Source organism: Homo sapiens, chromosome 4, assembly GCF_000001405.40.
Source record: "Homo sapiens chromosome 4, GRCh38.p14 Primary Assembly".
Taxonomy (NCBI): domain Eukaryota; kingdom Metazoa; phylum Chordata; class Mammalia; order Primates; family Hominidae; genus Homo; species Homo sapiens.
The window spans coordinates 128,669,507-128,740,149 of record NC_000004.12 but is presented as its reverse complement, the minus strand read 5'-3'; the positions used below and the strand labels follow the sequence as shown (position 1 = coordinate 128,740,149).

Genomic DNA, 70,643 nt, shown 5'->3' with positions numbered 1-70,643 from the left:
AGCCACCGTGTCCTGCCTGTTTTATGACTACTAATGTGGAAAAAGCATGTTACATTTTGGCCCACACAAGACATAAAAAATGAAATTAAAGAGATACAATACAATGAACAAGCATTTCACTTTCTTTCCAGAACATAGAAATGTCTTTTGGACAGAAACAGTCATGTAAGACTATACTAGTGTTCAATATAAGAGGCCTATCTCCAAGATAAGGATTTAGAGAATGAAGGAAACATTTTAAAGAAGAATGGTTATGAATAACCAAGTTGAGAATAAACATTGATTGCTAACAACTACAGATTAGTGAGGAAGGTATCAGACTGATTTTCAAGCTCAGTTTAAACATTAGTTTGGAGGGTTGTAATCCTACATGTATTGAACTGTTTTAATAAAGTATATTTTATTTTACTTTTTTCTTAAAAAATTTGAGTGTGCTACTGTTTTTCTCTGTTTCTCATACTTTAAGCCTGGCTAGACCGTGGCCCAAAGAACTAATGGGATCATTACTCACCTAACAGCAGGATATAGTAATTGCACATAATAAATTCAAAAGAAACATCTTCAGATGCTGAACTTGCAAAAATAAACATATCAAGTGAGAAAAACCTTACCTCAGTGGTTCTAAATCCTGAAAGCACAGAAATTCCTGGCAATGTTTTAAAATGCTCAGGCCCAGGCCCTCATCCCACCTCGATCCGGTTATACCTTACTCTCAAGAGAGTTTCGCCCTAGCATGGAAACTTTGCAAAAGCTTCATAGGTTATTGTGATGTGCAGCCAGTGCTGAGGACTGCTGCCCTAAATCCATCACCTATTGAGGAAGCAATTAGGCCTCAGGCTAGTTAAAGCTCCATACCAGCTTCATTAGTTTTTTCATCTCAGGTCTCAGGCCAACATCTCTTTCTTCCTTCCAAAACCCCTTAGGATTTGTCTAGAGGGCCTCTTTTCTACAGCTGTTACCACCTGCTCTACCACTTATAGTTCCTCCTTTAGGGTAGGACATAAATATTTCCATTTTGCTGGATTCCTTTTCTGCAATTCGTCTTCTATACTTTTAAGAGTTTTAGTGCAAAATAAAGAAATAATAAAATATACCTTGCGAAGACTATAAAGATTTTAGTTAATCCTTAAAATATCTATTGCTTCTTGAAATACATATATAATATATATATAAAATTGCCTTGCTATTTTCCCTTCCTAGCCTCTGTTCTTTGATGATATTAGGAAACAATTCTCTATACTTTTTTATTATTTTTTTGGTTTCTTTTTTAAATTTTGGAGACAAAGTCTTGCTCTTTCATCCAGGCTATAATGCAGTGGCACGAACACGGCTCACTGTAGCCTTGACTTCCCCGGCTCAAGCAGTCTTCCCACCTCAGCCTCCCAAGTAACTGGGACAAAAGGCCCACACCACCAGACCCAGCTAGTTTTTGTATTTTTTGTAGAGACAGGATTTTGCAATGTTGCCCAGGCTGGTCTTGAACTCCTGGGCTCAATCGATCTGCCCGCCTTGGCCGCCCAAAGTGCTGGGATTTCAGGTGTAAGGCACCACTCCTGGCCTTCATTCTATTATTTTTATTCACCAGGGCTTGAGTTTATGAGGATTCCTGATAAGAATTCCCAGACTTTCCATTCGATACCATTCTTAGAGATCCCAATGATTTTACTAAGGCAAATATTTCAATATATAGATTTATATACATATATATGTGTGTATACACATACACATGCTAGTTTTCTATAGCAGAGCATTCAACTGCTTTAAGATTGCAGTTACTTACACTTCAGGAAAACTGATTTGTGCAATCTTCAATTTTTCGTTTTGCGCAGGAAAAATCAACCTGAGTTTTCTGCTACTGTGTATTGAAAATCATAACATGTATGAAGATAAAATAGATATAAAATTTAAATCTAAGCCAATGGAATACAAATTTTTTATTTGTTCAATTTTTTCTGAAACATGCCATGCAGTAGTTAAATTAGAAGCATTGGATGAAACTGAAAACAGAGGGAAGCATAAATATTAACTGTCATGATAATTTCTGATCAGTAGTTGTAAGAATTTGTTAAAATGCTTCTAAATCTTAATATGTTTTAATACCATAAAATATATTTTTGAGGTAAGCCAGTGTCATAAACTCTTGTCTAAATACAAAACAAATTCCTGAACATCCAATTCTAGCAAACTTCTGTTCATTTAAGTAAAAATGCTGGGAAAGTTTAGTTCTTTCACCAAGCAAATACAGGAAGAATTTAGGCCAGGCGCTGTGGCTCACCCCTGTAATCCCAGCGTTTTGGGAGGCTGAGGTAGGAGGATCATTTGAGTCCAGGTATTCGAGACCAGCCTGTGCAAGTCAGTGAGACTTCATGTCTACAATAAATAAGTAAAATTAGCCTGGCCTGGTGGTATGCACCTGTAGTGCCAGCTACTTGAGAGACTGAGATGGGAGGACTGCTTCAGACCAGCCGGTTGAAGTTGCAATAAGCTATGGTCTTGCCACTGCACTCCAGGCTGGGTGACAGAGTTGAGACCCTGTCTCAAAAAAAAAAAGTTCTATTTGTAAGGTTCTTATATCGGTTCGAACCCCGAAAGTGCACCGACAGACAACACCAGGCAGAGTGAAGCAACATGCTGTTTTAATGAGCGCCTGGGTGCAGGTAGGCTGAGGCCTAAAATGGCGTCAGCCCCAAATGAGGACGGGGGAGGGGTTTTATAGCTTCCTGTAAACAGGAAGTGTCCCAGTCTGTCGTAACTGCCTTGTGGTACCGGGATGGACTCTCTCGATCTTCAGGGATAGGTGTCTTGCAGCAGGGTACATGTCTTCTAACCGGCTCTCTTCCTGCTTCTGCTATCTTGCTGGCGCAGGCTGCTGGCACAAATAGCCTTGCGCCTTGGAACTGGGCCTAAGAAGGGAGGAGTTACTCATGCCTTCAAGCTTTCAGGCCCTGGGGAGAATCTTTCAAACAATTTCCATCTTTCAACAGATCCAAGTGTTTGCTGCACTGGTCAGAATCACTAATCCTAGACAATGCTTATTTACTATGGTCTCTACTCAGGAAAGACAGACTTTTTACTAGCACAAGTTCGTGATCAGATGCCATTAATACTGTATGGGAGAAGACAGAGAGGAGAGATGAGCTGTTTTAGCACTTTGTAATTTTTCATCTAATATGCAAGTAGCCATTTTCCTTTAACTTGCTCACTTTTTCTTCACTTCAAAACTCAAACACAGTAAGAAGCTTACATCTAAGTTATCAATGTTTTATTTACTCCTTTTAAAATGAGACTGACTTCTAGCTCAACATTCACTATAGCATAATAGTATTGAAATAAAACAAGTAAAAAATGCCAATATACTAGTTATAATGGAATTTAATGTATGCAATTTAATATTAAAAATACAGATGCTGAACCTGATTTAAAAGGCCTGAGGAGATTCAAGAGAAGCTGAGATTTGCCCCAAACCCACCCAGGATAAAGCTACATGATTTTGAAGAGATCACTTTTGAAGAGAATAAAATACCATATAAAATAAGAGTTAAAAACAAAAACAAAAAAAGAAGTAGAAGAAAATCCCAAAATCCAAGAAAAGTCTTTGGATAAGAAACATTTGATAACCCATACTTAGTTTTTTACTTCTTGAATTACTCTTCACTGAAATTCAGCTACGCTTAAGGGGATGGCATTGGAGAATTTCTTTCCATATCTATCTTAAGGATCTTTAATTTCAGTTGAGAAGCTCTGATGCTTCTCTAAGGCTTATTTATCTTTAAAGGTCCATAATTGCATGCATAATGCCACATTTCTTTTCATTTGAAAAAATGTGCCTGATGAGTTCTACTGCTTCACTTCAGTAGAACCATGCAAGTCTCAGACAAGTGCCTTGTAATCTTCCCTCAGCAATTGGGGGATGCAATAATCTCCCTGATCTAGAACAATATTGACTTCATATTCACTACTGGCTGTGGTGTTATTTTATGTGTGCATATATATGGATATAATATGTATATTATATATTATATTACATGTATTGAGACCAGCCTGGGCAAGACAGTGTGACCTTGTCTCTATAAAAAAATAAACAAAATTAGCCTGGTGTGGTGGTTCAAGCCTGTAGTGCCAGCTACTTGAAATACTGACATGGGAGGATCGCTTGGGGCCAGGAGATTTTATATATATATAATATATTAATAGTATATAATTATATAATAATATTAATAGATAATAATATAAATCAATAATAAATATTATTAATTAGTAATACTAAAAATATAAATTAATTGGTATTGTGTATAATTATATAATAATATGATATGCAATGTTATATATGCATATATATAATATATAATGGTATATACACATAAATAGGTATTATATAATGTTTTTTGTCCACCGCTCCTGGCTCATAACTCCCATAGCCCCTGTTAGAGTATTTTGTTATCATGTTGGGCATGTTAGGCCTTAGGGGAAGGCCTCTGACCTCCTGCTCTCCTTTCACCTGCCCCAAGGCAGGACTCTCATCTTTCCCGCCTTTCTGATTGTGAGTCTTAAGACCCCCACTAGAGCCGTCCCGCCTTATACACTGGGGGAAGAAATGCTGACATCATTAGACTTCCATAAAAACCCAAGAGGACTGGGTTCGGGAGCTTCCAGATAGGTGAACTCATGGAGCTTCCTGGAGTGTCCTGCGCCCAGGGAGGGCATGGAAGCCTCTTTCCCCATATCTTGCCTTATGCATCTCCTTATCTGTATCCTTGGTAATATCCTTTATAATAAACCAGTAAACATAATAGAATAATTAATTTCCCTGAGTTTTGTGAGCTGCCCCCGCAAATTAATCAAACCCGAGGAGGGGGTTTTGGGAATCCCAATTTGAAGCCAATGGGTCAGAAGTTCCAGAGGCCCTGACTTAACGACTGGTGTTTGGGGTTAGGGGCAGTTTTGGGGACTAAAACCTCACCTTATGGGATCTGACACTGTCTCTGGGTAGACTGTGGAATTTATTTATTTATTTATTTATTTATTTTGAGATGGAGTTCTGCTCTTGTTGCCCAGGCTGGAGTGCAATGGCACGATCTCGGCTCACCACAACCTCCGCGTCCCAGGTTCAAGCAATTCTCCTGCTTCAGCCTCCCGAGTGGCTGTGATTACAGGCATGCGCCATCATGCCTGGCTAATTTTTTTTTGTATTTTTAGTAGAGACGGGGTTTCTCCATGTTGGTCAGGCTGGTCTCGAACTCCTGACCTCAGGTGATCCGCCAACCTCGGCCTCCCAAAGTGCTGGGATTACAGGCATGAGCCACCACGCCCGGCGACAGTGTGGAATTTAATTGGAGGACACCCAGCTGGTGTTCACTGCTTGGCATGTGGGGAAAAATCCCCACGTTTGGTCACCGAAGTCTTCTGTGTTGATGATTGTTGTGGTGGTGGTATGAGAGTAGAGGAAAACACAACTTGGGAGTCTTTTCAAAACACTGGGTATTTTTGAAAATAAAGTGTGTAACAGCTTTTGCTAATAAATGGGCTTCCTTCAACAGAATACAGATATTTACAAAATAAATAAATAAATGGGTTCCCGTGGAGACAAGGCTAAAATCACAGTAACAGAGTTCAGTTGTAATAAATAGCAATGAATACAGTGGTGTTTCTGCAACAGAAGAGGCCTAAGCTTGTTTGAGTCAAAAGACAGCTTCCAAACCCTCTGTGTCAATATGACAACCTGACTTAAGATTTTGTTATCTTTTGGACACCTGATTTTAGGCATGATGAGAGAAGAAAATAATAATTTTCAATTTTATTATTTTATTTTATTTTATTTTATTTTATTTTATTTTATTTATTTTTTTGAGACGGAGTCTCACTCTGTCGCCCAGGCTGGAGTGCAGTGGCCTGATCTCAGCTCACTGGAACCTCCGCCTCCCGGGTTCAAATGATTCTCCTGCCTCAGCCTCCTAAGCAGCTGGGACCACAGGCGCCTGCCACCACACCCAGCTAATTTTTTGTATTTTTAGTAGAGACGGGGTTTCATCGTGTTAGCCAGGATGGTCTCGATCTCCTGACCTTGTGATCCACCCTCCTTGGCCTCCCAAAGTGCTGGGATTACAGGCATGAGCCACCGCGACCAGCCTATCTTATTTCATTTTAAAAGAGGGATTATTATAGCAAACCCTATTACTTATTATTGTGAAAGGAAAATAAATTTCAGGACCCCAAAATCACTAGGCCAAAGGAAAAGTCAGGCTGCGAACTATGTCAGGCAAACCTGCTTCCCATTTTATTCCTAAATAAGATAGCTACCACGATAAAAAGCTACATACCTCCCGCACAATTTGCCCACAAGGAAATTCCTTGTGGACAAAACAGGCAGAACTCAAAGTCATCCTTCTAAGGCTCACCTGAGACAAAGGCTTATCTGATTGCTTTCTCTGCCCTATTTTGTAAAAATGCAGATTCACCGAGGCAGACTAAATTGTGCATTCAGTGGAAGGCTGATCAAGGACTCAAAAGAATGCAACCTTTTGTCTTTTACCTACTTATGATCTGGAAGCACCACCCCACTAAGTTGTCCCGCCTTACTGGATGGAACCAATGTACATCTTACGTATATTGATTGATGTCTCATGTCTCTTTAAAATGTATAACAGCAAGCTGTACCTCAACCACCTCAGATGTGTGTCCTCATGACCTTGTGAGGCTGTGTCACAGATGTGTCCTTAACCTTGACAAAATAACTTTCTATACTGATTGAGTCCTGTTTCAGATACTTTCTGGTTTACATTATCTAACGTTAACAATTTTCAATAATCATCATCAATGATCAGTAATTGATATAAGAAATAGGAAAATGGAGCTCTTCTCCTTCCGGAAGCATTCTGTGATGGAAAGGGCCCCGGATAAGACTTGGAAAGATTTAGATTCTATTTGCCAGTCTTGGGAAAAAAGAATTTTAATACTAGTGAGGCTTACAATAATTAAGATAGTCACAATGAATATATGACAAGCTGATCTGAAAAAATTAGACACTAGGAAATGGAAAGAATTATCATTGATGATCGTCAATCCCTAGGAATTTGTTTTCTCTGACCCAGCATTCAATTTTGTTCAAAATACTGTAAAAGTAATTGCTGATGGTAAAGAAAATTTTCAACTGCAACAGTAATATTAACATTGTCCTTACGGTGGGTTTTATGAGTCCTTGACTGGGAAGAGTGGAATGGTACTTTTTCCAAGACTGCTGCAGGGTTCTAATTTCAAAAGATTATGGTGGATGTGAGAAATACAAAAAGGGAGCTCTTCTTCTCCTTCCAGAAGCATTCTGTGATAGATAGGGCACAGCATAAGACTTGGAAAGATTTAGGTTCTCTTCCCAGCTCTGCTGATAAGAGGCTGAGTGTCCATTCACGGAATAAGAGTGAAACCGCCTTTCCAAAACTATAACTAAGGAAATTATGACACTGAAAGATACCTGAGCTAACCAACTCCATCTTGCTTCTAACCTCTAAACTGTCCTTGTTCATTTCTGGGTATAGGCCAAACTAGCCTTGGGAAGGAATTTAGTTTACAGTTTAAATAACAAGAGCCCTTCCCAAAAGCTAGACTGTTCTTGTAAAATGAATGAAAGGCCACCAGCCACCCAAGTTAGAATGAGAAGGGCTGGAATCCTAAATATTACCAGCCATTATTCCGGAGGTCATAAGATTCACAACTTCCCCAACTTCTCTTAAAGGTAACATCACTATTGTGAACCTCAGATCTGCCTTTTGAGATGTCTTTTCAGGTTTTTGCATTTCTAACAACTGGATGGTCCCACCTGGACCTGCCAACCAGTTCTGTGGCCTCCCCTCAGAAGCTGAGTCAGCATAAGAAAAAAACTTCAACTCCCTATGATTTCATCCCTGAGCCAACCAATCAACACTCCTGATTCACTGCCCCCTGCCCCCCACCAAATTATCCTTAAAAACTCTGATCTCCAAGTTTTCGGGGAGATTGACTTGCATAATAATAAAACTCTGGTCTCCTGCACAGCCAGCTCTGCGTGAATTACTTTATTTATTTATTTATTTATTTATTTATTTATTTATTTATTTATTGAGACAGAGTCTCGCTCTGTCCCCCCAGGCTGGAGTGCAGTGGGGCTATCTTGGCTTACTGTAACCTCCACCTCCCAGGTTCAAGAGATTCTCCTGCCTCAGTCTCCTGAATAGCTACAACTGCACATGTCACCATGCCCATCTATTTTGTTTTTTTTTTTTTTTTGTATTTTTAGTAAAGATGGGGTTTCACCATGTTGGCCAGACTGGTCTCAAACTCCTGACCTCAGGTGATACGCCCTCGTTGGCCTCCCAAAGTGCTGGGATTACAGGCATGAGCCACCCCACCGGCCAAATTACTCTTTCTCTATTGCAATTCCCCTGTCTTGATAAATCAGCTCTGTCTAGGCAGAGGACAAGGTGAACCCATCGGGCGGTTACAAAAGGCCACTAACAGAATAAAGTACCATATTAAATAATAACTAAAAACAACAACAACAAAAATATACAGCAGGGAATTATGCCAAGTCCAAAAGCATTTTAAATGACAGCAAATTGAGGCCTAAAATGGCCACGATGGTTAAAAAAAAAAAAATGAATGAATCAAATCTAATCTAATCAATGTCTAGATTTAACCACCGCTTATGGAGGATAGAGGAACAAGTGAAATAACCACAAGGAGACAGTCTGCCCTATGCAAAATAAAACATCTTACAGGAAAAAATGAGCCAGTTTCTTTTTCCCTCCCTCCCTCCCTCCCTCCCTCCCTCCCTCCCTCCCTCCCTCCCTTCCTTCTTCCCTTCCTCCCTCTCTTTCTCTCTCTCTCTCTCTCTCTTTCTCCCTTTCTTTCTCCCTTTCTCTCTTTCTTTCTTCTTTTCTTTTCCTTTCTTTTTTGAGGCAGGGTCTCACTCTGTCACTCAGGCTGGAGTGCAGTGGTGCCATCTTAGCTGGCTACAACTCCTGCCTCCTGGGCTTAAGCAATTCTCCTGCCTCAGCCTCCTGAGTAGCTGGGACTACAGTCACGCACCACCACACCCAGCTACTTTTGCATTCTTAGTAGAGACAGAGTTTGGCTATGTTGGCCAGGCTGGTCTCGAACTCCTGACCTCTAGTGATTCTTCCGCCTCAGCCTCCCAAAGTGCTGGGATTACAGGTGTGAGCCACCGTGCCCAGCAGAGCCAGTTTCTATAACAAATTTCTGCATAAAAAAGTGACAGATGAGCCTGTGCAACACAAGGAGACCCCATCTTTACAAGAATATTAAAAAAAAAAAATTAGCTGGGTGTGGCGGCACGTGTCTGTGGTCCCAGCTACTTGGGAAGCTGAGGCAGAAGGTCGTTTAAGCCAGGGAGATCAAGGCTGTATGAGCTGTGATGGTGCCATTGCACTCTAGCCTGGGCGACAGAGGGAGACATCTGTCTAAAAAAAAAAAAAAAAATTAGAGGTGTTTACTAAAGTATTTACAAAGGAAATTACATGATGTCTGAGACTTTCTTTTAAAATTTTCAGGAGCCGGGCGCTGTGGCTCACGCCTGTAATCCCAGCACTTTGGGAGGCCGAGGCGGGTGGATCACCTGAGGTCAGGAGTTCGAGACCAGCGTGGCCAACATGGCGAAACCCCGTCTCTACTAAAAATACAAAAATTAGCCGGGCGTGGTGGCGCGCGCCTGTAATCCCAGCTACTCAGGAGGCTGAGGCAGGAGAATCGCTTGAACCCTGGAGACGGAGGTTGCAGTGAGCCGACATCGTGTCACTGCACTCCAGCCTGGTGACAGAGCGAGACTCCATCTCAAAAAAAAAAAATAATAATAATAAATAAAAATAAAAATAAAATTTTCAGGAAAAGGAAGCAAGAAAGAAGAAAAGAAAAAGGAAGGGGAAGAGAAGGAAGGAGGGAGGAAGTAAAAAGAAATAAAGGAAGGAAATAGGTATAGGTGGAAGGGATAGATGAAGCAAGATTGATAGAATGTTCATTTTTGTTGAAACTGGGTAATTGGCACATTCTCTCCACTTTTGTGTACGTTTGGAATTTTTCACAATTAAATATATTTTTAATGTCTGCTTTGGTTCATTCTGGGGCATATGCTACTGATGTCAGTCAGTCTGCTTCTTGGGACTTACAGGCTGAGAATTTTTCATTCTATTTTAAATCAAACAAAATACAATAGTAGCACTTAAAGAACACAGGCAGTCACTATGTAGGATAGGCTTATGCTAGCATTGTTTTCCTGTCAAAATTCACTATTGCTGAAGGACTATTTACTTTCTACTTATTCACCATTTCTGTAACACAACATTTTCTACCTCTTGGAATTCTGTGCTTTATAAAATGCTATTTATAAATTAAAGACTGCATGAGTCCTCAAGCCTGGCCGCTTAGAATACAAATGAAACAGAGTAGTTCTTGTACCTCCAGAATGCCCATGAAAGTACATTTCATTCTGAGAACATGGTCATGGACTTCTAGGTGAAAAGGCCTGGTAGCAAATCTAAGCTTTACTAGTTAAGGTTGGCAAAATTTGTCAACTCAAGGTCCTAGCCCTGGGCAGATATGAATTATGTGGCTGTCTCCAACATTGTACCTACCTGGAGAATTTGACTTTGTTCAATAACAAATTTTGGTTTTATCAAGGGCATCTGCCCACATGAGCAAAAGCTAATAAACAGTAATTGGCAGGTAGGCACTCAAATATAAAAACAAAACAGTATTTGGTGGGGCTGTAACTTCTTTGTGCCCACGTTAGATTTCTCTCAGAATTCACTCCGCTGACAAAAACCTCTTGGTAGGTTTTTAATATGTAGAAAGCAAATGTCAAATAACAATTTAACTTAAGATCTGAACTTGATTTTGAAAAATTAGCAAAATTTTTGTATATGAATTTGCTGTTAGGGTAAGTTCTTAGCAGAATTCTTAACATTTTAGAGCTGCTGTTAAACGATGAGTAGACCAAAATGTGGTTGATTTTTTTCAAAATTGGAAGAAAATTATTAAAGATCTTTAATGATATTTCCAATGCTGTATCTTCAAGCATCCACTTTCCTCTGGATAGAGTCCAAGCACAAGAAAATTGAGGCAAGTCACAGAAAGGCCAAAAATTCGTTCTTGAAACACTCCCAACAATTAACATACATTGAAATATATTGCTTAAAAGAGCTGGCATTTATTTTTCAATGTGCTTTTTAACAGAAATGTAAGATAAATGCTGAATATGCATGTGTGTAGATCAATAAATTTTTACAAAGTGATCATAACTGTGTATCCACCACCCAGGTCAGAAAACAAAACTGCCCAGCAGTGCCCTCTGTACACTGACCAGTTACTACCCCCTCATCTCCACTCTAAGCCTTATCGTGTGCTCTATCAAATTCATTTTGCCACTTTTAAACCTTATATAAATGGAATAATGCAATATGATATTTTTATATCTACCTTCTTTGTAAAATTTTATATCTACTAACATTGTAAAATTCATTTATGTGGCTGCAATTGCTTTTATTTTCATTGCTAAATAGTATTTCATTGTATGACTCTCCCATTATCCAGTCTCCTGTTGATGGACATTTCGGTTGTTTCCTGTTTGGGGAATTATAAATAGGGCTGTTACAAAATTCTTTTTTTTTTTTTAACTTTAATTTAATTTTAATTTCTTTTTTAGAGACAGGATCTCACTCTGTTGCCCAGGACTGAGTGCAGCGGTGTCATCATAGCTCACTGCAGCCTTAAACTCCCAGGCTCAGGCATTCTCCCACACTACCTCCCAAGTAGCATGGGATTACAGGCACAGGCCACAGCTCCCAGCTTTTCTTATGAAATTCTTGTGCTACCTTTTGTTGCACATATGAATGCATTTGAGTATATGTAGATGGCACTTGTTTTAATAAAACCTGAGATTTATGGTGCAGGGACCATATTTTCTTTATCTGTGTGGTCCCAGGACCTATCAGTGCCTGGTACTTAGTAGATATCCAATAAATCTTTGCTAAATGAATGAATGAATGGATGATTTCTGAGGACAATTGTTTTTCCTACAGAACTTAATGCTGCACCATTCACATTAGTATATTTTGGGGTGTCATTGAAATCTTTCTGTTTGTACACATGTCAATTTTCCTTTCCAGAAGGTTTTATCATAGAGGTTTTCTGTATTATGTATCTGCAAATTGTAACTGAAAAGATTGATGCTCTGCAGGCCCCTCAAACAACAGCATGCATATTAAGACTGCCCTCTGCCTACTGCTGTTTACAGCTTGCCTTTTTGCTTTTTGAACTGCCTGACACTTTTGCTTAAAGAGTCATTTATCACTGATGGTGCATTCCACAGTTATCTGCTATTCTTTTTCCAGTATACCATAACTAGGCTTTCTTGAGTTATCTCTGGTTATAATATTAGCTGTCACAAGTTGGTTACATAAACTTAAAAAAGTGAACTTTAAACTAAAGTTTTTGACTTTTATCTTTTTGCACTGTAGGCGTGGGACAAAAAAGAGCACTTTTTGAGGCTATATTTACATGAAATGGGAACTGCTATGGCATATGCTGCAGGTGCTGATATATAGTCAAAAAATGGCCAACAATATTAGTATCTTACCTTATTTTACTCTCTCTAGTTCCGAAAATGTTAATTTTTCATTGTGGGTGGCATTCATTAATATAATGAGAAGATGGTGGAATCTGACAAAAAAAAAATCACAAGTTCTTCATGAAACTATGAACACAAGAGCCGGGCACAATGACTCACTCCTGTAATCCCAACACTTAGGGAGGCTGACACATGAGGATCGTTTCAGGCCAGAAGTTTGAGACCAGCCTGGGCAATATAAAAAGACCTTGTCTCTCCAAAAGTTTACAAAAATTACCTGGGTGTTGGGGCACACGCCTGTAGTCCTAGCTATTCAGGAGGCTGAGGTGGAAGGATTGCTTGAGCCCAGGAGGTTGAGGCTGCAGTGAGCCAAGATCACACCACTGACTCCAGCCTGGGCTACATAGCAAGACCCCATCTCAAAAAAAACCCCAAAACCACCGGCCGGGCATGGTGGCTCACACCTGTAATCTCAGCACTTTGAGAGGCCGAGGTGGGCGGATCACAAGGTCAGGAGTTCGAGACCAGCCTGACCAACATGGTGAAACCCCATCTCTACTAAAAATACAAAAATTAGCCAGGTGTGGTGGTGCACACCTGTAATCCCAGCTACTCAGGAGGCTGAGGCAGGAGAATCGCCTGAACCCGGGAGGCGGAGGTTGCAGTGAGCCAAGATCATGCCATTGCACTCCAGCCTGGGACAGAGTGAAACTCCGTCTCAAAAAAAAAAAAAAAAAACCCAAAAAACCCCAAAACCAACTAAACAAAAAAACACTGACCAAATGCTTAGCCAAGTAGACTTCAAGAGTGTTTCAGATTAGCTGGGCATGGTGGCGGGTGCTTGTAATCCCAGCTACTCACGAGGCTGAGGCAGGAGAATCACTTGAACCAGGGAGGTGGAGGTTGCAGTGAGCCCAGATGGTGCCACTGCACTCCAGCCTGGGGCAATAAGAGTGAAACTCTGTCTCAAAAAAAAAAAAAAAAAAAAGAGTGTTTCAGGATTCAGGATTATGTGACTTCTCACATTAAGGATCATCTAGAGCAGAAGACCCAACAGAGTTGGTAGCTCAAAATAATTTGCTCTAAGAACTTTAAAAATTAAAAATAATATATGATTTACTACACAGTTTAGTTGGAAATAAAATATCTTCATGAAGAGAGTGGTTTAGTGATATCAACCCAAAAGGCTTTCAGAGGGGCAACATCTAAAACAGACCGTCACTTCTAATGGTGTGTCCAATTAACTTAGAAATATCCTTGACATTTTTCCTCTGGGAAGAAAGACTTTGGGTGACAGTTTTTTTATGTTACTGTTGTTTGGGGTCGTGGAATTTTTTCTTCTCTGTTTTCAAGCCTTTAAGCAAAAAGAAATGGCCTTGAACCTAAGCACTGGAGCTTTATACCTCCTTACATACGTGTAGCTACTTTCTGGGTCATTGCACTTGTAGGTTCCTTTTTTTTTTCTTCCCAAAGTCATTTTGATAGCTCATCATTTAAAAACGACTGTTCTCAAAGGCTTCTTCCAGTTGTCTTTTAGATGACTGATTACAATCAGAAGAAGAAAAAAGTAAAATAAACTTTAAAGGGGAAAAATCCAAACCATTTACATCAGTGCCATAAAACTATTTTAGAAAACTAGCTTTCTATATTTTAATGCTTTCCATGTCTGAGGCATTTCTCCAGACTTTGGTGCTATAATTGTAACACCATCTTGACACTTCTACTTTTAAGCCACAAAGTTTTGTCTTTTCCTTTTTCAAAGAAAAAAAAAAATGTTGGAGCCAAGTGACCACTATGCATACTCATGACTCAGGTAATGGAGGCGCAGAGAAAGGTACACACTGAACAAGCAGATCTATATCCTGTGTTTGTTGATGGCACGTGGACTGGGGAAGGTGGCCAGGGCACTGAAGAAAGCAGAATGACTGAAGTTTGGACCTGTTCTGACAGGGCACTGGGGACACTGCCTGTAGGGAAGCCAGCAGGGAAGTTTCCTTTGTGGAATTTAGAAAAATGGGCCCCTGCAGGCATAGGAATTGACCCTTTAGACCTGTTAGAAAAAAAGCTCTTTTTTCCCCCCAAGTTGTTGCAAAAGGATTTCAGCCTAGATGTCAGCCCTTGCTCTATCCCTGAATCTGGTGCTCTGTGCAGGACACAACCCGTAAGATCACAGGCTGCAACCATGCCTTCATGGCAGCCTTGTAATTTACCAGTCCTTTGGCTGTCCCACCCCAAAAGGGGCATTTGTCTAGTTCATGTTTGAACCATCCAGAAATGACCTTCCCTACTCAGCCTCATTGTGACAGGAATTTTGAGGCATAAGCAGCTTGCTTTTTTTTTCTTTTGAGATGGAGTTTCGCTCTTGTTGCCCAGGCTGGAATGCAATGGTGTGATCTTGGCTCCCTGCAACCTTCGTCTCCCGGGTTCAAGTGATTCTCCTGCCTCAGCCTCCTAGGTAGCTGGGATTACAGGCATGCACCATGACACCTGGCTAATTTTTTTTTTTTTTTTTGGATTTTTAGTAGAGACGGGGTTTCACCAGTTGGCCAGGCTTGTCTCGAACTCCTGACCTCAAGTGATCCATCCGCCTAGGCTTCCCAAAGTGCTGGGATTATAGGCGTGAGCCACCGTGCCTGGAGCATAAGCTGCTTTCTGTGCACATAGTTTGGGACTGTTGAAGAAGGAGATAGGGAGAGATGAAGATAAACAGGCTCATCTTAAGACCTTTAAAAAAAAAAAGGAGTCAAAAAAAAAAAGCTGCAGTAGGCAGAGCTGGGAAAACTATTTATAACAGATAGAAAAAAGGAAAATCATATTTACTAAATGCTTCTCACGTGCTAGATATAGTTAAATGCTTTATTTATTTATTTATTTATTTATTTATTTATTTATTTATTTATTTTTGAGACAGAGTTTCAGTCTTGTTGCCCAAGCTGGAGTGCAATGGCATGATCTCGGCTCACTGCAACCTCTGCCTCCCGAGTTCAAGCGATTTTCCTGCCTCAGTCTCCCAAGTAGCTAGGATTACAGGCACGCACCACCAGTCTTGGATAATTTTTTGTATTTTTAGTAGAAACAGGGTTTCACCATGTTGGCCAGACTGGTCTCAAACTCCTGACCTCAGGTGATTCCACCCACCTCGGCCTTCCAAAGTGCTGGGATTACAGGTGTGAGCCATCGCGCCTGGCCAGGTGCTTTATTTCTTATAAATATTACCTCTTAATCGTCAAGAAACCCTAAACATTAGATAGTGTCTTTATTCTTCCAATGAGTAAAGAATCTAAATCTAAAAGAGAATATGTAAATTGCTTAAAGTCACTGGGCTAGTAAGTGGTAGAGTCAGCCCCCAGATATTATAACTCTTAATGACTAGCTTTTTCATTTCTCACAAACTGACACTTCCTGTCCCCAGATCTGACACAGGTGACCTGGGTCTGGATGGTGTGACAGGGACTACTGGCTACCTTCCAATATCCATTGTCTGTTTCTTTTTATTTATTTATTTATTTATTTATTTATTTATTTATTTATTTTTTTGAGACGGAGTTTCACTCTTGTTGCCCAGGCTGGAGTGCAATGGTGCGATCTCGGCTCATTGCAACCTCTGCCTCCTGGGTTCAAGCGATTCTCCTGCCCCAGCATCCGGAGCAGCTGGGATCACAGGCGCATGCCACCACCCCCAGCTAAATTTGCATTTTCAGTAGAGACGGGGTTTCTCCATGCTGGTCAGGCTGGTCTCGAACTCCTGACCCCAGGTGATCCACCCGCCTCAGCCTCCCAAAGTGCTGGGATTACAGGCGTGAGCCACCGCGCCCCGCCCTGCTTCTTTTTAAAAGCAGAACTCTGATTTTAGCTGAACACGTGGCCACTTAACTAACAGACTACATGTTCCAGTCGCCTTTGCAAAAGGTCACATGACTTATTCTGGCCAATGACATGTAAACCGAAGTGTGTTGTAGAACTTCCTTGAAGTTCCTTAAAGGCAGGACATGCATCTCCTTTGTCTCTTGTTAGTGCTACCTAAAATATGTATATAATCTTGAGCCGTAATGTTATCTTAGCAATAGAAGTTAAATATGGCAGAACAAAAGATGGAAGTAGGTTGGGTCCCTGACAAACTATCCACTTCCAAACTTCCTTTCTCTTTTTTAAATATTTATTTTATTTTTAATTGAGAAACAATAATTGCATATACTTGTGGGCTCATGTGGAATAATCAAATCAGGTTAATTATCATATCTATCATGTCAGATGTTTATCAGTTCTTTGTGGTGAAGACAAAATCCTCCCTTTTAGATATTGTAAAACGTATAGTACATTATTAACTATGTAGGTTGTGCATTGCACAAGGGCATTTTCCCTGAGAAAGGGGCACTTGTCTTCTAATATGCACAAAGGAGCTGTCTGATGACCAAGCAATTGCCTACAGTTCTACGTCTGCCCAGGCACTGTGTAGAATAGCTGTATACTTGTTTGTGACAGTAAGACTTTAACCTCTACTGATCTTAGTTTTCTCACTGGTAAGTTCCCAGGACCTGTGTTTTCTTACCTAAGCTAAGAACACTGGAATAGATAGGTTTAGGTTCTCCACAAGGTCTAAGAAATTCTGTCCTATTTTCTCTTTACAGAGACTCTGTGACCACTCAATCTAAAACAGTCACCCCTCCAGAGCCATTCTTTATTATACCATTTTATTATCTTCGTATATCTGGCCATTATCTGGATATGTTCTGTTCATTTATTGTTTACTTGTTTATTGTTTGTCTCCCTCCATCCCACACCATTCTAGAATATGAGATACATGAGAGTAGCAATCTTATTTGTCTTGAACATTGCTCTCTTCCCCATCACCCAGAGGTCCTGGTACATAGTTTCCAGTAAGTATTCATTGACAAATGAATGGATAGTTTTGATAGCGATATGAAATATTTTTTAAAATTTCACAAATACAAAGTACTATTATTAGCAGTAATTTAGGGTAATTTGTAAATGTTATGTTACTCTCATCAAGACCTTTGCTTTCCTTTATGCCACCTATCACATTTACCATGGAGACTTTTAAAGTTTACAAGGTAAGAAGATGATAAAAGAGAAAGACCGAAGTGCCTGTGTATAAATGAAGAACCTGGTGGAGGTGTCTTAGCTGTTATGCTATGCCTGAGTTAAAACAGCAGTTATGTTATTTTGCCCATTCAGAAACATCGTTTTAATACACATCTGGAAGGCCATCAGTTCAGGCTTTTTGCCACAGTAGAAGAAACCTGTCACAGAATAACCAAGAGATCACTGCTTTGCTCTGAATATAGAATGGAAACACACAGGTGATGAGTGAACCATTCTTTGTTTCGTGTGGGGAATCCTCCAGGCACATTCCTCATTTCGAGAAAGGTCAGATTTTTCCCACTCCCTGTAACCTTTCTCAAGTAGTCAGGCCAATCAGAAACTCCTCTTCCATCCCAGCTGCTGCGTCTGTTTCACTGGCCTCACAGTCCAGGATCCATGCTGGCTTGCTACTTGTGGAGCAGTCAGGGTACGAATTTGTTTTTTTCCTGAATGCTAGGCCCTAGTGGCTAGGGTCATCCCTTTTTAAATGACAGCTTTCTTTTGATTTCATATAGGTACCCTGTTCAGGCTTAAGAAGAACAAAAAATAAAGAGGAAGAGTTAGAAAGGAAAAAGGAAAACCAATGAGGGGAACGTTTGGTCATGACTGCTGCTGCTGTGAAATATTAAAATGCCAATGACATTATCCTGCTCATAAACAGAATAGAGATGCACAAGCAGCATTTGCAGCGTGTGATAAATGTCCTTAAAAGTAAGAAGGTGTAAAAATGAAATGAGATAGAAGACAGAGCAAAAAGGAAAAGCATAAGATGCAAATAAACAGCAGAAAAGAAGCCCTTCCGATCACTCACATAACTTGTTAAATAACATTTTAAAAACAGAAATGGTCGAATACAACTTCATGTCTTCAGTGTCTTGAACCTTTAGTTAGAAAAAGTGCAGGCCGAGCATGGTGACTCACGCCTGTAATCCCAGCACTTTGGGAGGCAGAGGCAGGCAGATTACGAGGTCAGGAGTTCAAGACCAGCTTGGCCAACACAGTGAAACACTGTCTCTACTAAAAATACAAAAATTAGCTGGGCGTGGTGGCATGTGCCTGTAATCCCTGCTACTGGGGAGGGTGAGACAGGAGAATTGCTTGAACCCGAGAGGCAGAGGTTGCAGCCAGCCGAGATTGCGCCGCTGCACACCAGCCCCGGGCGACAGTGCAAGACTGTGTCAAAAAAAAAAAAAAAAAAGAAAGTGCAGATGTACTGAATATGTAATACTAGGGATGGTTCTTCTAAATAAAAATGCTGCAGGTTCATATTATATTAACTTAATAAAGTGAATTTTTGAAAAATAATGTTTTGGCCATTTGATCATTTTATAAGATGTAATGGGATACAAAATAAATTTCTAGGTTAGAAAAGCAACTTTTTAATAAGATTAACAAAGAACACATGTAATAAGTCCAAGGTGAAATACTTAAAAATACATTAATTTGCTGGGCACAGCGGCTCATGCCTGTAATCCCAGCACTTTGGGAGGCGGTGGGGCAGGGAGGGAGGTGGACCATCTGAGCTCAGGAGTTTGAGACCAGCCCGGCCAATGTGGTAAAACCCCGTCTCTACTAAAAATGCAAAAATTAGCTGGGAGTTGTGGCAGGTGCCTCTAATCCCAGCTACTCAGGAGGCTGAGGTAGGATAATTGCTTGAACCCAGGAGACGGAGGTTGCAGTGAGCAAGCCTGCGCCACTGCACTCCAGCCTGGGTGACACAGCAAGACTCCATCTCAAAATAAATAAGTAAATAAATACATTGATTGGTTTTAAGACATGCTATTCCAAAATATGGCGCCTTGGCATATTAAATATATTTAAGATGAAGGAATTTGAGAACAGCAGAAGCAGGCAGGTTACTCTCACCTTCCCCGAGCCCCTCCCCCTCCCTGAAGGAGGTCATAAAACCTAGGAAGGTCACTTTTTGACCTACGGGCGTTTCTCCCCTGAAGCAGGTCATAAGAACCTCATGTGAGAAGTGCCCTCCTGATAGCTGGAGGGAAGGAACATCTTTATCTTTGAAGACACAGGGACACAGAGAAGAGAATCTGAACAAACAGGCCTTACTAAGATCCCCCAGTTTATTATTATTAGATCATTTTTTTTGTCCTCTAGTGATATTTCTCCACAATTGACTACTCTTCATCAAACCTAAGCATAAAAATACACAAGTTTCTTTGTTACGTCTTCATTTCCTTATGAATGAAGCCCCCCCCGTCAGGTATAAGATATTAAATACATTTGTGTGTTTTTCTGTTGTTAATGTCTTTTGTTATAGGGGCCTCAACCAGGAACATAGTGATGGATGAGGAAGAGATATCTCTTTTACCCTATAACATTGTAGGATATGCATATATCAGAAGCAGTAATGTCTTCAAATAAAGAAGACAAATGAGCAAATTCATTAATTAGAGTTTCATTAATAGTTACATCTTAGGATAGCTATTTGTTTACTTAAATAATATCCTGGATCTTGATTAACATGTGAGTATATAAAGATATTATTTGAGCTTTTGTTTCTGCTTTAAAAATCTTTTATACATTCTTTGAAAATGATACCACTCACTAATGCTTATTAATGATAGAATTAAAAGATAAAAACAATTCAAAAATGGCTAGGAGTTAAAGTCTGTGACAATGTGGTAAGGTAAAAATAAGATCAGACTTTGAAATTAGGTAGACCTAGGTTATATTTTGACTCTACCACTTTTTTCCAAAGTCTTTAATAATATATTTAAATTCTGAGCTTTGGCTTCACCACCTTTAAAATGGGGAGATTAATACCACCTCACACAATTGTCAAAATTAGCACAATGTATTTGAAAACATCTTGGTCTCTGCTGAATACACCAGAACTCAAGAAATGATATGATAATGTTCCCAGCTTACCTGCTTAGGAAACAAGCCTGTGCTCAATTTCTGCATGCAAAATACTCAAATTTAAAATAGTAACCACCTTTGGATTTTCTGAAATAAACCTAAAATAAAAGGCATCCATGAGGGAAAAATTAAGACTCAATTTACCATGGGATGCATACTTACAAAGAAGGTTATAAGTCTTTATTTTTACTTATGTATTTATTTATTTTTACATTTTTTGTAGAGCTGGGGTCTTCCTTTGTTACCCAGGCTGGTCTTGAACTCCTGGGCTCAAGTGATCCTCCCACCTCAGCCTCCCAAATTGCTGGGATTACAGGCATAGCCACTGTGCCCAGCCTTAGTCTTTAGAAGTCAACAAAAGCCAAATACTGAACTCAAATGTTTCCTCTGAGGCTTGAAAAGTTTTAGAAAATATACAAGTCATGGTATCATGATATCATGATAACTATCATGATTGCTATGTAGACATCAATTTTCTAGGTTTATAAAAATGGGCTAGGTTCAGCAGGGCTCAGACTGAGCTGGTAAGATTGGCTTCTGACTCACCAAGCTCTTCTCTCTAAAATGACTGCTATTTCATGAATTTAAACAAGTGCCACAAGTGCTCATTTCCATGTGTGACATTTTTGATAAACTTCCAGGTTTTAAACTGGTTGAGAGAGCCAGATTACAAGCCAAATTTGCTTAGTGTGAACAGTGAACTAACTCCAACATAGCCCCTCTCAGACTTTCAGTGAAATTCCTCGAATATTAGCCAATTACTTTAGTGTGAACACAACTAGCTAATCACTTTTCAACATATATAAAAAGTATAATGGGTAGAAAAGGGAGTTATTTGTAACAGAAAGATCTTTGGAGGAACCCAGGAGTGAATGGAGCCTTTTAGAAGCTCCAAGTAACAAAACAATTATGGTGTACCACCTCATATGTAATTCAAAATAAAGACTATTCCAAATCATATAAAAAGAATAAGGAACTCTAACAAAATTCTGATTTTTCACATGATGATGACTATAGAGGTCTTTTTAAAGAAATGGCAAATGTTAAATTTAAGACATTTTTTCCCTCTGTTTCCCTTGCTTTACTGAATGATGCACCAAGTTGTCAACTGCCAACTCCCCAAGAAGCCACCAGAATAATCTGTTGATCAAGTGCGGCTGAGTTTGTTGAACCTCCTGCAATGAGGGAGAGCATCACCTTGACAGAGTTCTAGGATTATCCCAGAAAGGGAAGACAGAAGCAGAAATACATAGGGTGTAGGGTGATCTTTTTTTTTTTTTCTTTTTTTTGAGACAGAGTCTGGCTCTGTCACCCAGGATGGAGTGCAGTGGTGCAATCTAGGCTCATTGCAACCTCCACCTCCCCTCAAGCCATTCTCCTGCCTCAGCCTCCCAAGTAGCTGGGATTACAGGCGTGCACCACCATGCCGGGCTAATTTTTGTATTTTTCATAGAGACAGGGTTTCACCATGTTGACCAGGCTGGTCTCAAACTCCTGACCTCAGGTGATCCACCCTCCTCAGCCTCCCAAAGTGCTGGGATTACATATGTGAGCCACCGCACCCAGCAGGTGTAGATCTGATGGACACAGCAATGAGAGGGTCCTAAAGCAAGTCTTGATAAGTGCATAGTTGTTTGATAAGAGAACTATTTGCCCAGGTAAGTGAATTTATTGCCCTGAGAAGAGGGCCATTTGCCCACATGAGCAACTTTCAAATAAATTGATTTTCAGGAATTTCCTGACACAAACAGTGAAATTATTTATTGCTCTACAAGTTTATCTTCCTGGGCAAGAATTTACTAGAGCAAACAGTAAGTCATGTTGCTACAGGTGGTCTCATTTCTCTGACCTGATAGCTAAGCTAATGGAACCAATTCTCATTGTCTAACATGGACTTGAACACTAGCAAAAGCTCAACATTAAATAAGATATTGAATTAGGAAAAAAAGAGGGGGAAGTATGGGGCCAGTCAACAAAGGAATGTGAAAAATAATTTCAAGGAGGCTTGGATAGTTGCCTGCCTTCTCCAGAACAGTGGGATTAAAGGACTTCAAAGTTCAACTTCTGCCCCAAACTGTCCAGATACACCTAAACTCATAGAAGCAGAGTTCTCTTCCAGGGAGAGAAGGTTCAACTGCAACTTATGTAGACCTGATGAACCTATTTGACTGGTCTAAGATGCTTAGATCTAATGGTGTGTTCCTCGAGGGCTGAATCTGCTCGTTCAATTTTGTATCCCTAGCCTAGGACACAGAGACATTAAGTCCTCAATTCATGCAACTGGAAATGAATGAGACTATACTAAAGGTAATAGATTGGCTCTGAATGGGGAGGTAGGTAGATCATATATAGGTATAGATTTGCCTGGTTGATAAAAAGCCCGTGTTTAAGAAGCTAAGCATTAACCACATGGGGAATTTTGGACTAAGAAAAGACCATGAAGATGCTTAAAGGACACAGAAACAGATGAGATAAAGGAAAGAGCAGAGAAGAAGAGGAGGCACCTGATAATTTAAAAATCTTGTATTTACATAGCACTTTTTAATGTATTTTTATTTATGTTATTTTATTGATCTGTACAACATTCTTGTAAGCAAAGTAGAACAAGGATCATTATCACCATTTTATGGACAAGAAAGTTGCGGCTCAGAGATGGTTAAGTGTCTTGCCCAAGGTCACAACACTAAAATTGCAGATGGGCTCTTGGGCCTAGATCTTCTAAAGCATTTTGCAACTGTTAAGATTTGGAAGCAGAACTAAAACTGTGAAAAGAGTGAGAGAAGTGTTTCTCTTTACCCCTCCAACCATAAGGACCAAGGTTTGCCGAGTTGTAAGTTCTGTAAATAGACAAGAGTGTGCTGTGAACTGTAATTGAATGGGAACTGCCAATGGAGTTGTCAGACCCTGTACACTGTGCCTGGGTGCCCTGAACATAGCCTCTGAACCACCAGAAGTCTACACTGCCATCATTTAAGCACAGATGACTGTTTTTATGCCAAAGTCCTGCGTGGCCACGTGTTTCCACAGGCAGCAAAATTTTAGTATCCCTGTCTGGCTGGGCTTAAGTTTTTGGCAAGAATTCCCTCTTCCCTTGTGAACATCTTGGAAAGCTTTTAACTGAGCACAAAGATGTTTATTTTGAGAAGCAAAAGGGACTAACTAAATACGTCCAAAACCAATCTCTACCTCTCCCACCAGATGATCCTTACTTTTATCATGTAAGATATTTTGCTACCTCCACCATCTAATAGGCAGAGTACACAGGTGATACTATCGGGACTGCTCTGAAGAAAATGGTGACTTCTAGCCCTGGAGAGGTATTAAGAGTCTAGGGTGAAAAAGCATTGAGGGAAGTAGAAACGGACAGCAGTGGTGGTTGTAGGAGGGGAAGAGTGGTACTGTTATGAAACTGAACAACCAAACGTTATGTGGGTGCCCCCCAATTGCCCGATTATTTCTCAAGTATCTTTTTGGAATGGTTTTTACTCTGGTTTTAGAAGGAATCATGTCCACACATAGAATATAATTTGGCAGGCCTTAATAATAGTGTCAAATATCACATGGTCAATAACTTTTGGGGCATGTTGATATAAAATCGTGTCATTTTAGAATTATAATATACCTTAGGGTAACTGGTTCAAGTTTCTCATTTGAGAGATGAGGAAACTACGAATCAGAAAGTTAATTGACTCTCTTGAGGTCATACATACTTCAGTGGTAAACCTAGGGTTGTAAGGCAAAACTCTCGATTTTTGTGGTTATTGCAGTGTATTGTGAAATAGCTTTTCTGAAAGCTAACATTTCTTGTTTTTATTTTTTATTTTTTTTTCTTTCCACACTGAGTTTCTCACTCTTTTAAAACGCTATCAAACTTCCCTTCCAGTGCGTGAAGGGACCTAACAAAGAAAAGGCTGAAGTTAGCACAGGGAAAAGTACCTCTTCTAAAAGTTTGGCTCAGGGACACCAACTTCAAAATTTCCCTTGAAGTATTTAATAGAATTATGGTAGTTGGGGGGCAGGGGGAGTGACTTAAAATGGAGAGAAAAGGCCGGGCATGGTGGCTCATGCCTATAATCCCAGCACTTTGGGAGGTGGAGGTGGGTGGATCACTTGGGCCCAGGAGCTCAAGACGAGCCCAGGCAACATAGCGAAACCCTGTCTCTACCAAAAATTGCAAAAAATTAGCTCGGCATGGTGGTTCATGCCTGTAGTCTCAGCTACTCTGGAGGCTGAAGTGGGAGGATCGCTTGAGCTTAGGAGGTTGAGGCTGCAGTGAGCTGTGATGTTGCCTCTGCACTGCAGACTGGGTGACAGAATGAGACCCTGTCTCAAAAAAAAGTGTGTGTGTGTATGTGTGTGTGTGTGTGTATTGGAGGTGGTGAATGAATGTCTCATAAGTGAGAAGACAGATCCCTGAGGGTCTGGGGACAAATGAAAGCACACTGGTTTAGATCAAGATGAAGTCTGAATTTCTTCATAGTGAAAATTGCAAAAAATTTATGATTAGGTCCTTGAAGTTACTGTTTGTCTCAGCTAAACAGAGCCCTTTTTGAGGTATTAACTGGTATTAGAGAGAATAACATCACTAACCCCAACAGATGGTGTAAACTTATAAATCAGTCTTATCTGGAGAGACAGAAGATCAGTATGACTTGGATCAATGCTACCTTTATTCTTCTAGAACAAATGAATGTGTAGAGGCCAAGTGGGATAGGATGCCTCTGGGATCCCTCAGTACTTGTAAGTTCTTACACTCTTAATATTCAGTTTTCCCAGTCCTTGACTTTGTCCTTTATGATTGTACCAAGCACCATAGTGCCTTTGTCACCAAGTTCCATGATTTAAAAGTAGATATTCTGGGTTTTTTGCCAATACTAGGCAATCTTGGTTGCATTTCTCTAAGTACATTTTATTTTTCCTTTTCAGGTCCAAAAGATACTAAATTTTCCCCCATAATTACACTAGACAATTTATCTCCTTGTTTTTAAAAAAGCAATAGCCATTGGATATTATGTTTCTCCTTTGCAATGGTTTGAATGTGTCCTCCAGATTTTATGTGTTGGAAATTAAATTCCCAAATTCTTATGTTGATTAGAGATAGGGCTGCCTTTGGGAGGTAATTAGAATTAGATGAAGTTGGTCGGATGCCGTGGCTCATGCCTGTAATCCCAGCACTTTGGGAGGCCAAGGTGGGCAGATTACTTGAGGTCAGGAGTTTGAGACCCGCCTGACCAACATGGAAAAACCTCGTCTCTACTAAAAATACAAAATTAGCCAGGAGTGGTGGCACATGCCTGTAATCCCAGCTACTCGGGAGGCTGAAGCAGGAGAATCGCCTGAACCTGGGAGCTGAGATCATACCATTGCACTCCAGTTTGAGCAACAAGAGCAAAACTCTGTCTCAAAAAAAAAAAAAAAAAAAAAAGGGCCAGGCGCAGTGGCTCACGCCTGTAATCCCAGCACTTTAGGAGGCCGAGGTGGGCTGATCACGAGGTCAGGAGATACAGACCATGCTGGCTAACATGATAAAACCCCGTCTCTACTAAAAATACAAAAAATTAGCTGGGCGTGGTGGCGGGTGCCTGTAGTCCCAGCTACTCAGGAGGCTGAGGCAGGAGAATGGCATGAACCCAGGAGGTAGAGCTTGCAGTGAGCAGAGATCATGCCACTGCACTCCAGCCTGGGTGACAGAGCAAGACTCCATCTCAAAAAAAAAAAAAAAAAAGAATTAGATGAAGTCATCAGGGTGGGGCCTCCATGGCGGGACTGGTGGCTTTGTAAGGAGAAGAGTGATCTGAGCTCGCGTGCTCCTGCCCTCTTGCCATGTGATGCTCTCCACCATACCATGATACAGCAAGAAGGCCCTCACCAGATGCCAGCACCATGTTCTGGGAATTCGCAGCCTCCAAAACCATATGCTAAATAAACTTCTTCCTTTTATATATAAAGGGAATTTATATATAAATTACCAATTTGTGGTATTCTGTCATATCAAAAGAAAATGGACTAAGACACTCTGCTCCTAAGAGGATACCAGTTTGAGGGTCCTTGTTAATAGTGCTGCTGTTTGCAAATTGTTATTTTGTTTTTTAGCAGACTTGTTTACTTCCTGAGATTTGTTCTCTGAAGCTGACTCCTGACTTCAGCTCAGATACAGAGAAATTCTGATAAGCCAAGAATCAAAGCAACAGACAGAAGAAAATGGTTGCCTATCTTTTAGATCTAAAAGACAGACAAGTTGCAGATCATTTAAAAGGGAAAGGAGAAGCAGCAGCAAAACAAACTGCCACACTGATTATGATGGAAAGTTACCAAAGTAATTAGGGTACTGATCTTTTGTTCTCCCAGGCAGCATTCTCAAAAGTCTTGAGGACTTTTTTGTTCTTCACTTGGCTAAATGTAGAAAAGTTTCTTGTTTGACTGTAATAATGTTTCAGTTTTCTAGGTAGGAGGTGTTTTTCCTGATTTCTAATAAGTATCAAATTGTTGTAATTACATTATTTGCAGTTTATGCTCCTCAGAACTTGTTAGGGCTTCTTCCTTCCTCTGACACTGAAACTTAACTTTCAAAAATTGTTCTTTCTTTTGATATCCAAGGAAAATAATTTGAATGATGATGCTACAGTGGTTTGGACTTTTAGGTTCCTTTTTCTCTTTGGATTACAAGGTTGACACTTAAAAAAAAATCTATGGGCCAGGCATGGTGGCTCACTCCTGTAATTCCAGCACTTTGGGAGGCCGAGGTGGGCAGATCACCTGAGGTCAGGAGTTCGAGACCAGCCTGGCCAACATGGAGAAACCCGTCTCTACTAAAAATACAAAAATTAGCCAGGCGTGGTGGCATGTGCCTGTAATCCCAGCTACTCGGGAGGTTAAGACAGTAGAATCGCTTGAACCCAGGCGGCGGAGGTTGTGGTGAGCTGAGATCGCACCATTGCACTCCAGCGTGGGTGACAGAGTGAGACTCCATCTCAAAAAACAAACAAACAAAAAACACAACTATGACTATTGTGGGCCTTCACAACTCTGAGACATCTCAGAGTAAGTTGACAAGCTTTTGTTGGCCAAAGAATGGGAGTTCCCTAGGACATCTGATTCTGTGAAGCTGTTCAGTAAGTTGGGAATTTTATCTGGAGCACAAAGTACCCAAACCCATTTTTTAAGTTAAGAAAGTGTGGTTTTTAAAAAAAATAGATTCACAAAATCTTAGACACACTTCTATGATTTGAATGTTCGTATCCTCTCCGAATTTTATGTTGAAACTTGCTTCCCAATGTAACAGTATTAAGAGGTGGGGCTTTTAGGAGATGATTAGGCCATGAGGGCTTCACTTTCATGGATAGGATTAAGGCCTTTATAGAACTTGAAGGAATGGGTTGGTCCCTTTTTGCCTTTCCATTTCTTCTGCAACATGAGGACACAGCATTCATCCCCTCCAAAGTGCCCAGCAACAAGGCACCATCTTAGAAGAAGAGATTGGGCCCTCATCAGACATCCAACCTGCTAGTGCCTTGACCTTAGATTTCCAGCCTCCAGAACTGTGAGAAATAAATTTCTATTCTTTATAAATTACCCAATCTCAGGTATTTTATTATAGCAGCTGGAAGAGACTAAGACACACACCTCCTTCAAAAGCTGTAGCCTAATTCCTCTCCCTTTGAATGAATGTGGGCTGGACTTAGTGAACTGCTTCTAATGAATAGAACATGGTAGAAGTGATGTCATGTTATAGCCAATGCTAGGTTATAAAAAGGATTATTTCTGCCTGGCTCTCACTCTAGTAGATCACTTGCTCCGGGGAAAGTCAGTTGCTAGGTCATGAGAGCACTCAAGTAGCCCTGAGAGAGTCTATGTGGAGAAAATCTGAGCCCTGCCCCCAAATCCAAGTCACGTGTGTGAGCCATCTTGAAAGGGGATCAAACCTTCAGATGACTGCAGCCTCAGCCAATAGCTTGATTCTAGTCCCATGAGAGACCCCAGGCACCCACTTAAGCTGCTCCAGAACTCCTGACTCATAAAACTGTCAGAGATAATAAATGTTTATTGTTGTTTTAAGCCACTAAGTTTTGGGGAAATTTGTTATGCAATAATAGATAATGAATACAGGCAGCAATTAGCAGAGGATACTGTTCTATTCTTGAAACCCTCTAAATGAAAATAACAATTAATGTACAATCAGATAATTATTTTTCCCCAGCTATTTACATTTTATTCTCATTCATTTGAATCACAGAAATTCCACCAAAAATGCTCAGAATCTCTACTTTTCCTTGCATCTGTACACATTTGAAAGGTTGATATGTATTATTTGCATGTGAATGCACGGATGTGTATGAAATAGGAACACCAACAAATAATAATAATAATAAAAAGAAAGGAAGAAAACTGAAAGTGAGGTACAAGAGGTACAAGCCCCCTATTCTCTTTAAATATTTTATACCTTTTATCTTTTCTGAAATACTTTTTTGTCTTGGAGAAAAAGCTTCCAAGCATGCCGATTGCTGTGGCTCAAGGTCCTAGCTTACTGTAGGACCTCTTGCTCCTTAAATGAATTTCTGGTAAGTCCTCATCTTTTGCCCTCTGACAAAAGTATCTTCTATGGCACAGATCTGAGTGTATCACCTTTTCACTTAAAAATTTTCAAAAGTTACTTATTGTATACTAGATTGAGGTCTGTCATTCCCCTGTAACACCCACCCCAATGCCTGCCCCACATACATAGTTGTGTACAGAGCTCAAAACAGGACATGTCTGGGAGAATGCTTTATAAGCTGTAAGGCATAGACAAGTATGAGGTATTCTTCTCCTTAACATTCTGTAATACCTCATAAAGTCTCCCATTTTCTAGGAGATTAGAATCTGCTGGCAGCCTGGGTTTAGTAGTATCTTTCTTTTTGGTGATAAGGTTTACTGGAGTCTTTTGAATTAACTGCTCTTTCCTACATAGCACAAAACCACTATATTTTCCTATCCCTTTGCCAATCTTTTTTGTTTGTTTGTTTGTTTGTTTGTTTGCTTTGAGACGGAGTTTTGCTTCTGTCACCCAGGCTGGAGTGCAGTGGCGCAATCTTGGGTCACCATAACCTCCACCTCCTGAGTTGAAGCGATTCTCCTGCCTCAGCCTCACAAATAGCTGGGATTACAGGCATGTGCCACTGCCCTCAGCTAATTTATCTATTTTGGTATAGACGGGGTTTCGCTATGTTGGCCAGGCTGGTCTCGATCTTCTGACCTCAGGTGATCCAACTGCCTCGGCTTCCCAAAGTGCTGGGATTATATGCGTGAGCCACTGCACCTGGCCTCCTTTTGCCAATTTTAATGATGAACTTGGAAATCTCTACTCATTTTTTGTTTCAAGAGAATTTCGAAAGCAAAGGCAAGTTCAACTCCTGTGAAGTTGGCTGTTAATGTAATCTATCTGAAATGGTGGATGGGAGTTGATGAATAGCATCTTTCTGCAAACAAGCAAACCATGAATTTCGTAAGTTTTAGGTCAAGCTGAAATTATATAAGGCCAATCATTTTTCAGCATTTCATTAACTGGGTGGGATCTTTGGTAATTTTTTGAATCTGTGCCAGTTACTAAGTTTTTTCTTTTTCTTTTTGTTTGTTTGTTTGTTTTTAGGCAGAGTTTCGCTCTTGTTGCCCAGGCTGGAGTGCAATGGGGCGATCTCGGCTCACGGCAACCTCTGCCTCCCGGGTTCAAGCGATTCTCCTGTCTCAGGCTCCCGAGTAGCTGGAATTACAGGCATGCGCCACCACGTCTGGCTAATTTTGTATTTTTAGTAGAGACAGGGTTTCTCCATGTTGGTCAGGCTGGTCTCGAACTCTTGACCTCAGGTGATCCACTCGTCTCGGCCTCCCAAAGTGCTGGGATTACAGGCGTGAGCCACTGCGCCCGGCCCTCCAGTTACTAAGTTTTTACTCTCAACTTTAAATCCCAGTCTTTGATATTCTGCTTTGCCAGTGGCTTCCCTTTAGGCTGTGTCAACAGTGGGTGCAGAGAGACTGCTAGGCTGTGGGAGGAAGAAGGGACTTGATCCTTCCTGTCTGTTTTCTCGTTGCTTCTTGTTTGGCTTCCTGTCTTCTTGTGCATCCGGTGAGCTTTGCTCCAGCAACACCTCTTCCTCCCTGAAGCAGCAGTTCCTTCCCATAGCAGCAGCTGAATCCACCTTGTAATTTTCCAACACCTGCAGAACCAGCTTCACCCCTGCCTCACCACCCACTAGCACCCAGCTGGTGGGGGCTTCTTCCTTACATGCCTGAGTTTCAGCTTTCTCTAAGTTTTGACGTTTTAATAATTCCAATATCTTGCCTGGCTCTTTCCAGCCCTAGAAGTGTATGGTAGCCAAGTGAATGTCCCTCATAGAACTTCAACTATAAGGAGTATAATTAGGGTTGCTGGATTTAGCAGATAAAAATAATGAATTAAATTACAGTTAAATTTGAACAACAAATAATTTTTTATTGTATGTATATACTATGCAATATTTGGGACAAACTTATACTACAAATTTCTTCGTTGTTTATCTGAAACTTAAATTTAACTGAGTGTCCTACATTCTATCTGGTAATCCTAATTACCAGATAGTGTAATAGTGTCCTACATTCTATCTGGTTACCTAATTACACTTAGGTAACCCTAAGTGTAATTGACCAAGGGCCCCAACTACTGCTCTTTGAAACCCCTCCACTGCAGACCTCGCTCTGAGGCCACACTTCCCAGGGCCTGCTCCCACTAACTGAGAACACCGGGGTACTGAGGCAGATTCCTGGGAGACCTGGCACTCCTCTGACCAACAACTTTGGCCCAATGAATTTCCTATGGCTTTACTGAAACTTTCTTAGATTTTATAGCCCCTTTTTCCTTCCCTAGGTTATACTTGCATCTCAGTCTGTGGCAGCTCTCCCAGCCTCCCTCCGTTTCCTTCCACACAGGTATTTCCCCTAATGGAATCCTCATAGGTTTAATCTGTCTTCATGTCTACACAGGGTAAGCTATGCAGGGTTGCTACAAGGTGCTAGCAACTTCCTATAGTCACTACTCTGTGATGCTTTCATATTCCTCTTTACCCTCTCAATTACCTAGTAAACAACTTAATACCTTGCTAACAATTCTTTATATTAAATCCACTGTCTTCAAATAACTGTTGTGGTTTCTGTCTCTTGACCGGACTCTGACTGGGTACCCCTGAGGCTGGCAAAAACTTTAAATTGTTCCAGGAAATGTAAGACACTAAGCCATTCCATTAAAGGGATGTGGGATGTTATTTTCCCTTAAATTCCCTTGTTATTTTACCACAGAGTTGGCAAAACAGGTTGAGCAAGATGACTGCCTGTTATAAATGTGGCATCAGACATTTGTTATGTTGTGTTCGATACTGAGAGTCACACTTGGACACATTGGCAAACCAGAACGCCTCCGCAGGAAGGTAATCATGAAAATGACAAATCTCGAAGCGATTCCCAACAAGGGGTGTGCTTATTTAATCTGGAGAAGAGAAGAAAGGCTCCGGGAGGATGGGGTGGCTGTTTTCAAGTATTTGAAGGTCAGTCATATGGAAACTGGATTAAACTTATTTTGCATGGCTCCAGATGTTAGAACTGAAACCAATCAGCAGAGCCAGAGTAAGGCATGTGGGCTCATAATTTGGCAGCCATGCAAGCCTGTATCTCTTCAATATTTGTTAAACATGTCTCTAGCGAGAGTCAGAAGAATTTTTTTTCTGCTAATAAAATGTATGCAGCTTTTTATGCTCAAAATAAAGAATCTATTACATGTGAAAACATAACATTAAAATTTTAACTTTTTTTTTTTTTGAGACGGAGTCTCGCTCTGTCACCCAGGCTGGAGTGCAGTGGCGCAATCTTGGCTCACTGCAACCTCTGTCTCCCAGGTTCAAGCAATTCTCCTGCCTCAGCTTCCCAAGTAGCTGGGATTGCAGGCATGTGCTACCACGCCTGGCTGATTTTTGTACTTTTAGTAGAGACGGGGTTTCACCATGTTGGCCAGGCTGGTCTCGAACTCCTGACCTCGTGATTTGCCCGCCTTGGCCCCCCAAAGGGCTGGGATTACAGGCGTGAGCCACCGAGCCTGGCCACGAAAAATTTTTTAAAAGTTAAAATTTTAGGCCTGGCGTGGTGGCTCACGGGTGTAATCTCAGCACTTTGGGAGGCCAAGGCTGGCAAATCACGAGGTCAGGAGTTCGAGACCAGCCTGGCCAACATGGTGAAAACTTGTCTCTGCTAAAAATACAAAAAATTAGCCAGGCCTAGTGGCGGGCGCCTGTAATCCCAGCTACTCGGGAGGCTGAGGCAGGAGAATCGCTTGAACCCGGGAGGCAGAGGTTGCATGAGCCGAGACTGTGCCACTGCACTCCAGCCCAGCCGACAGAGACTCCATCTCAAAAAAAAAAAAAAAAAAAAAAAATTCCAGTTTTTATATCACGCAACACTTACTAGGTAAGAGTAGAGGTAACTTACATGGATATTATTAAAAATCCTGTCTAGATATATTTAAAAGTTCCTTCATCTAACTTTTATAGAGTCACACACTTTTGTTTTTTTTTTTTTTTTTTTTTTTTTTTTTTTTTGAGACGTACTATTGCTGTCACCCAGGCTGGAGTGCAGTGGCGCGATCTCGGCTCACTGCAAGCTCCAGCTCCCAGGTTCACGTCATTCTCCTGCCTCAGCCTCCCCAGTAGCTGGGACTACAGGTGCCCACCACCACGCTCGGCTAATTTTTTGTATTTTTAGTAGAGACGGGGTTTCACCGTGTTCACCAGGATGCTCTTGATCTCCTGACCTCATGATCTGCCCACCTCGGCCTCCCAAAGTGCTGGGATTACAGGCGTGAGCCACCGCGCCCGGCTTTTTTTTTTTTTTTTTTTGAGATGGAGTCTCGCCCTGTCGCCCAGGCTGGAGTGCAGTGGTGCGATTTCGGCTCACTGCAAGCTCCGCCCTCTGGGTTCACGCCATTCTCCTGCCTCAGCCTCCTGAGTAGCTGGGACTACAGGCGCCTGCCACCACGCCCGGCTAATTTTTTGTATTTTTAGAAGAGACGGGGTTTCACCATGTTGGCCAGGATGGTCTGGATCTCCTGACCTCGTGATCTGCCCGCCTCGGCCTCCCAAAGTGCTGGGATTACAGGCGTGAGCCACTGCGCCTGGCCACTTCTTTCTTTTATCTAATGCTTACTATATTTTCATCTTAGATTATTTTACAATTGTCTAAATGGAAAAGGTATTGCCTAATAAAGGGTTTACAGTTTAGATAATAAAATAAACTACCCATTCCTAGTAAACAGCACTGCATAATTGGGCTTTGGAACATCGGATGACCACATCTTCAGACTCCTGTGGGCTGGTGTTGAAATTGGGGGACTAGCTCTTTGTTGCTTTGTGCTACTTACACATCTGCCTCTCAAAAATACTCAACAAAGATAGCTTAGTGTAGATGAGGAATATATGTTTTTACATTTTCCCTTAAAAACGCTATTTCCATGCAGCAAGACAAATTCGCATGGTTCTCTGTTATGTGAGGTGTGATGTGTGGAGACGTATTAACTAGCACCATTTAACAATTGATTTTAGTGATTTTTCAGCACCCCTTTTTGATAAATGCTCACACTGCTGCCTGGTTTGTCTATTCCTTAATGTAGATCTCCAGTGGGTAAAAGTTACAGGGCAGCTGTATATATTTCTGCCAGTATAAGCAAGACCTCATTAAGAACTAGAGCTTCCAATAATAAATTGAGCTCCTTGCGAAGCAGAGCGTTCTTCAACATGGAATGTTACTTATGGATTTTTTTTTTTTTTTAGACGGAGTCTTGCTCTGTCGCCCAGGCTGAAGTACAGTGGCACAATCTCGGCTCACCACAACCTCCACCTCCTGGGTTCAAGCAATTCTCCTGCCTCAGCCTCTCAAGTAGCTGGGATTACAGGCACCCCCACCACCGCGCCCAGCTAATTTTTGTATTTTTAGTAGACGGGGTTTCACCATCTTGGCCAGGCTGGTCTCTAACTCCTGACCTCGTGATCCACCTGCCTCAGCCTCCCAAAGTGTTGGGATTACAGATATGAGTCACAGCACCTGGCCTACTTATGGATATTACAGAAAAGAATTCTATACTGTGAAGGAAGATAAACTGGAATAATATATAGAAATAATTCATATAAATAAATGTAAAGTTCAGTTTTCTGAGATTTTAACAGTTTATAGAAGACTAGCCAAACAATGGTTTTATAATTAACAAGATGTTAAAACAACCTCATTAAAAAGTAGGCAAAGGGCCAGGTACGGTGGCTCACGCTGTAATCCCAGCACTTTGGGAGGCTGAGGTGGGCAGATCACTTGAGGTCAGGAGTTTAAGACCAGCCTGGTCAACATGGTGAAACCCTGCCTCTACTAAAAATATAAAAATTAGCCAGGCATGGTGATGCATATCTGTAATCCCAGCGACTGGGGAGGCTGAGGCGCAAGAATTGCTTGAACCCGGGAGGCAGAGGTTGCGGTGAGCCGAGATTGCGTCACTGCACTCTAGCCTGGGCAACAGAGTGAGACTCTGTCTCGAAAAAAAAAAAAACAGGCCAAGCGTGGTGGCTCACACCTGTAATCCCAGCACTTTGGGAGGCCAAGGCGGGCAGATCACGAGGTTAGGAGTTCGAGACCAGCCTGGCCAACATGTTGAAACCCTGTCTCTACTAAAAATACAAAAATTAGCTGGGTGTGGTGGTGCATGCCTGTAATCCTAGCTACTCAGGAGGCTGAGGCAGGAAAATTGCTTGAACCCAGGAGGCAGAGGTTGCAGTGAGCCTAGATCGTGCCACTGCACTCCAGCCTGGGGGACAGAGAGAGACTCTGTCTCAAAAAAAAAAATAAAATAAAATAAGTGGGCAAAGGACATGAACAGACACTTTTCAAAAGAAGACATACATGTAGCCAACAAGCATATGACAAAAGCTCAATAGATAAATCATTAGAGAGCATCAGAGAATGATCATTAGAAAACTACAAGTCAAAACCACAATGAGATATCATCTCACACCAGTCAGAATGGCTATTATTAAAAAGTCAAAAAATAACAGATGCAGGTGAGGTTACGGAGTAAAAGGAACATTTATACACTGTTGGTGGGAGTGTATGTTAGTTCAACTGTAGCAGGACAAGCCGCAGACAAAACCCCTCAGACACCGAGTTAAAGAAGGAAGGGCTTTATTCGGCCGGGAGCTTCGGCAAGACTCATGTCTCCAAAAACCGAGCTCCCCGGGTGAGCAACTCCTGTCCCTTTTAAGGACTTACAACTGTAAGGGGGTACGTGTGAAGGGTCGTGATGGATTGAACAAACAGCGGGTATGTGACTAGGGGCTGCATGCACTGGTAATCAGAACGGAACAGGACAGGGATTTTCACAGTGCTTTTCCATACAACGTCTGGAATCTATAGATAACATAACTGGTTAGGTCAGGGGTCGATCTTTAACCAGGCCCAGGGTGCAGCGCCGGACTGTCTGCCTCTGGATTTCATTTCTGCCTTTTAGTTTTTACTCCTTCTTTCTTTGAAGGAAAAAATTGACCGTAAGACAACATGAGGGGTGATCTCCTCCCTTACAACCATTGTGGAAAGCAGTGTGGAGATTCCATAAAGAGCTAAAAACAGAACAACCATTTGACCCAGCAATCCCATTACTGGGTATATACCCAAAGGAATATAAATCATTCTACCGTAAACACATGTACACGTATGTATATTCCAGCACTATTCACAATAGCAAAGATATGGAAGCAACCTAAATGCCCATCGATGGCAGACTGGATAAAGAAAGTGTGGTACATATAGACCATGGAACACTATGCAGCCATAAAAAAGAAGGAGACCATGTCCTTTGCAGGAACATGGATGGAGCTGGAGGTCATCATCCTTAGCAAACTAATGCAGGAACAAGAAAACCAAATACCGCATGTTGCCACTTATAAGTGGGAGCTAAATGATGAGAACACATGGACACAAAGAGGGGAACAACAGACACTGGGGCCTAATTGAGAGTGAAGGGTGGGAGGAAGGAGAGGATCAGAAAAAATACCTATTGAGTACTAGGCTTAGTACCTGGGTGACCAAATGATCTGTTAAACAAACACCCATGACAGGAGTTTACCTATATAACGAACCTGCAAATGAATCACTGAACCTAGAATAAAAGATTTAAAAAAAAAAAAAAAGTACAAGGCTGGGTATGGTGGCTCACGCCTATAATCCCAGCACTTTGGGAAGCCGACGTGGGTGGATCACTTGAGGCCAGGCATTCAAGACCAGCCTGGCCAACATGGTGAAACCCTGTCTGTGCTAAAAACACAAAAATTAGCAGGATGTGGTGGCACATGCCTGTAATCCCAGCTACTCAGGAGGCTGAGGCAGGAGAATCACTTGAACCCGGGAGGCAGAGGTTGTAGTGAGCCGAGATCCCATCACTGAACTCCAGCCTGGGCAACAGAGCAAGGCTCTGTCTCAAAAAAAAAAAAAAAAAAAAAAAAAAGGTACAAATTTCAAAGGTAATAAAAAATATATTGATTCTGTAAATACTGTTTAGGATGACAGCTGATGTTGCCTGGATCTGTATGCCATCCAAATTTACATTCTTGACTTAGAGATGTGATTTGAAATATTTAAAATATATGTTAAGGCTGGGCGCGGTGGCTCATGCCTGTAATCCCAGCACTTTGGGAGGCCGAGGCAGGCAGGTCACCTGAGGTCAGGAGTTTGAGACCATCCTGACCAATATGGAGAAACCCTGTCTCTACTAAAAATACAAAATTAGCTGGGCGTGGTGGCACATGCCTGTAATCCCAGCTGCTAGGGAGGCTGAGGCAGGAGAATTGCTTGAACCTGGGAGGCGGAGTTTGCCGTGAGCCGAGAGAGCGCCACTGCACTCCAGCCTGGGCAACAAGAGCGAAACTCTGTCTCAAAACATAAAAAAAAAATAAATAAGTAAGTAAATAAAAAATAATAAAATATATGTTAATCATGATTATAAAAAATAAAAAGGATGTTAAGAAATGTTCTATGATATTTTAAGATAAAGCAAAAGAGAGTTGTATGCTTTCAATTTCATTGAAAGCATTGTGTAGCAGGCCTGCTTCGAGATTTTTAAAAAAAATTTGTAGAAGAGTGTGCTTTGTTTTACTTTGTTATTAACTATTGATTAAAGTCCAGACATTGTGAAGGCACATGTTAACTTGCAGGTTTTCACCTGATAGAGAAATGCAAAACATTTCTCTCTGGTGGAAGAGATAACCTCAAAGTATACTTTATGCCCTATAGACTATTCAGTTTTTTCTCTAACTTAAAAAAATCTTTTTGCAATGTGCCTTTTTTGATGGACTATATGAGTCCCAGCTCCTCAAACATTTTTAAAAACCAGCTTTATTGTCTAATTATTTTATTAATTAATGAGTTGAATAAAGTTTTGACTTGTGTTCATTCTGTATTACTATGAAAGTCATGCTTTTAACTTGAAAATTGTATTTGACAAAGACGTGAGTTTAAAAAGCGAGATGGTCATCCAAATGGCTAATAAAATTAAGAATTCAGAACATTCATTCAGAACACATGTTAATTCAGAATTTGGAACACACATTGTACCTTTCACTAATCAGTTGACATCTGTTGCATTTGATTAGGTTCTGAGCATTTCACTTTTAACATTATGTTATCCAAACAGAGACCTACAAGAAGAGGGCAACTAAATGGGAGGTCTTAAAAACATGTTAGATGGGGCTGGGCACAGTGGCTCACGCCTGTAATCCCAGCACTTTGGGAGGCCAAGGTGGGTGGATTGCCTGAGCTCAGGAGTTCGAGACCAGCCTGGGCAACATGGTGAAACCCCTTCTCTACTAAAATACAAAAAATTAGCCAGGCGTGGTGGCATGCCCCTGTAGTCCCAGCTACTTGGGAGGCTGAGGCAGGAGAATTGCTTGAGCCCGGGAGGTGGAGATTGCAGTGAGCCGAGATCGCACCACTGTACTCCAGCCTGGGCAACAGACACACCACTGCACTCCAGCCTGGGCAACAGAGCAAGACTCTAAGAAAAGAAGAAAAAAAAAAAAGTTAGATGAAATATTAATGGAACTAAGGAACAAAGATTCAACAGGAATTATGTGTTATGGCAGTTTTAAAGTGTTATCTCTGATTTCATTAAATGTGACAAATCACAAGGCTGTATGAACTGAGGAAAGTCATTAACTTCTCTGGGTCTCAGTTTTTTAATCTGTAAAATGAATGAGTTGAACTAGCTCTAAAATCTTAAGATAATTGTACTGAATATTGAAAGTTTATTGAATAAAAGAAGGATTAGACTTATTTTGTGCATTTCCTAAGAGCATGACTAAGCCCTCTGGTTAGAAGTTATAAGAAAATAGATTTTTGGCTGAGTGTGAAGAAAAGCTTTCTAACTAGGAAAATTGTTCACAAATATAACAAGCTGTCATGTGAAGTACTGAGTACTGGTACCATTTAGGAGGACCCATTGAGATACTCAAGTGGACTCACCTGCTATTGCCACTAAACTGCGCACCCTGAAAAGTGGACCTCAGGGTCTAATTAAACCCAGGCACATCTTTACTTGTCTTCTAGAGTGAATCCCAAATAGCTAACTCTGCATTTTTTCAGGTTTTCCTTCTTTTTTCATATTTTGTGGTTTTATTTCTATTTCTGTTTCTTGGCCAAGTCTGCTAGTCTGTGTGTGTTTTGACTCACTTTTTATGGTCAAGCACATTTGTGTCCTAAGTCAGATAATACTGGCTGGTGAGGACCAAATACATGCATCTCTTCCCAATTCTGCAGTAGCTTGAAAATAGCTATTATGGGGGAATTTACACCACAGAAACAGGCAAATGCTATACATACAGGAGTGTTCAATCTTTTGACGTCCCTGGGTCACATTGGAAGAAATGTCTTGGGCACCCATAAAATACACTAATACAATGACAGCTGATGAGCTACAAAAAAAGAAAAAAAAGAAAAAATCACAAAAAAATCTCATGTTTTAAGAAAGTTTATGAATTTGTGTTGGGCCACATTCAAAGCCATCCTGGGCTAAATGTGGCCTGTGGGCTGCGGGTTGGATAAGCTTGCATTAAGACTTTGGAGGCTGGGTGCAGTGGCTCACGCCTGTAATCTTGGCACTTTGGAAGGCCGAGGCGGGCGGATCACGAGGTCGGGAGATTGAGACCATCCTGCCTAACATGGTGAAACCCCGTCTCTACTAAAAATACAAAAAAAAAAAATTAGCCGGGCGTGGTGGCGGGCGCCTGTAGTCCCAGCTACTTGAGAGGCTGAGGCAGGAGAATGGCGTGAACCCGGGAGGCGGAGGTTGCAGTGAGCCGAGATCACGCCACTGCGCTCCAGCCTGGGCTACAGAGCGAGACTCCGTCTGCAAAAAAAAAAAAAGACTTACTTTGGAGAGCTGGTATATCTGCTCCCATATGTCTCTTTTCACAACTGATAGCAGGCACAGTGAGTCCACGTCATGTCTCAAACCACTAGGCCAGTCTCAACTGCATAATCTAAAGAGTACCCTTGTGCAATTTGTGGCCATGGTCATGTCCCCTTCTAGAGCTAGACCCAAGACTCCTAGGCCAGTCTTGATTCCATGGTTAAGAGATGGCCTTGTGTGTACATAATTCTGATATGCACATAGCTGATTATTAAGGATAATTTGGTTTTATGATTAGATCATTTGGTGACCTCTGGGAGGTGGACAATGGGACCTATTTTCTATCAAGGAAGAGATAATAGCTAATCTGCGTTGTCAGTCTTTTTTGTCTGTTTATCTACTTGTGAACTCAAATTAATTGAGAAAATATTTTGTGCCTACTAGAAAGAAAAACAGTCCTTTGAAAACTGGAATGGTGAGTTTTGTTTATTTGTTTACTCCTGAACTGTAGCTGAGGTTATAGAGCTGAAGCCACCCAACTCTGTAATTGAGAAAAGCTTTTATCTCTCATTGTATGTGTGAAATGCTTTCTTACCTCTGGAGGGTGTTAATAAATTAGATTACAAGGTCTATTAAATTAAAAGAACTCTGCTCTAATAGACTTATAGGGAGTAATAAGTGCTTACATTAATCCAATATTTCCAGAATTCCTAAAAAATAAACTAAAATTTTAATACTCTAGCTTTTTAATAAAAATTCTTTCAGAAAATGCCAACTTAGAAACATTTTATATGATAATGTAAATATGTAATTATATATGTAATATCATATATTATATATACCACATGTATATATGGATACATGTTATTTATGTATCCATATATACATAATATATGGATACATATACATGTATGTATATATACATATGTATAACACATGGATGACACATAAGATAGCATGTAATAAATCTTTAGCTAAATCAGACTAGTTTATAATTTTGATTTAGAAAAAAATTAATGTATTTTTCTTTGATTTGGGTGCGTTAAATATATTTGTACATTTCATTTTTTAGAAGACCTAGGTTTGCCTTCTGAACTTTATATACTAGTTTATTGATAAAATAGTTTAACACCATGGATTATGAAAAATGTAAAATTATGTGTGTAACCAAATTGAATTACAATATTGGCAATGTTTTAGGAATCAATCATGTTCTATAGTATGTCAGCTCAAACATAATTTTTAATAACCTCAAGTTAACTTCAAAATCTTGGACTAATATTAAATCAAGTTAATTAATGGATAACCTTTGCATGCCTAGATAATTTCTATAATAGAATACAAAAACATTAATTACTAAGCATAGTTTAAAAAGATATATACGTCTTTGTTTCTTATTTTACTATATTACAGGGAGCATACCTTTGGATCATATTAATGAATGTGTTCAGTTTTGCTTTTACTGTATTTAAAACTCAATTACCAATTACTCATCTCCCACTTTTCTCTGTGAAACAGAGGCTAGTTATTGATTTACAGTTATAGTTAATATGGGTAATTAAGACTATACCAGGAGCATTAGTGGCAGTAGGGCAAGCAGTAGTGTAAAGAAGTACAACAATGTTTCTAAAGTGAAGTAATTTTTTTCATTTCTCAAGGAAAAAGTGAGTAGTTTTGGTCTAAAGGCAAAGTGTCTGTTCTAGAACATGAAATAAGATAGGGAAAGACAAAACGTAAATGGATAGATGTAGAAAATTGTAGAAGGTTTGCAAAAAGTAAACCATATTTGTCTTGCTTGTCTGAAAAGAAGCAATAAAATATGTTAACATTTGGCAACATTTCCTCAGCTTTGATGGGCTTATTCAAAAGATAATTTTTTAAAAAAGAAACTTGGAATCCATTATTGCCAAATATTGATTTGATGCAAAAATAGAATTTGGCTTTCTCTCTATTAAAATGATAAACTGGTCTTATAGCGCTTAACAAGGGGTAATAAACAGTTATTATCACCTTTTGAATAATCCATCCGGGTAGAAGAGATTTATACTGCACCAGAATAATTTTCTGTGCTTTGTGTTGATTTTATCATGTCCATTATTACGTTTTAAAGAACAAAGTCTTCTCACATCTGAAAGAGCTGAGATTCATTAAAATTGTTTTACCTACTTCTATGCTTATTTAAAAATATTATATTGATGCTTTAATGAATAGATAACTACACTCTTTTTTCTCAGGCACTCGTGACACTATCTTAATTGTGGACCAAATGTCTTGTTAAATCTGTGGCTTTGGGCTTCTTAAGATTACACCTTAAATTCAGAAAAAATGGAATTCTCAGGATGTTTTTACACTTGATTACCTTGGCAACTCCCAGAGAACCTCTGGGAAATCACAAAGATGTGCTCTTTCAACTTAGGAAAAAGCGAGTGATAGAAATAATTAGGTTTGTTGAGTGGCTTGATATTTTTTTAAAGAGCTCAACACATTGTAAGAGTAGCTTGGGAAAAGTTGTCTAATCAGAAGGGATGCCCCGCCTTCCCTTGGTTAAGTTTTATAGGTACAATGCAATTAACATAAATAGCTCAGACAGCCTACACTTTACAGAAAGGTCCTAATGATTTTGCAATGTCTTTATCCATAATATGTCCTTACCCTCAAGGGAAACATTGATCAAACCCTTACAAGACACTCATGCGTCAGACAACTTTGTTCCCTTCCATTCTGATATTGCTCGTTACTGTAATAAAGGAACCACAGCCATGCCGTCTTCCAGGTCCTTTCTGCTTCTCTCACATGCTTGCCTGAAGGCTCTGCTATAAGTTACAAGCCATAGATCAGATCTTCAACAAAAAAGTCTTAGAGCCTCACAGAAAGGACTGTACTGGGTACTCTTAACTATTGATACTTCAAAGAATGGACTCCTGAATACGAGCTTCTGAGCTGATATCCCTTAGACAACTTTCAGACTGTACCAGGGAACTAAGTCAGGATGTCCAGGATTCGTTGTTTTGGTCTGTAAGCTGCTAACTTTGTGAAATCAGATTGCTGACCCAAGACTCAGCAGAACAATTATTAATTATATAGGACCAAAGAAACTGATGAGAGAAATGTAATTGTGATTATTTGTTTGAATACATGTATGTGTATTTGTGTGTGTATACATGTATATATAATATACATATATATGTATTTGATGCCTTATTTTCTGATGGGTAAGTTATTAATTTTTTAGGTGGCAAATGATATCACCTTTTTTTAAAAAAAGTAATTCTTATCTCTTAGTGATACATGCTGAAACATTTTCATATAAAATGATACAGTATCTGGGATTGGCTTCAAAATAATCTGGGTGGAAGAGTGAATGGGGGAGATGAAATGAATTTACTCTGTGTTGACAAATGGTAAGCAGGCTGATGGGTACATGAGGGTTCATCATGCTAATTTCTCTACTTTCGTATCATTCAAATTTTTCTTTTCTTTTCTCTAAAGTCCCACTCTATTGCCCAGGCTGGAGTGCTATGGCACGATCTTTCAATCTCCACCTCCCGGGTTCAAGCAATTCTCCTGCCTCAGCCTCTGGAGCAGCTGGGATTACAGCCAAGTGTCACCACTCCCAGCTAATTTTTGTATTTTTAGTAGAGATGGAGTTTCACCATGTTGGCCAAGCTGGTCTCGAACTCCTGACCTCAAGTGATCCACCTGCCTCGGCCTAAGTGCTGGGATTACAAGTGTGAGCCACCACGCCCGGCCTGTTCAAAATTTTTCTACAATAAAAACTATTTTAGGCCAGGCGCGGTGGCTCACGTCTGTAATCCCAGCGCTTTGGGAGGCCAAGGTGGGCGGATCATGAGGTCAGGAGATCGAGACCATCCTCGCTATCATGGTGAAACCCTGTCTCTACTAAAAATACGAAAAATTAGCTGGGCATAGTGGCGGGCGCCTGTAGTCCCAGCTACTTGGGAGGCTGAGGCAGGAGAATGGCGTGAACCTGGGAGGCGGAGCTTGCAGTGAGCCAAGATTGCGCCCACTGCACTCCAGCCTGGGCGACAGAGGGAGACTGTCTCGAAAAAAAAAAAAAAAACTATTTTAAAAAATCTCTTCACAAAATTTCCTGTGTTTTTTAAGGTTTTCATACTATTAAATACACATCTTATTTCAAAATATGCTCAAACTACTATTTCCTTATCAATCTTTTTCTTGAATTCAGGTTGTTTTTAATTTTTATAAGTAATGATGGAATAAACCTTTTTATGCATAAACTTTTCACTATATTTTGGCTTATTTTTATTGTATATATTTAAGGTATACAAAATAATGTTTTGGTACACATATACATAGTGAAATGATTACTATAGTTGATATGGTTTGGCTTTGTATCCCCACCCAAATCTCATCTCGAATTGCAATCCCCACATGTCGAGGTAAGGAGGTGATTGGATCATGGGGGCAGTTTCCCCCATGCTGTTCTCATGATAGTGAGTTCTCACAAGATCTGATGGTTTTGTTTGTTTGTTTGTTTGTTTTTGTTTTTGAGACGGAGTTTTGCTCTTGTTGCCCAGGCTGGAGTGCAATGGCACGATCTCAGCTCACCACAACCTCCACCTCCGAGGTTCAAGTGATTCTCCTGCCTCAGCCTCCTGAGTAGCTGGGACTACAGGCATGTGCCACCATGCCTGGCTAATTTTGTATTTTTAGTAGAGATGGGGTTTCTCCTTGTTGGTCAGACTGATCTCGAACTCCTGACCTCAGGTGATCTGCCCGCCTCAGCCTCCCAAAGTGCTGGAATTATAGGCGTAAGCCACTGCGCCCAGCAGATCCAAAAGTTTCATGTGTTTGGAAGTTCCTCCTTTGTTTTCTCTCTCCTGATGCCTTGTAAAGAAGGTGCTTGCTTCCCCTTCACCTTCTGCCACGTGCTTCCCCTTCACCTTCTGCCATGATCGTAAGTTTCCTGAGGCCTCCCCAGCCATGTGGAACTGAGAGTCCATTAAACCTCTTTCCTTTATAAATTACCCAGTCTCAGGTATTTCCTTATAACAGTGTGAAAACAGACTCATACAATAGCCAAGCAAATTAACATATCATACTTCTCACATTGAGTATTGGTGTGGTGATAACACCTGAAATCAACTCTTAGGAAATTTTCAGTATACAATACAGTGTTGTCAACTATAGTCATCATCCAGTATGTTAGATCTTTAGGTTATTCATCCTACATAACTACAACTTTGTACCCTTTTACCAGCATCCTCTTTCATGTTCCATTCCCCCTCCACCCCTGGTAAACACCATTCAACTCTTTGTTTCTATGTATTCATTTTTTTAGATTCCATATATAAATGAGATCATGCAGTATTTTTTTGTGTGTATGTCATATTTCACTTAGCATAATGTCCATGTTGCAAATGACAGGAGCTCCTTCTTTCTTAAGGCTGAATAACATTCTATTGTGTATATATATACATATATCACAATTTCCTTATTCATTTATCTGTCAATGGACACTCTTTGGTTGTTTCCACATCTTGGTTTTTGTGAATAATGCTGCAGTGAACATGGGAGCACAGATATATTTTTAAGGTACTGACTCAACCCCTTTAGGTATATATCCAGAAGAGGGATTTCTGGATCATATGATAGTTGTATTTTTAATTTTTTGAGGCACTTCCATACTATTTTCCATAATGGGTATACCAATTTTGCATTCCCACCAACTATATATAAGCATTTCCTTTTCTCCGTGTCTTCACCAACACTTGTTATCTCTTGTATTTTTAATAATAGCCATCCTACCTCATTGCAGTTTTGATATGCATTTCCCTGATAACTAGTGATGTTGAATACCTTTTCATATACTTGTTGACTATTTATGTGTCTTCTTTGGAAAAATGTCTACTCAAGGCCTTTGCCCATTTTTTAATCAGGTCATTTGGTGTTTTGGATTTGTTTGTTTTTGCTATTGAGTTATGTAAGTGCCTTATATATTTTGGATATTAGGCCTTTATCAGCTATATGATTTGCAAATATTTTCTACCAATCCACAGGTTGCCTTTTCATCTTGTTGACTGTTTCCTTTGCTATGCAGATGCTTTTTAGTTTGATATAGTCCAAATTGTTTATTTTTGCTTTTGTTGCCTGTGCTTTTCATGTCATATCCATGAAATCATTGCCAAGATCAATGTCGAGGAGCTTCCCTCCATGTTTTCTTCTAGGAATTTTATAGCTTTTGGTCTTACATTTTCATTTGTAATTCATTTTGGGTTGATTTTTGTGTATGGTGTAAGAAAACGGCCAATTTCATTCTTTTGCATATGTATATCCAATTTCCTCAGCACTCTTTATTGAAGAGACTGTGCTTTCTCCATTGTGTGTTCTTGTCATCTTTGTCAAAAAGCAATTGATGGTATATGTTTGGGTTTATTTCTGGGCTCTCTATTCTGGTTCCACTGGTCTATGTGTCATTTTTATGCCAGTACCGTGCCATTTTGATTACTAAGGCTTTGTAATATAATTTGAAATCAAAAAGAGTGATGCTTCTTTTTGTTCTTCTTTCTTAAGATTGCTTTGGCTATTCAGGGTCTTTTTTTGATCCATTAAGTATTTTAGAATGACTTTTTTCTACTTTTATGAAAAATGTCATTGGAATTTCAATAGCTATTACATTGAAACTATAGATCACTTTGGGTATGTCAACTAAAGAATCATGAGGTTCAGAAATTTGGAAAGGAGAGCTTTATCTTACATAAAGAATTGCAGCCTGTAGGGTGGCCCATTCCGACAGGCTGGGAAGTGTAGCCTCCAGCCAGAAATCAGAAGCTAGCACTTCAAGAATTAGAAGAATAAGACAGGAATTTATGCTGAATGGCATAGCCAAATATACACATTTAATAAGCTATAGGAAGAGTTATGAATATTTATGAAAGGAGAAACATGTGCATGCACAATTGAATTTTATGCACCTTTGTGGGTCCCATGTTCAAAAAATGGTTTTGTTAGCCTGATCTGAGAGTAGTTTTTGGGCCTTTGATGGCAAAAGATGAAGCAGAGGACACGAAAACTTTCACTGCACATCCTCCGTAGACTGGCCAGAACAACTCCATGGCTGGTGGCCTCTTACCAGGAAGGAATACTGGTTATTTGTTGTGTTGAAAACACAAAAGGGAGGGACAGCATCAGGTGGTTGGTTGAAACCAGTGGTGCAGGGAGTCCTTTGAACTGGCTAATTTCTCATTAGCCCTTAGGGAAGAAAGCCTATATTGTGGTTAGTGAGAAAGAGGGTATAAGGAGGTATAGCTGACTGGAAACTAAGTTTCCATGGTTTCTCTCAAGTCACCTTTTTATTGATTTATTTTTGAGACGGAGTCTTGCTCTGTCACCACACTGGAGTGCAGTGGCGCAATCTCGGCTCTCTGCAACCTATGCCTCCTGGGTACAAGTGATTCTCCTGCCTAACCCTCCCCAGTAGCTGGGATTGCAGGCTCCTACCACCACGCCCGGCTAATTTTTGTATTTTTTTAGTAGAGACAGGGTTTCCCCATGTTGGCCAGGATGGTCTCGATCTCCCGACCTTGTGATCCGCCCGCCTCAGCCTCCCAAAGTCCTGGGATTACAGGCATGAGCCACCATGCCCGGCCTCTCTGAAATCCCTTTGACCAAGAGGGGGCAGTTCAGTTGGTTGAAGAGCTTAGGATTCATTTTTATTTCTCAGGTAGTGCAGACATTTTAACAATATGCCGGGCGCGGTGGCTCACGCCTGTAATCCCAGCACTTCCGGAGGCTGAGGCAGGTGGATCACCTGAGGTTGGGAGTGCAAGATCAGCCTGACCAACATGGAGAAACCCCTGTCTCTACTAAGAAAACATAAAAATTAGCCGGGGTGGTGGCCCATGCCTGTAATCCCAGCTACTCAGGAGGCTGAGGCAGGAGAATCGCTTGAACCCGGGAGGCGGAGGTTGCGGTGAGCCGAGATCGCGCTGTTGCACTCCAGCCTGGACAACAAGGGCAAAACTCCGTCTCAAAACAACAACAACAACAACAACAAAACAATATTAGTTCTTATAATGCACAAACATGGGATATCTTTACATTCGTTTCTTCTTTGTTTCATCAGTATTTTATGGTTTTCAGTGTACAGATCCTTCCCCTCCTTGATTAAGTTTTTCCCATTTTATTCTTTGTGATGCTATTATAAATTGCATTTTTTCTTGGTTTTCTTTTCAGATAGCTCATCATTGGCTTACTGTATTCTGAATTATTCCTCAGAAGAGGACTTGTTGGATCAAGGGGGTATAAAATTCTAAGGCTCTTGATTATAGAGCCATTACGTTTGCCAAACAGCTTTACCAATATACCCAATCACACCCTAATTGGCATTGGGTATTTTTATTTTATTTTAGTATTTTCCACTTTTGTGTGAGAGATGGTGTCTTGTCATAATTTAATTTGAGAATTCTTTGCATTAGTCTGCTCCTATGCTGCTATTTGAAATTTCAATATCTCATGCTCAGTTTTGTTTGGATAATCTTTCCTACTGGGCATGGATTTTAATATTTGACTGCTGGTGGTCATGATCCCTTGCCCCTAAGCCAAGGGAAATTCCTGGAGGCTCTAACACTGTGATCCTGAAATTTTCTGGCTCCTGATATTGCAGCAGGACAAGCCACAGACAAAACTCCTCAGACACCGAGTTAAAGAAGGAAGGGGTTTATTCGGCCAGGGGCATCAGCAAGACTCCTGTCTCAAGAGCTGAGCTCCCCGAATGAGCAATTCCTGTCCCTTTTAAGGGCTCACAACTCTAAGGGGGTGCGCGTGAGAGGGTTGTGATCAATTGAGCAAGCAGGGGGTACGTGACTGGGGGCTGCATGCACCGGTAATTAGATCGGAATAAAACAGGATAGGGATTTTCACAGTGCTTTTCTACACAATGTCCGTAATCTATAGATAACATAACCGATTAGGTCAGGGGTCGATCTTTAACTACCAGGCCCAGGGTGTGGCGCTGGGCTGTCTGCTTGTGGATTTCATTTCCTCCTTTTAGTTTTTACTTTTTCTTTCTTTGGAGGCAGAAATTGGGCATAAGACAATATGAGGGGTGGTCTCCTCCCTTAATATGAAAAAGAAGATCCAGATGAATGGGAAGGAACAGGTATTGGCTGGCACAGTTGAAGTTTTGAGCCAGGAAGATGGAACACTGCCCCAAGCATGTCAGGAGCCAGACATGGAAAAAACATGTTGTGACTAGAGCCTGGAGTCTGGGAAGAGATATCAGGGTTAACATGTAAAACTTCAGGGGTTAAGTTTCATATCCCAATTATGTTCTTTGTCATTAAAATAGGGAGAAAGAAAGTGAGTTTTCCAGACGTATGAACTATCTATTGGCTAATGTCTTTATTTTACAGTTGGATATAGCAAATGTCAATGTTATTTAATAAAAATAAAGTATGCTGAGAAACCCCTGGTTTGCTTGGTTTTGAGACTACTTTGCAGGCAACAAGTGGGGCAGAGTAGTTAGTCAACTTTTAGTAAGTGGTTTGAAAGTATTAGGAGTAAACCACCTGTTAACAGGGATATGGCAACAATTTATTAGCTCTTCTTGAGTCAAGCTTTGTTGGATGTAATATTAATATTTTCTGCATTACTCCAGTACCAAATCTTCCGTGATGATAATTTGAAACAAACAGACATATTAGGGGAAAAAAAAAGGAGATAGGGTAGGAAAGTGGTAACCACTTAATGGAGATCTTCTGTAAACATCATTACTGTTTTAAGGAATCTGTTAACAAAATCGTCCTGCCTGGCTGCTGTATTTGAAAAATAAGAACAAATCTCTCAGAAAGATTGTGAAAGACTTTGGAATGGTCAAAAGATTACTGAATATCCTTTCAGTGAAAAGATAGGCCTTGTCTAGAAGACCCTTGGGGCTTTTCTGATTTTATAAAGGTCTGTGCCTTTCACTGCCTTTGACTAGGCTACTTTACAACTCCGTAAGTTGTAGAAAACGGATAGTGATGCAAATGATCCTTATCCATAGAGATGCAAATGAATTTTGTCCAATAGAGATCCATTTGATTTTTCCCTTGTAGAAAAGATGATTCCAGCCATTACATTTTATTGGCCTATTAACAAGTTTTGCAGCTATTAGCAATTTTATTTCATCCTTTGTGATTGCCTATATACGTGTGTGTCTGTTCTTCCAATTTTTTCTTTAAACTTGTGACATCTTACTGGTTTTCTCATTAATAAAGGAGTTACATAAAATCTTTGGCACTTGTACATTTTATATTTGTAGGACAGTCATGATTTTAATTTAAAAATAATAATTATTTTTTTTTTCTCTTTTCTTTTCTTTTCTTTTTTTTTTTTTTTTTTTTTTTTTTTGAGCCAGAGTCTCTCTCTGTTGCCCAGGCTGGAGTGCAGTGACACTCTCATGGCTCACTGCAGCCTTGACCTCCCAGGGTCAAGCAATCCCCCCGCCTCAGCATCCTTAGTAGCTGGAACTACAGGCATGCACCACCATGCCCAGCTAATTTTTTGTATGTTTAGTAGAGGTGGGGTTTTGCCATGTTGCCCAGGATGTTCTCAAACTCCTGGGCTCAAGCAGTTCACCCGCCTTAGCCTCCCAAAGTGATCCACCTTGCTGGGCCCTTGAAATAATTATCTATTAACAATTCCAAGCTCAAGTAAATATATATTAATTCCTTCCAAAAACATTAATGATTTTTTTTTGGCCTGGGAGGCTCCAGACTTTTCTAACATCTGTAAAAGGAGACCAAGTTCCAGGACTCAAACAAGCCTCCAAAGTAGGCAGATCTCCCTCTCAGCTAATCTGCTGTAATGTAAAACCATGACTGAGGTTTGCCTAGACTACGGCTGACTATGCAGAGTTTCTAAGGACATGAGTCTAGCCATTGCTTGCCCATAAAAATCCTTACAAGTACTCAAACTGCAAGAGACAAATGAAGAAAAACAATGAAAGAATGTAAAATGCAATGATGGGATAGCAATAAAATTATAGACTTGACAGTTCCTCCCTTTCACACCAAGAAAAAGAGATGTTTTGAGTTGGTCTTGTTTGAAGCAGTGTTATCTCTCGTAGACAGCCTTGCAGCTGAGCACTAACTGGTTTTCCAGGGCTGAAGAGAGTTAAGTCATTTCTAAATGTCTTGAACTCATGTTTAGTACGGACTTAAGAAGAGAATAAGGTTCAGAATGACAGCATGGTTTCCAAAGTTTGGCTCTGAATGGTGAAATGTCTGCTGAAGGGGTTCAGAGCATGCCAATTCAATATATAACTGTAGGAGACCAGAATATGCCACCCCTAAATATGCCTTTTTGGCACAAGGATTATTTTCAGCTGGTTATTTTGAGAAACCACAGACATAGGAGAAGCTCTCAAAACAAGAGTAGAAGTTACCCTTTTGTAAGACAAATTTATATTTACAAAGGAAATCTCCATTCATAAGGGTGTCTCCCAATCTATATCAGGAGGAGAAGGATGACTAAATCATTAGAGGCTCTCCTAGATGGAGAAGGCACTGACTTAAATCTGCTTAACATACCTTACCCTTGTTTATCATACTTTTCCTGACCATCTCACCCTAACCATAACCGGCCTTTTCCCTACATCCTTTCTTTGTTTCAATAAATGTTAATATTTAAGCCTAAAGTTTCAACTGCTCCTTTGAGATCTACTCTAGAGATTTATTCTTGGAGATTTGATCTTTGAGAGTTCCCTCAGTATCTCCCATATATATAGGAGGCATACATGTTATTAAACTTTGTTTGTTTTTCTTTTGTTAATCTGTCTTTTGTTACAGGGAGTCCTAGTTAATAACCTTAGAGGGTAGTGAAAAAATTATTTTTCCTCTTGTACACTGCAGAAGCAAGAAATGAGGTCCAAAGGTGAACTAAGAGGGCACAAAAAGTGTAATATAAATGTCAGCCTCTGCCATTTCCCTGTAAGGGCCTCCTTCTGTAGTTTTGGGACAAAGATGAGTCTCCCGAGTCTTGGAGCTGTGTTTCCACAGACCCTTCTTATTACATTCTTTTTTTTCTTTTTTTCCTTTTCTTTTTTTTTTGAGACGGAGTTTCACTCTTGTTGCCCAGGCTGGAGCGCAATGGTGCGATTTCAGCTCACCGCAACCTCTGCCTCCCAGGTTTGAGCGATTCTCCTGCCTCAGCCTTCCCTAGTAGCTGGGATTATAGGCATGCGCCACCACGCCTGGCTAATTTTTGGTATTTTTAGTAGAAATGGGGTTTCTCCATGTTGGTCAGGCTGGTCTCAAACTCCCAACCTCAGGTGATCCACCCACCTCAGCCTCCCAAAGTGCTGCAATTACAGGCGTGAGCCACTGCGCCCGGCATTTTTATTTTATTTTATTTTATTTTTAAAGAGACGGTGTTTCCCTGTGTTGCACAGGCTGGTCTCCAACTCTTAGGCTCAAGGGATCCTCCTGCCTTGGCCTCCTAAAGTGCTGGGATTTCAGGCATGAGCCACCACACCTGTCCAGTACATCCTAACTGACCCAAAATCTATATAGTTCTGTCCACATGGTGTTACTAACTTCTCTTCAGTCTCAGTGGGGACTCACTAAGGAGTCCAGGCTCCAGACCATGTTGGTCAGACTCAACTGAAAAAAACTGCAATGTAGGAGGGAAAGTTTGTAAGCTGTTTGCTAAAGATGACTGTCCCCATAATCCTAGGAAAAGCTCCAAAATTAAACTTCATATTGAGTCTCTTCAGACATTCTCCAGATCCTAACCTAGTTTTCCAGCTCTTTGAGAATGTGCTACTCTCAAAGAAAGCAAAGTACGTTAAGAGCCCAGGTTGTGGCAGGAAACCATGTGGATTTTAAATCTCGGCTCCACTATTTGTTAGTTGTACTGTAATCTCAGGGGGTAGAGAGGAGGCTTCAATTCTGTGTATTGACTCTTCCATCTACAAAATGGGGACCATGATCCTATTGACTTCACAGGAATGTCGTGAAGTTTAAGTGAGTTAACTCAAATAAAACACAGAATAGTGCCTGGCACTAGTAAGTGCTAGATAAACATTAGCTGTTAAGAAGCAGTGTGTGACTAAGAGCTGGATTCAAATCATGACACACCACTTAGAAACTATGTGTCATATGGCAAGTTACTGAACTTCTCTGTGCACCTGTTACAGTAGGTAGCTAGGCAGGCATGAACAGGGTATGAGAGGGCCCCACAACCCCCAACCAGGAATGTCAGGCAACCATCAGGTGATGGCCAGGCAGTTGTTAACTGTCTCTCTAAAATAATAATTGTGGCTGGGCACGGTGGCCTGTAATCCCTGCACTTTGGGAGGCCAAGGTGGATGGATCACTTGAGGTCAGTAACAACCCCAGTTCCTCAACTTCAAAATTGGGAAACAGTAGAATCTAACTCACAGATCTGTTGTGAGGATGAAAGAGTTAATATGTGTAACTCTTTGAGGTCAGGAGTTCAAGACCAGCCAGGCCAATATGGTGAAACCTCATCTCTACTAAAAATACAAAAATCAGCCAGGTGTGGTGGTGGGCACCTGTAATCCCAGCTACTCGGGAGGCTGAGGCAGAATTGCTGGAACCCAGGAGATGGAGCTTGCAGTGAGTAATTGGTCACAGCCGGTGCCAGGGAAAGGCAGTCTCCCAATAGTTAGGAAAAACCTGAAACTGGTGATCAATAGCTTCCCGATAATGAGAGAGGAGGAAGGAAGAAACTGGTCAGGCAGGCAGTTAGGGTGAGTCCTCAGCAAAATTCTTTCAAACAAAAGAACAGCATGAAAAATCAAGCTGTGGGCACAGATAAGGGAACTTGCACAGGGGAGCTTGCCTAAGACATGTCCACAGCCACGTAGATAAGAAAGGCTACACAGGAGACTTGCCCAGACATGCTTTCAATGGAAAATTCCATCCCCTGACACATGCACAGTAAGGGGAACAAAGCAATATGGAGTAACTCAAGTTAAGGGCCCACATGCCCACTAGGAGGATGGGGTGGAGCTACCAGAAATTCATGTCTTATGCAAATGAGATGCCCAGCCCTCTTTGGTTTCTTATAAAAGACTTTGTGTTCAGCTGTGAAATGGAATTCCTCTTTTGGGCTCCCTCTCCGTGGTAGAGTTTTCTTCTTTCACTCATTAAACTCTCGCTCTAACCTCACCCTTCGTGTCCACACTCCTTAACTTTCTTGGTTGTGGGACAAAGAACTTCGGGGATACCTTGAACAACAAGACTGTGACAATAAGATCTCAGGAATTGGGTGAGTGGGCTCACCTATGTACACTAAGAGGCAAAATGGTAGAGTTTAACTGGTATATGACCTCCTAGGGACATTTGGCTGGTAAGGGAAGAAAGCCTCAGGTGAGCATGCATACAACTCCAGTAAACACACTGTGCATGCTCCCCTCCTAAGTACTAGCAAGCCACTGCACATGCGGACAGCCCACCCCAAGGGAAGAATCAGGGGAGAGAAACACAAGATCTCGAAGTATGCCAACGTATAAAACCCCAAGTCAAAAGGTCAAACCATGAACTTGATTTCTCAGGTCGCCTGTTTGACCCTCTTCCAAGGGTACTTTCCTTTCTTTCCACTCCTGCTCTAAAGCTTTTTTTTTTCTCTTAGACGAAGTTTTGCTCTTGTTGCCCAGGCTGGAGTGCGATGGCATGATCTCAGCTCACTGCAACCTCTGCCTCCCGGGTTCAAGCCAACACGCCCAGCTAATTTTTGTATTTTTAGTAGAGACGAGGTTTCTCCATGTTGGTCAGGCTGGTCTCAAACTCCCGACCTCAGGTGATCCACCCACCTTGGCCTCTCAAAGTGCTGGGATTACAGGTGAACCACCGTGCCCAGCCTAAAGCTTTTTAATGAACTTGCACTCCCACTCTAAAACTTGCCTTGGTCTCTTCTTCTGGCCTATGCCCCTCAGTTGAATTCTTTCTTCAGAGGAGGCAAGAACTGAGGTTGCTGTAGACCCATAAGGATTTGCCATCAGTAACATCCCCAGTTCCTCAACTTCAAAATTGGGAAACAATAGAATCTAACTCACAGAGTTGTTGTGAGGATGAAAGAGTTAACATGTGTAAATTACTTCATATTAGCGCTGATTAAAAAGTTTATGTTGTATCAAGTAGTTATTACTACATTTATAATTATTAGATAGTGCTGTTTTTATGTATACTTCCTCAGTGCAAGCCTCCTTTAAGAAAACTCACCACAATGGGGGAGAAGAGACGGAAAGGGAACCTATAAATTAAAAGAGACATAAGAAAGATCAGTCACTCACATTGTACGACCCTTATTTGGATCCTGATTCAAACAACAACAAAATGTGTTAAAAAAAAAAAAAAAAAAAAAAAAAAAGAGGCCAGGCACAGTAGCCCCCTCTCTGTAATCCCAGCATTTTGGGAGGCCAAGGCAGAAGGATAGTTCGAGGCTAGGAGTTCAAAACTAGCCTCATCAAAGTAGGAAGACCCCTGTCTCTACAAAATAAAAATTTAAAAATTAGCCGGGCATGGTGGTGCATGCCTGTAGTCCCAACTGCTGGGAGGCTGAGGCAGGAGGATCATTTAAGCCCATGAGTTTGAGGCTGGAGGGAGCTGAGATGGCGCAAATGCACCCCAATCTGGCAACAGAGTGAGATCCTGTCTAAGAAAAAAAGACAGTTATAAGCTAATTGAAAATGCAATCATTGACAAGATACTTGATGATGTAGAGGAGGAAAAGTAACTTTCTACCCTTCTGAGTTCTTAATTGGAATGCACCCCTGTAACAAAAGAGATTAACAAAGGAAAAACAAACATCAGTTTAGCAATATGTATACCTTCCTGTCTCTCCAAAAAAAATTTAAGTGTCTCTGAATTCAGACTTAGCTATTATCCTCTGCTGAACAAAGAAAGAAGTCTCTTGGGACCAGTTATGGGGAGGTAACTGAGAAAAGCATGAAAAACAAGGGTAAGGTTTATTACGAAGATTTAAGTCAGTGACTTTCCCATTGACAAGAGTTTTTCTGTAATTTTGTCATCCTCCTCTTCCTGATACCGAGGAGACACCCTTACAAATGGAGATTTGCTTTATAAATGTAAATTTTTCCTAAGAAAATGGTAATTTCTACTTTCTTTTTAGAGTTTCACTTGTGCCTGCTATTTCTCAAAATAATCCTTATGACAAAAAGACATATTTTGGAGTGGCATATCTTGTCTCCTACAATGGTGTTGAGGAATTACTATTAATTTTTTTTAGGTGAGGTAAGAATGTTGTGGTCATGTAAAAGTCATTTTTTAGTCAAAAATGAAATCATATGATGCCTAGAATTTTCCTTAAAATTATGTGGGGGCAGGGGATGGGTTGGTGGGGGGATGTAAGTTTGTCCAAAGTTTGTGAAGTGGTGATGAGAACTCAGAGGTTCATTGATCTATTCTGTTTTGTTTTGTGTATGTCATAATTTTTTAAAATTAGGAGAAGGAAGATTAAAAAAGAGGAAGAGAAAGAAAAGAAAACTACACTAGGTTCTCATCTTAACCTGGGAGTCACCTCTGTCTTCCTGGCATCCGCACAATCAGTAGGACCCAGCAATCTCCCGCAGGACATTTTCTAAAGTGTAAGTTACTATGTCAAGAGCAGCATCATGACACCTGCAGTCGGAGAGCTGCAGGTAGGCTTTGCCACCCTGAGTTTGAACCACCTCAAGTTTTCCTTGCCAGTGTGAGGTGAAGACACACTTTCACATCCCTTCAGGGTATCCTCCAGTGTGTGTCTTTCGCATAGCACAATAACAGATGCACGCACACACACATACACACACACATTTTCCAAGGACAAAAACTAATTTTCAGAAATAGTAGAGTCAAAATTTGTTTTTCCATGTGCAAAATCGTTTCAGAGCTGCTTCTTCTCACAAAGGAGATAGCTCTCAATTGTCATTTTTATGCAGAACGATGTCAGTTCCCTTTGTCCTCAGACCGTCCCTGAGATCTTCCACTGCATAAGAAATGGGGTCCATTCCAGAGCCATCCTCCTCTCCATGGACTCCCTTAGGCTCACAAAGACCCGGAAAATACATTAGTATTTAAAGTTTGTTTTCTGTTTCCTTTGCTACTTTGTCCAGGCCCCTGCATCTTTCCATTGCAGAGATTACAGGGATACAGAAAGATGTGAGGGTTTAATCTCCTCTCCAGGCAAACCCCTGAGGTCGGGAAAGAGAGGAAAACTGTGGGGTGCAAGGGCGGGGAGACAGTTTGTTCTTTCATTCACAAGAAACATAATAGATATCACAGATTGTTAGATCTGAAAGGGCCTTAAAGATAATTCTACACCAACCCATTCAATTTTACACTGGAGAATGCTGCTTAGACACTCAAAGGGAGCATTTGTCTTCCACAGGGTGCTTATAATACATATTTAAAGACTTCACAAAAATTTGGCTCATAATTAAAATGTTAAAAATGGAGAAAATAATATTCTCTTTTGATTTTTTATCACTAAATTACTCTCTTAGCCTCCACCTTTAAAAAAATGATTTTACATACACTTAAATATTTATTATAACTTTTAATTTCAAAATTATCTCCCATTTCCTTGTTGCAGAAATCCTTCAGGCAAACACGCTGAAGGATGCAGCTTACCAGTGGCTTATCAAGGGCCAACCAGGGAGCAGTCCACCCCCCAGCATGGGCAATAAGGGGGAACCTTGTCAAGAGAAATTAAAAACTATAATAACGCCAACGAAGAGTTGGTCTGCTTTTCATTATCACCATTCTCTGCAATTCTAAACAGTGTCACTGATAAAAGTGTCCTCCCTGAAAAAAATCTTTTGTTGGTCTAAAATCTAAACAATTGCTGCAGTTTCTGTTGAGTTTTAATATATAAATAAGCTTCAAATTAGCACATTTTTATTACATTTCCTTTCATAAACGTTGTATTCTACTAGAAATGAATTTGAAGAACTCCCATTTATCCAGTTAGCCTTCAACACACATGGGCTCAGTGTCACAAGTCTGTTTTAATAGTAAGACCTCTGATGCCTGTGGTCCTTCATATTTCTGCATTTAAAATTGTGATGAGTAATAAATAATGATAGCACAGCAATTTTAAAGATAAAGAAATAGGACTTAAGTTACTTCAATTCTGCCATTTGATGCAACCACTTTGTTTTTATTTGTGCAGTATTTTTGTTAACTGCAAATTTTGGTTTATATGTGAAATATTTTACTGAATTTGAATACTTTAAAAATTTATTCTTTTTCAATTGTTCATTGCTTTAAAACTAAAAATAGTTTTTTAGTTTTAAAACTATTATACACCTATAATCCCAGCACTCTGAGAGGCCAAGGCAGGCGGATCACCTGAGGTCCGGAGTTCGAGACCAGCCTGACCAACATGGAGAAACCCCGACTCTACTAAAAAAAAAAAAAATACAAAATTAGCCGGGCGTGTTGCCACATGTTTGTAATCTCAGCTACTCAGGAGGCTGAGGCAGGAGAATCACTTGAACCCAGTGGTAGAGGCTGCAGTGAGCCAAGATCGTGACATTGCACTCCAGCCTGGGCAACAAGAGCAAAACTCTATCTCAAAAAAAAAATTAATTAATTAAAAAAAAATAAAAAATAAATCGAGAAAATAAAATATGATGTCAGTGACACAATTTAGCAGTTAGCTAAATACCTTTTACTGAAATTGTGGTTTTATTAAAATTTACTCATTAGTTACTAGAAAATTTTTACATATTATTAGACTATAACCAACAGATGAAAGTTCAAACTATTAGGTAGATATAAACTTTCAAAATGACCAAAAATGTTGTTTTTCTGTTGCCAGAGAAATGAAAAGGGGAATGCTGGAAGCCCCGTCATTTTCACCAAGATCTGGATGCTCACTCTAAGCAGTGGATCAGAGGATGCCAATATTTGTGATAATTCAGCCATTTTCTTGAATATTTGCCAAGAAGAAAAACTTTAAAATTTTTCACGCCAGGCATGGTGGCTCATGCCTGTAATCCTAGCACTTTGGGAGGCTGAGGCGGGTGGATCACTTGAGCCCAGGAGTTCAAGACCAGCCTGGACAACATTGTGAAACGTCGTATCTACAAAAAAATACAAAAATTAAGCAGGCATGGTGGTGTTCGCATGTAGTCCCAGCTACTTAGGAGGTTGAGGCAAGAGGATTGCTTGAGCCAAGGGGAGGTTGTAGTGGTTGCAGTGAGCTGAGATCACGCCACTGCACGTTAGCCTGGGAGATGGAGCAAGACCCTGTCTCAAAAAAAAAAAATTTTTTTTCACCAAATATGAAATAAATCTATGATGAATTTTCTGTTTTGTTTTGTTTTATTTTGAGACAAAGTCTCGCTCTGTTGCCCAGGGTGGAGTGCAATGGCACGATCTCGGCTCACTGCAACCTCCGCCTCCCAGGTTCAAGCAATTCTCCTACCTCAGCCTCCCAAGTAGCTGGGACTACAGGCATGTGCCACCATGCCCAGCTAATTTTTGTATTTTTAGTAGAGATGGGGTTTCACCATGTTAGCCAGGATGGTCTTGATCTTTTGACCTCATGATCTGCCCACCTTTGCCTCCCAGAGTGCTGGGATTATAGGCATTAGCCACCGTGCCTGGCCAAATTTTCTGGAGATCTTTTAGTGGGAAATATGTGACTGTGGAGATGCTTGAAAGCCATTAGAATCAATCCCAGAGAAACTAAGACATAGAATTTATTGCAATTTCTGGCATTTACTGTGAAATGACATTTTTTTATAAATCTCTGCTAAACTCATCCTTATTTTTAAGACTTTCCCTAACTATATCTGTTACTTCATATGAAATTAAAATCAATCAAAAATGTTCTTTGATTAACTATGAATGAAGATAGATTTAGAAATCTGTTTTAAATACCTGTTAAGCATGAGTGTGTAAAGAAGATCAGTTTTCATAAAACCATTTACACATTAGATGACTTTAGCAATAAACCCCACCACAGGGACCCAGAGTTGGACAGTAGTAGAATGGTGGTGGCAGTGGAGGCTAAAAGGGATTCTACAAGACCTTAGAGAAAACAATACTTTATTTATTCATTTATTTATTTATTTTATCTTTTCGAGACAGAGTTTCGCTCCAGGCTGGAGTGCAAAGGTGCAATCTCGGCTCACTGCAGCCTTCACCTCCCAGGTTCAAGCAATTCTCCTACCTCAGCCTCCCAAGTAGCTGGGATTACAGTCACCCAGCACCACACCCAGCTAATTTTTGTATTTTTAGTAGAGACAGGGTTTCACCATGTTGGGTAGGCTGGTCTCGAACTCCTGACCTCAAGTGATCCACACGCCTCGGCTTCCCAAAGTGCTGGGATTACAGGCGTGAGCCACCACACCCAGCCTGAGAAAACAACACTTTAAAGACATCTAGGCCTGGTATGGTGGCTCACCCCTGTAATCCCAGCACTTTGGGAGGCTGAGGCGGGTGGATCACAAGGTCAGGAATTCAAGACCAGCTTGACCAACATGGTGAAACCTCGTCTCTACTAAAAATACAAAAATTAGCTGGGCATAGTGGAAAGTGCCTGTAGTCCCAGCTACTTGGGAGTCTGAGGCAGAAGAATCACTTGAATCCGGGAGGCAGAGGTTGCAGTGAGCCGAGATGACACCACTACACTCCAGCCTGAGAGACACAGCGATACTCCGTCTCAAAAAAAATAAATAAAAGAAATTAAATAAATAAAGACATCTAGCTAAACCAAATGAGAATTTGAGAGGGGGTGGGTTTTCTGCACAGTGGTGAAGAATGGGCCAGTGAAATATTGTTTTGTCAATGTTATCATGACTTTATTTTTATCACAGATTGGTATGTCCTAGAGAAATGTTGATAACAGTTATTTTCTTTCTCTTGCCACAAAGGAAGGCCCAGAGAGAAGGTCCTCCTAGAAAGCAGAAGGCTTTCCCCCACCTTCCACCATGCCCACTGTCACGAGGATTTGCTGGGGCAAGTGTTTACTCATCTGGTAGGGGAATCCACTCCTTTCTGCACAGGTGCAGAGCTTGCCAAATGCCGCGGGGCTTCCCTCTTTGCTAAAAGGCCAGAATTCCCTAAATCTCACTCCAGGCTCCAACATTATATCTATCACTTTTCTTTTTTTTTTTTTCCAATATAGGGGAAAAGGGACCTTTCCTTTCACCCTCTGACATTTGATAATTTGAGTCTATGCAATAAATTTGACAGTAGACAGATTAACAGGAAAAAAGGCATACAAATTAATACATGCATATACAAGGGGGTCCCACAGAGTAAAACACTCAAAGAAGGGCCAGATGGTTGAAACTTTTTTTCTTCTTGAGATGGAGTCTTGCTCTGTCACCCAGGCTGGGGTGCAGTGGCATGATCTCAGCTCACTGCAACCTTCATCTCCCAGGTTCAAGCAATACTCCTGCCTCAGCCTCCTGAGTAGCTGGGATTACAGGTGCAGGCTACCACACACAGCTAATTTTTGTATTTTTAGTAGAGATGGGGTTTCACTATGTTGGCCAGGCTGGTCTTGAACACCTGACCTCAGGCGATCCACCCTCCTCGGCCTCCCAAAGTGCTGGAATTACAGACGTGAGCCACTGCACCCAGCCTGGTTGAAACTTAAATCTGCATTTGAACTACAGAAAGAAATAGGGGCTGGGGCTTTTGGAAGGGAGGTGGTGACTCAAGCAATGGAAGGGTAAGGGGTGACTCAAGCAATGGAAGGGTAAGGGGAAGAACCACACTGTGAAAAACGGTTGTTTTGTGATGCAGATAAAGTCTCTAGGATAGCAACCTTCAGAAGAATAGGTAAAAAGTCCATCTCGGTTTGGAGACTTTTAGTTTCTTTTCCTGCTGGTTAATCTCTGGTTAATGTGGATTTCAGGGAGAGGGATCCACACAATTATGTTCCTTCTGGAAGAACTTCCCTCCCTGCATTTCAGGAGATACAGAGATGGAGAGACAGGGAGATGAGGGAAGATCAAAGAGACCTTGGTTCTGAAGCTGATTTTTTCTTTTTTTTTTTTTGAGACGGAGTCTTGCTCTGTCGCCCAGGCTGGAGTGCAGTAGTGCGGTCTCGGCTCACTGAAACCTCCACCTCCTGGGTTCACGCCATTCTCCTGCCTCAGCCTCCTGAGTAGCTGAACTACAGGCACCTGCCACCACGCCTGGCTAATTTTTTTTTGTATTTTTAGTAGAGACGGGGTTTCACCATGTTAGCCAGGATGGTCTTGATCTCCTGACCTTGTGATCCGCCCGCCTGGGCCTCCCAAAGTGCTGGGATTACAGGCGTGAGCCACCGCGCCTGGCGTGAAGCTGATTCTTTGGTTCAAAGTACTCAGCATATCAAAGCACCATACTTTGGGGTATCATTTTCTGAGCCCCAACACTGATGTCTTTGCAAACATTTTCAAAATCTATCATTCTTGAGAGTACAACCCATGTAAAGTCCATCCACCTTGTGGCTCCATCTTAGCAAAAAAACACTAGTCCAGTCTCCAAAAGTTGCTGAACATTAGTTAACACCTTTCTGTAGAATTTTTTTTTTTTTTTTTTGAGACGGAGTTTTGCTCTTGTTGCCCAGGCTGGAGTGCAATGGCATGATCTTAGCTCACCACAACCTCCACCTCCCGGGTTCAAGTGATTCTCCTGCCTCAGCCTCCAGAGTAGCTGGGATTACAGGCATGTGTCACCATGGGCAGCTAATTTTGTATTTTTAGTAGAGATGGGGTTTCTCCATGTTGGTCAGGCTGGTCTCGAACTCCCGACCTCAGGTGATCCGCCTGCCTCAGCCTTCCAAAGTGTTGGGATTACAGGTGTGAGCCACAGCACCTGACCCTTTTTGTAGATTTTTAAGGAAAATGACTCAGGAGTTGGGGTAATATTAATAACACTCAGTAAATGTTTTAAAATTTTCTTTCCATAACTCTCCATTTCCTATATATGTTCCAGCTGCTCCCTAAATCTTTCATTTCCTCTTTCTCCAAACTCCCCCAATTTTTCCTCAAATCCAGGGCATACTAACTTTGGTAACATCCTCCTGTCTTTTGTCATATTCCAGAGCCATTCACTTCTGTGTGGCTGTAACCTCTGGCTTTCCCAATCAAGCAGCTATGGTGCTCTCCTTGCCCAAATCCATGAATCTGCACTCAAGTCTGGGAAGTAACTTTGGCCACAAAAGGAATTCCATCTTATAGATAGAAGAGGAGAGGTGATGTGAGCTCCTATATATTAACATCTCTATCTGTTCAAGAGCTTCTCCAACTACTTTTTTCTGTTAAGTAAACCTGTCTGTGAGTAAAATAAACAAGGAGTTGATTCAAATTCTGCTGTGTGAGGAGAGAATCTTCCAGTTTTTGAGGACAAGAGAAACTAAATTTTATGGTGATTTACCCGTAGCAATTGAAGATCACCAAGAGAGAAGACTTTTATTTTTCTGTTTTTGGTGTGTTTTAACTTGTTTTCATTTATACTGTTTTGAAGATGGATTGGGAGGAGGAGAGTGAAGAATGAAAAGCTCTATGTTAGAGGAATCTATATGTGCAGTTTCCTTATTAACTGTATGTGTCATCCTCAGAGATGCTGCATGACCTGGTGAAAGAACACGGGCTTTGGAGATAGATACTCATATATTTGTACTTATGCTTGAATCCCATCTCGGTTACTTTCTACCTGAGTATAATTTATAGCATGACAGTTATTATCAGGAGCACAAAGGAAGCACTGTTTTCTGTAAATGAAGATAAGAACTGTTTTGCAATATTATTGTGAGAACTAATGAAATAATTTTGTAAAATGCTTAAGATAGTACCTGTCATATATTTAATATTTATTTATTATATTAAATTTATTATTAAATAATAATAATATTTAATCATGGCAGTCTGCAATCATGACAAATTCTGATAATAATAGCATTTAGGATGGGCATGGTGGTTTATGCCTGTAATCCCAACACCTTGGGAGGCCAAGGAGGGAGGACTGCTTGAGGCTAGGAGTTCAAGACCAGCCTGGGCAACATAGCAGGGCCCTGTTCCTACAAACAAACAAACAAACGAATAATCAAAAAACGTAGCCGGATGTGCTGGCGTGTGCCTGTAGTCCTAGGCTGAGGCAGGAGGATCATTTGAGTCCAGGAGTTCGAGGCTGCAGTGAGCTACGATCACACCACTGTACTCCAGCCTGGGTGACAGAGTGAGACTCTGTCTCTAAAAGAGAAAGAAAAAGAGAAAGACTAATAGTTTTTGTTTGTTTGTTTGTTTGTTTGTTTTAACTGGAGTTGGAGGGCTTCTGCCAAAATTTTCTGTTTCTAACTTTTTTTGGTTTTTTGTTTGTTTTTATAAAATATATTTTATTTTTAAAATAGACAAAGTCTTGTTCTGTTGCCCATGCTGGCTTGAAATTCCTGGGTGGGCGTGATCCCCCTAACTTGGCCTCCCAGAGTACTGGGATTACAGGTGTGAGCAACTGCACGTGGCCTGTTTCTGACATTTTTAAAGTTAGTCTTAATACTGTTTTATGCTGGTTTTACTTTAAATATATATATATAGAATAAAAGCAATTACTTAACAAATGTCAGTGACATGCAAATATATAATTAATAAAACTTCTTATATCTCAGTGGTTGATGTCAATAACCAAATAACCAAGAATTTGAATAATCTCTTCTAGGTAACTGGAAGTGACCTTCACTTACCTGTAATTTACACATTCTCACCAGCTCCTCTCCTACTCCCTTCATCATGACCACCAAGGAGAGCTAGAGGACCTTAGAGAGGAGGCTCAGAATAGTACTGCTTTGATTTTGGCAACATGCATATTGTTTCTTCAGCTAACTCAGCATGCTTGAGATCATTTTAACAGCATAGTGTTCTCATGTGGTTTCAGTAGAAAAAGTCCCTATGTAAAAATAGCACCTTCTTCCTCAGCATGTCTGCTCCCTTTAATGAAAATAAGGCTTTAGCTTAGACTGAGCCAATGCAGCTATCAAGGCGTGAGCTAAAATCTCATCTGCTTCAAATGCTGTTAGCCAAATTCACTAACAATGGTGCTTACAGTCATTGCCAATAAGAAAGACAATGTAGTCAGAGTCATGAACAATACAGGATAATTCATACCCAATACACAATATTTAAACAGCAGTTTTCTAGAATGAATCCCCAGACAACATGGTCAATGAGAAAAGTCACAATTGCTTTACAAGAATATTTATGGTGGCCGGGCACGGTGGCTCACGCTTGTAATCCCAGCACTTTGGGAGGCTGAGGCGGGTGGATCACCTGAGGTCAGGAGTTGGTGACCAGCCTCGCCAACATGGTGAAACCCGGTCTCTACTAAAAATACAAAAAATTAGCCAGGCGTGGTGACAGACACCTGTAATCCCAGCTACTCGGGAGGCTGAGGCTGGAGAATCACTTGAACCTAGGAGGCGGAGCTTGCAGTGAGCCGAGATTGCGCTACTGCACTCCAGCGTGGGCAACAAGAGCAAAACTCCGTCTCAAAAAAAAAGAAAAGAAAAGAAAAGAAATATTTATAGTAATACAAACAAACCAAAAAGGAGGAAAAAAAAAAGAATCAGGAGCATTCACAAATTCTTATCCAACCCATTTAAGACAAAAAGAGTTTAACTAATATAATTTAAGCCATATGGAAACCTAGTAGTAGGTTGCTTCTTCTTAGAGTGGTGTTTCATTCATTCTTACTAGCCTGCATTCTATCACACCATGTTCCATTTTGGGATTGGGAAACTTCTATGTCCATTATTGATATGAAAATAAAACAGAGATAGGCCAGGCGCGGTGGCTCACGCCTGTAACCCCAGCACTTTGGGAGGCCCAGGCAGGCATATCACAAGGTCAGGAGATCGAGACCATCCTGGCTAACATGGTGAAACCCCGTCTCTACTAAAAATAAACAAAAAATTAGCTGGGCACGATAGCGGGCACCTGTAGTCCCAGCTACTCGGGAGGCTGAGGCAGGAGACTGGCATGAACCCAGGAGGCGGAGGTTGCAGTGAGACAAGATCGCGCCACTGCACTCCAGCCTGGGTGACAGAGCGAGACTCTGTCTCGAAAAAAAAAAGAAAACAGAAAAAAGGAATAGTTTTATTTTATATATATATACATACTACACATATATATATATATATATATATTTTTTTTTTTTTTTTTTGAGACGGAGTCTCGCTCTGTCACTCAGTCTGGAGTGCAACCACACGATCTTGGCTCACTGCAACCTCTGCCTCCCCGGTGCAAGCAATAATCCTGCCTCAGCCTCCTGAGTAGCTGGTATTGTGTCCGGAATTGGTGGGTTTTAGGTCTCACTGACTTCACGAATGAAGCCGCGGACCCTCACGGTGAGTGTTAACAGTTCTTAAAGGCCGCGTGTCCGGCGTTTGTTCCTTCTGATGTTCGGATGTGTTCGGAGTTTCTTCCTCCTGGTGGGTTTGTGGTCTCGCTAGCTTCAAGACTGAAGCTGCAGACCTTCGCAGTGAGCGTTACAGCTCTTAAGGGAGCGCGTCTAGAGTTGCTCGTTCCTCTTGGTGGGTTCGTGGTCTAGATGGCTTCAGGAGTGAAGCTGCAGACCTTCGCAGTGAGTGTTACAGCTCATAAAGGCAGTGTGGACCCAAACAGTGAGCAGCAACAAAATTTGTTATAAAGGGCGAAAGAACAAAGCTTCCACACTGTGGGAGGGAACCCGAGCTGGTTGCCACTGCTGGCTCACGCAGCCTGCTTTTATTCTCTTATCTGGCCCCACCCACATTCTGCTGATTGGTCCATTTTACAGAGAGCCGATTGGTCTGTTTTACAGAGAGCTGATTGGTCCATTTTGACAGGGTGCTGATTGATGTGTTTATAATCCCTGAGCTAGACACAAAAGTTCTCCAGGTCCCCACTAAATTAGCTAGATACAGACTGTCGATTGGTACATTCACAAACCCTGAGCTAGACACAGGGTGCTGATTGGTGTGTTTACAAACGTTGAGCTAGATACAGAGTGCCGATTGGTGTATTTACAATACCTTAGCTAGACATAAAGGTTCTCCAAGTCCCCACCAAACTCAGGAGTCCAGCTGGCTTCACCCAGTGGATCCCGCACAGAGGCCAGAAGTGGAGCTGCCTGCCAGTCCCGCGCCATGCGCCGGCACTCCTCAGCCCTCGGGTGGTTGATGGGACTGGGCGCCATGGAGCAGGGGGCAGCGCTCGTCAGCGAGGCTGGGGCTGCACAGGAGCCCACTGTGGCGGGGGAGGCTCAGGCATGGCAGGCTGCAGGTCCCGAGCCCTGCCCCGCGGGAAGGCAGCTAAGGCCTGGCAAGAGGTTGAGCACAGCAGCTGCTGGCCCAGGTGCTAAGCCCCTCACTGCCCGGGGGCAGCGGGGCGGGCTGGCAGCTCTGAATGTGGGGCCCGCCAAGCCCATGCCCACCCGGAACTCACGCTGGCCCACAAGCACTGCGCGCAGCCCCAGTTCCCGCCTGCGCCTCTCCCTCCACACCTCCCTGCAAGCTGAGGGAGCCGGCTCCGGCCTCGGCCAGCCCAGAAAGGGGCTCCCACAGTGCAGCCGTGGGCTGAAGGGCTCCTCAAGTGCCGCCAAAGTGGGAGCCCAGGCAGAGGAGGCGCGGAGAGTGAGTGAGGGCTGCGAGGGCTGCCAGCATGCTGTCACCTCTCAGTGTTATAGGTGCGCACCACCACACCTGACTAATTTTTGTATTTTTAGTAGAGATGGGGTTTCACCATGTTAGTCAGGCTGGTCTCCAACTCCTGACCGTGTGATCTGCCCACCTTGGCCTCCCAAAGTGCTGGGATTACAGGCTTGAGCCACTGCACCTGGTCACTTTTATATTTTTAAAGAAAGACACAGCTACACTTTAATAAATTATCCTGGAAATCATAGTTTTAGAACATATTCTCAGGTCATCAGTGTTCTTTCTTATTAACTTCAGAATCTGATCCACATCAAGGTTAATGACTTGATTAATAATGCTTATCAGAGTTCCCTCAGAAGAGTGGCACCATGGTGGGAGGTACCGCTACAAATATATACAGCTCTGCTACTGTCAGTATAATCACTATAATCACTATAGTCTATCAGTATAGTTCAATCAAGGAATTTGGCACAGGCAATAAATGTAAGGATGTCCATCTTATGATCAACAGAAATTTGACTTTCATTGAGAGAATCTACTCATAGAACAGACAGAATGTTATCAGTAGCCTAGTTTGGATCCTAGAAGTCTCTAAGCTCTTTTACCGGGGAGAGAAAAGGAGAACTGCAATTTTATTTTGTGATCTATTCTCCCCAGAAACCAGACTCTTCTTAAGGGAAGAATGTTTCTTTTTTGCAAACCCTAAGATACCTTTAGCAGAAACTCTTTGAAAGTCATTTGAGGCTGTCAGATACCTCTTATTTATTACAACAAACAGAGATGTCTACAGCCGCATTTCCTTTGGTGTTATTGCAATTGTCACTGGGATATCAGTGGCTGTCTGCAATGCTATCCTTGTAGATTGCATATCAGCATCTGATTGGCCCTTTTATGTACTATTTCAAAGTAATATAGAAGGTGTCCTCTGTCAGCTAAGAGAGACCACAGTGACTTGCACACAGTAGGCATTCAGCAAATGTTAATTAACCCGTCACTACCTCCCTTCACCACCCCCAGCCTCTTTTAGCTGTAGGAAAATGTAGAATCAAATGACCAGGCTGAAAGAGCATTATACAGTGACCAGCACTATCTTTGTTTCCAGCCAAAATAGATTTCAGAGGAACTATACATAAAACATTTGGGTGGAAACAGTTAGTGGGCCATTTCAAAAATGAAGCCAAAATTTGAGAAGAAATTTAGGAACTGAGGATACAGATTGTGAGATCATTTACCTCGAAGTTTGTAATGAAGCTGTAAAAGTGAATGAGTTTATGGAGATCACGTAAGAAAGAAAAGGGTGAGGACAGAGCCCTACACTTAATCGTGGAAGGAAGAAGAGAGCCCTGAAAAGAAAATAGAAAATCAGTCAATGAACTGGAATAAAATTACTTGTATTTTCTTATTTACTTATAATAGAAACTGTAAGAAGTGAATTTCCATAAAGGTTGTGTTAACAACTACAAAACATTCAAGGTAGATAAAGACTGAGAAAATGTAATCGATGATTGGGAAGTTGCTAGTTAACCTAGTTACTAGAATAGTTGCTGCCGAAACCAGCTTGCAAGAATTAAGAAATGAATCTAGGGCAAGGAAGTGGAGGGGATGAGAAAAACAACTCTTTCAAGAGTTCTGATGGTGGTAGGAAAAAGAGCATTAGTTCAGCGTCTCAAATGAGTGGTGGAGCCAGGAGTTCCCATGTGGGGCCCTTGCTGAGCCATGACATAAGTACTATGAATATGAATGTGGTAGATTGCAAAATGAGTGCAAAATCCTTCCGTGTGTTTATGTTCCTTTGCACTGTGACTTTGTAGCCCCTCCCATCAAGATATGGAGTCTATTTCTCCCTTGAACTTAGATTTGGTCACATGACTTTGCTTTGGCTGCTGGGACATTAACAAACGTGACGTAGTAGAGGCTTAAAAAGTGCTTGCATAATGGTGTTCACCTTCTCTTGTCCACTTTGTGAACAAATTTAGGCTTGTCTGCTACAGAGAGATGGCCTGGGGAGCATGGGAAGAAGGCTCAGCTCTTCCAGCTAAGACCCCAGACATGTGAGTGAGTTGAGCCCTAGTTGAACCTACTCAGATTAGGAAAATTGTCCAGCGAGCCACAGAATGGTGAGAAACAAACAATAAATGTTTGTTATCATAAGCCACTACCTTTTAGGGTAGTTTGTTACACAACAAAAGATGTGATACAATGAGATTTCTTTCTCTGGTGCCTATTCTCTGGACACACTTCTGAAGTAATGATATGAGACAAGAGTGCTGGGTGGCCGGGCGTGGTGGCTCACGCCTGTAATCCCAACACTTTGGGAGGCCGAGGCGGCACATCACAAGGTCAGGAGATTGAGACCATCCTGGCTAACACGGTGAAACCCCGTCTCGACTAAAAGTACAAAAAATTAGCCAGGCATGGTGGTGGGCGCCTGTAGTCCCAGCTACTCGGGAGGCTGAGGCAGGAGAATGGCCAGAACCTGGGAGGCGGGAACTTGCAGTGAGCCGAGATCGCACCACTGCACTCCAGCCTGGGTGACAGAGCGAGACTCCGTCTCAAAAAAAAAAAAAAAAAAAAAAAGAAAAAGACTGCTGGGTGACATCATCTTAGAAAACAAGGACAACAAAAATTGCAAATACCAATAATATCCTATCTACCCTGTAATCAGACCCTAAAAATCATTAAGTATTCAGAATGCAGCTGTGATTGTAGATAAGTACCAATGTCAAAAAGTTTCAACATCAAGGAGTTCCCTGTCAAAAAGTCTATGTAATTTATTTATGGCACAAGCACAGGGTCATTTCTCTGTGTTCATATTATAACCTGCTGATAGAGAATTCTATATGAATATGGTGACAGTTTTTTAATGTTTGGTGCTGGGCATGGTGGCTCAATCCCAGCACATTGGGAGGCTGAGGTGGGAGGATTGCTGAGGCCAGGAGTTTGAGACTAGCCTGGACAACATAATGAGACCCCATCTCTACAACAACAACAAAAATA

At 41.1% G+C, this 70,643-nt stretch overlaps 14 annotated features.

The window, feature by feature from the left end:
- Positions 5,489 to 5,988: an enhancer, noted in NCBI's record as "H3K27ac hESC enhancer chr4:129655317-129655816 (GRCh37/hg19 assembly coordinates)". NCBI's record gives its function as "activates a minimal SCP1, AML or CMV promoter by ChIP-STARR-seq in naive H9 embryonic stem cells {active_cell/tissue: H9 hESC(naive)}" and the evidence as "EXISTENCE:reporter gene assay evidence [ECO:0000049][PMID:30033119]".
- Positions 5,989 to 6,490: an enhancer, noted in NCBI's record as "H3K27ac hESC enhancer chr4:129654815-129655316 (GRCh37/hg19 assembly coordinates)". NCBI's record gives its function as "activates a minimal SCP1, AML or CMV promoter by ChIP-STARR-seq in naive H9 embryonic stem cells {active_cell/tissue: H9 hESC(naive)}" and the evidence as "EXISTENCE:reporter gene assay evidence [ECO:0000049][PMID:30033119]".
- Positions 10,683 to 10,852: an enhancer, noted in NCBI's record as "experimental_74072 CRE fragment used in MPRA reporter constructs". NCBI's record gives its function as "activates a minimal promoter by MPRAs in K562 erythroleukemia cells, with activity observed for both the introgressed and non-introgressed 4:129650538 variant alleles {active_cell/tissue: K562}" and the evidence as "EXISTENCE:reporter gene assay evidence [ECO:0000049][PMID:34662402]".
- Positions 20,776 to 20,945: an enhancer, noted in NCBI's record as "experimental_74071 CRE fragment used in MPRA reporter constructs". NCBI's record gives its function as "activates a minimal promoter by MPRAs in K562 erythroleukemia cells, with activity observed for the introgressed 4:129640445 variant allele {active_cell/tissue: K562}" and the evidence as "EXISTENCE:reporter gene assay evidence [ECO:0000049][PMID:34662402]".
- Positions 47,571 to 48,072: an enhancer, noted in NCBI's record as "H3K27ac hESC enhancer chr4:129613233-129613734 (GRCh37/hg19 assembly coordinates)". NCBI's record gives its function as "activates a minimal SCP1, AML or CMV promoter by ChIP-STARR-seq in primed H9 embryonic stem cells {active_cell/tissue: H9 hESC(primed)}" and the evidence as "EXISTENCE:reporter gene assay evidence [ECO:0000049][PMID:30033119]".
- Positions 53,064 to 53,801: an enhancer, noted in NCBI's record as "NANOG-H3K27ac hESC enhancer chr4:129607504-129608241 (GRCh37/hg19 assembly coordinates)". NCBI's record gives its function as "activates a minimal SCP1, AML or CMV promoter by ChIP-STARR-seq in primed H9 embryonic stem cells {active_cell/tissue: H9 hESC(primed)}" and the evidence as "EXISTENCE:reporter gene assay evidence [ECO:0000049][PMID:30033119]".
- Positions 53,064 to 54,540: a biological region, named in NCBI's record as "MED14-independent group 3 enhancer GRCh37_chr4:129606954-129608153".
- Positions 53,152 to 54,351: an enhancer, noted in NCBI's record as "MED14-independent group 3 enhancer chr4:129606954-129608153 (GRCh37/hg19 assembly coordinates)". NCBI's record gives its function as "activates an origin of replication core promoter dependent on BRD2, BRD4, P300/CBP and CDK7 cofactors, and independent of MED14, by STARR-seq in HCT116 cells {active_cell/tissue: HCT116}" and the evidence as "EXISTENCE:reporter gene assay evidence [ECO:0000049][PMID:35650434]".
- Positions 53,802 to 54,540: an enhancer, noted in NCBI's record as "NANOG-H3K27ac hESC enhancer chr4:129606765-129607503 (GRCh37/hg19 assembly coordinates)". NCBI's record gives its function as "activates a minimal SCP1, AML or CMV promoter by ChIP-STARR-seq in primed H9 embryonic stem cells {active_cell/tissue: H9 hESC(primed)}" and the evidence as "EXISTENCE:reporter gene assay evidence [ECO:0000049][PMID:30033119]".
- Positions 55,280 to 56,019: an enhancer, noted in NCBI's record as "H3K27ac hESC enhancer chr4:129605286-129606025 (GRCh37/hg19 assembly coordinates)". NCBI's record gives its function as "activates a minimal SCP1, AML or CMV promoter by ChIP-STARR-seq in primed H9 embryonic stem cells {active_cell/tissue: H9 hESC(primed)}" and the evidence as "EXISTENCE:reporter gene assay evidence [ECO:0000049][PMID:30033119]".
- Positions 56,542 to 56,836: a silencer, noted in NCBI's record as "tiled region #780; HepG2 Repressive non-DNase unmatched - State 24:Quies". NCBI's record gives its function as "represses a minimal TATA promoter and a strong SV40 promoter by Sharpr-MPRA in HepG2 cells {active_cell/tissue: HepG2}" and the evidence as "EXISTENCE:reporter gene assay evidence [ECO:0000049][PMID:27701403]".
- Positions 56,905 to 57,429: an enhancer, noted in NCBI's record as "OCT4-NANOG-H3K27ac hESC enhancer chr4:129603876-129604400 (GRCh37/hg19 assembly coordinates)". NCBI's record gives its function as "activates a minimal SCP1, AML or CMV promoter by ChIP-STARR-seq in primed H9 embryonic stem cells {active_cell/tissue: H9 hESC(primed)}" and the evidence as "EXISTENCE:reporter gene assay evidence [ECO:0000049][PMID:30033119]".
- Positions 64,669 to 64,758: an enhancer, noted in NCBI's record as "active region_21893". NCBI's record gives its function as "activates an Ori minimal core promoter by ATAC-STARR-seq in GM12878 lymphoblastoid cells {active_cell/tissue: GM12878}" and the evidence as "EXISTENCE:reporter gene assay evidence [ECO:0000049][PMID:35858748]".
- Positions 64,849 to 65,108: an enhancer, noted in NCBI's record as "active region_21892". NCBI's record gives its function as "activates an Ori minimal core promoter by ATAC-STARR-seq in GM12878 lymphoblastoid cells {active_cell/tissue: GM12878}" and the evidence as "EXISTENCE:reporter gene assay evidence [ECO:0000049][PMID:35858748]".